The sequence below is a fragment of the Populus nigra genome, chromosome 18, assembly GCF_951802175.1.
Source record: "Populus nigra chromosome 18, ddPopNigr1.1, whole genome shotgun sequence".
In the NCBI taxonomy this organism is placed as follows: domain Eukaryota; kingdom Viridiplantae; phylum Streptophyta; class Magnoliopsida; order Malpighiales; family Salicaceae; genus Populus; species Populus nigra.
This window is the reverse complement of record NC_084869.1, coordinates 1243701-1301448: the sequence shown is the minus strand read 5'-3', so window position 1 is coordinate 1301448 and position 57748 is coordinate 1243701. Positions and strand designations below refer to the sequence as shown.

Here is a 57748-nt window from a genome sequence, read left to right as displayed (position 1 = left end):
AACCCTTCAAATAACTTGTGATAGAAAATTCAATATCCCATCAAATAACTTGTTAATAGAAAATTCAATAATCTTCTGTTTGTTAACAAAAATAAAAATCAGAAGGAACCTACTTGCATTTCAGCTGTGATTTTTCTGAATCTGACAATTCAAAATTAAATTTTGCCTTGCATGCAGGGCAGTAGTAATCTGTGCCCCCCAGATCCTTCAACCAAGAAAAGATGGATCAGCAAAGTCAGAAACTTCCATCCATGCTCTCATTATGCAGGTAGAACATAAAGTAATGCAACATTGGCAAGTATGGACAAACCTTGAAACGATTGCTGGAAATCTTGTCACACTCTGCATGGACCCAAACTTTACAACCATCACAACGCACCTGATTCAGAGAGGAGAACCAGAAGACCAATTTGATAAGAAATAAACATTACAATTGAGCAGAAAAAATCACAACTCCAATATAAGTTGTAGGCTGCCTCACCCAGCTCCCACTATCTGAATGATTCCAAACCTTCTTGCATATACCACAAAAATGTTTTGATTTGGTTAGCTGCAATACCAATTATGTAGATGTGAAAAATACATATAACCATTACATAAATGACTTCGACTATGGAGACGACTTATTGCATAGAACACTGAGGACAAGACAGGTGGTACCAACCCTTGCACATGTTTTACATAAGAGCTGGCCTCCCGGGGTTGTGCCCTTTATTTTCTTTGCAGGTTTTAAAGGAAGGCTTGTGCCACAGCCTTCACAGGGGCGCGTGTCATTATTCTTCCAAATCATGTCCTGAATCAGAGAAAACAAATTTGACAAGATTCAAAGAATGAAAGGACAAATAAGCACTTCCTATTTCTTCTTTTGAAAACAATAGAAAACTTCATTTAAATAAGAGCGTGAAGAAAACTGAGACAAGCCAAAATTGGAATCTGGAAATTTAGTTCGGTGTTCCAGGTTCTTTCACAGGAAGAGAACTACAGTGAAAAGAAAAGTATTACCCATTACAATTGAGTAAGCTTCCCCACTCTACTCCCAATCAAAGAGTAGTACAGGACATAAACATTTGAGCACATTTAAGTTTTTTCTTCTCAAAAAATGGTAATCACAAATCTTTCCAAGAAAAATGGAGGGCAAGAAACAGTACTATTATACCACGTTAGGTATTTCTGTTCCTATGTGAAAAGGAGACAACAGAAACCAAGAATGTTTGAACTTTAGGGACAGTATTCCAAGTTTCCTGAACTTGTCGAACTGTTTTCATGTTTCTACAACTCTAAGAACTAATATGACGATTATAGCTTAGAAAGCCAAACAGCTCTGCTGCTGAAAGCTGGGAACTGGGGACCATTTCCAGATTCTAGATCAACACCCCCCCCCCCCCTCTAAAATCCTGCCAGATGTGATTAACACCAGAACATCATTCTGAGCAATCAAAAAAAGCGAGCCTACATTTACATGATAATACATCCAAATCCCAACACAAACCTACTATTGACAGCCAAATTATTAAGAGATTCAACCCCATAACCACATAATTCATAGATTTTCTCAGCCCACTAACTTGGTAAATCTCGAGGTATTGTAACAGTTGCCAAAAATCAAAATTCCATTTACACCTAGGAGTTTAAGACTTTAAAGCCTAAGCACGGTTCAAAGAAAAACAACTTAAGAACTACACCATGAAACTTGCCTGGTTTGGAGAATGAAAGTCCAGATCCTGGTTTGAGCCAGTAGCCTCCTGAAGCCACCTATAAACAGATTCATCAAAAATTGGATTCCCAGCTGCTGTGTTTATATCCTGCATCAACTTCTCAGTGAACCCCTGTTCGGCAAGAAATGCCTCCTCAACTGCCATCTGGAAATCACCAGGCTTGCAGTCATCCAATTCAGACTGCTCCTGGAACCTATGCCAAGAAAAAAACTCACTCAAACAGAAATTTCAAATCTCAAGTTATCAACCTACACTACAACAAAAACAATGACAATTAACACACCTGTCAACAAAATCCAAAAATGGAAAGATCATCCCTCTTTGAACCCAAGCATAGTCCTGCTCATAATCATTCAACTTTACCATAATTAGCAATCACATCCAACCAAAAACTAACAACACAAAAGCACCATATATCCAAAGTAACCCCTCTTTACATAGCAAGTAATTCATAAATTTAAAATCCACACATACCCTCTGATCCCCATCATTCCCAGAGCAACCAAAAAACATCACACAGGCTGCATCGGCAATACAAGACCTCAAAACCAACTCGGGTGCTTGTGTCATTGGATCAATAACAATAGCGGGCCAAAATGGATATTTCATTCCCGACTTTGCCCACACTAAATCACCTGAATAAAAATCTTCCGGCCCAAACAATCCATCCTCTTTCCTCTCCCCACTACTCAAATCCAAAACCCCACCACACTCATTATCATCCACCACCACCACCAAATTCTCATGCACTGTAGTAAGCGTACTTCGCGAACAACTCGAATAATACTTCTTCGTATCAAAACCACCCTTAAACCTCACCTCCTCCTCCTCCTCCTCACACGTATCCACATACTTGCCACCACAATGCCTGCTTTGTTTCTTCACATTACTACCCATTCTACGCAATCCCAAACCCGTTCTCTCTTTCTCTTTAACCTTTCTACTACTCTTAAGCTGAACATCATAATCAACATCATCATCATCATCATCAACATAGTCATCGTCATCTTTATCATTATCATCAAAGCTATAATCACGAGAATTAGTCTTACTTTCTTTTCTCCAATTATCAATAACTGAATCATTAAACCTTGAAGGCAATACCTGAACTCTCCCTCTCGACGTCCGCACTAGCGGTGGCCGAGAAACCTCCACCGTCCGATTACCATTATCATTACCAATAGTATTATTACTGCTACCGCCATTACCATTAGCTGCTCTCCTCGTCAATGAATCTCGACCGTTGGATTCAGGCGGGGAGCAAGATACTTCCGTGCACAAAGAAGCAGCGAATCCCCTCGACGACTTCAAACTCACCGGAATCACACCAGCGGCGACCTCAGGGAGAAGATTGATAGGGTAATAACCACCGGTAACGCCACAATTGCTGTGATGGTTATTGCTCGTAAGCTTACGTTTCTTCCTCCGAGTTGAAGCCGAGTTGTCCTCCTCCTCGCAAGCTGCGTTGTCGCCGAGTCTGTTGCACCTTCTTAAACTCGGCATTTGAGATTTCAAGTTCCTCTTAATTATCATCTTCACTAAATCAAAATCAAAATCAAAATTGATTTCAATTTGACCGAAATTAAGCGCCAGAAACCCTAATTCTGAGGCTAGAATCAGGCAAAAAGGGATTGAAACGACGCCGCATGGATGCAAAACAAGTGCAAGAGCGGGTCAATTCTGTCAGAAAAAATAGAAGAAGATGAAGAACAGAGATCTGAAATCTCTAGAGAGAAGTTTCTCTCTTGGTTTGGTTGGGTTGCTGCAGTTTTCTCTCTCTTTCTCTCTCTAAGCGCTGCAGAGATATGAGTGTATTAGGAAAAGAAAAGGATGTTATATTAAAAAATAAATAATATGTATAATTAAAAAATAAATAATGCAAGGAGGGACGGAGGAAAAGCTGAGGGAAATCGGAGGAAAATTGGTTTATTTAGAGAGAGATAAAGGGTGCGGTGCGCTGGCTGGCTACTTATCGAGCTTAACTTGTGTGGGTGTGGATGGGCTGTTGGGTGCGTGAGAGAGTATAATGGGGTTTACGTCGTGGTGGTGGTGGAGGGTGCAATGGGCTCACTCACGTGTTTTTTTTAAAAAAAATAAAAATCTGAGTAAAAAATTTATTCCATCTTCTTCAAATCCTCCTTCTCTATGGAATTGAGAAGAATGCTTTGTTGCTTAGCAATGGTGGTTGCTGTTGTGTGCTGGTAATGAGGGGAATATGATTTTTTATAACGTTGTAGATGTAGATAGTTCCAAGAATGTGGGAACTCAATTTGATAACATCTTGATTGAATTTAAGTACGAGGTTTGATTTATTGAGGAGATTTAAATAGTAAAGGAAATTCAACAAATTTTCCACTTTATTTGTGATGGGATTTTTTTGGGACAAAAGTTGGAATGGAGTAACTTTCGATAATGGAACGATTGGAGAGTTTCTGCAACTCAGGGAGGAAAGGTTTTGAGTGAAGATGGCAGCCTTGGGAATGTGTGGCACCGTTTTCGGTGTTGATGGGCAGAGGGAGGGGAGGAGGGGGTGGTGTTGGTGATGGTTTTCATGGTGGTTCTCTGGTACAATTGGCTCGTCGTGTGGACTGGACTCGCATGGGATTTGAATTTTATTGCTAGGTGTTGTAACAATGGCATGGCAAACATGAATTTTCCCACCATTTCTCGGAGGGTATTTTGGGTAGTCTGTTTGTCTATTAATGGGCTGCCTGGACATTTTAATTGCAAAAACACTGTTTATTAACTCAATTGTATTTTTAATTACTTCGTTGCTGCTTAAGCAATTTATGATTTTGATACAAAGTTCAGGCCATTTAGGGTTTCCGTGGTGAAGGTTAGGAAGTGTGCTAGGGCATAAAATTTATTACAAAGCTGTAACTCCATGTTCCTGGCCTTCTTGTTTCTGGGGCATCTTCATAGATGGGATCGATGATGGAAATGGGTCCCAAAGACAAGTTGGGAAAAATAAAATTTTGGCCTGCAAATTTGGGCAGGAAGATGGCAAATCAAGTACATACCTGCCCTGTGTGTCCTAGAAGAGGAAGAGCAGCCCAAAACGGAGCCTGCCTGGCCAGACCAGCAAGAACAAGAATTGGGTGCTAGCTAAAAGTGTTGTTAGAGTTGCTGATTTCTAGAAATGGGTTGACAGGGTTTTTGATTTTGTTCATGGGTTCTTTCAATATTAGCAGAAGGCATCACCCCCACCATGGAAATTAAATTAAAGAAATTTGCTTCCAATACCATTCTCTTAGGAGGGAGAGAGGATGTGTTGACCAAGTTAGGCTTCGCAAAAAGCTTTTGGTGAGTAGAAGTTGATTTTTGGAGAAGTATTGATCATGAAAAAAATTGTGTGGCAAGATTTGATGAATAGGAAATTTCTGAATTTTTGGGGTACGAGGATTAACAGATATTGATTAGCAGATATTCTGCTCTCTGCATCTGGGTTAGGAGGATTAAATTAACAATATATATATATATACACACACACTTTTTGTGTGTTTATCTATTTATTTATTTTTGTGGCCGTGATGCCACTTTTGCCTGGATTGGGCAGTAGGTAGATCAGAAGAGTGTTTTTGCCAGATGGGTTTGCAAGGATTTATGGTAATCTGTCGAAGAATATTGTGATTACAGAGATTCTGAAGATGGCAGCTATGGTACTGTTAGAGAAGTGGGGTTAATGACCAACAATGGGGGGAGGTGGCTTAGAGACAAAAGTGTCCTTTGCTTATCAGTCAAGTGCTTTTGTTGAGAGGTTGCTACTGCTACAACCACATGGTTCGGCACCTGAATGCAGTGGCTGCCCACGGCGGTTTATCAGCACTGTTGTCGGTGTGGTGGGGTAGGCTAACCGAAAAAAGAGCAGCCAAAATGAGAAGTTATCAACATCTTGATGGCTGGTACTGGTAGAGAGATTTTACCGCTTAACAAGTCAGTAACTTGATACCAACTTGCTGAATTCCTCGGCAAGATGGCAGTCCCTCCGGTGAACTTATAAGAGAGATGGTTCACATTGACCTGATTTCTTCGACAGAGTAGAGGCCTGAAAAGGAGATGGATTTTTCTACCTTTTTGTTATTTAAAATGAGAGGAAGAAAGGAAAGGGTGCTTCAAGAGTTGACGACGCATGTTGTGCTCAAGCATCCACGCAATAGTGGAGGCTCGGGGTGGCAGAGGAGAGCCCTGGCCACCCCTGCCACGATTTGACGTCGCATAATCCCTTCCCCTTCCACTTGCATTTCAATTCTTTATTGACATAACTATTTTACATATTCTACGGAAAACCAGACCAATATGTCAAAGAAATTGACGATTTGTGATGAGATTATGCCAAACATCATTTGAGAAAAAGATCATTTGTTCTATAGAAAATTTTTATGGATTTAATCATTTGAGAGAGAGAGATTCTGTAGATCTGTTTATTCAGTGGATTTATTTCATGGTCCGCATAGAAAATTTAATTATGTGAAAGCATAGCAAACACCATTTGAGTATAAAATGAGAAAAAGATTGTTTTGTTCTATAGAAAATCATGTGAAATGTTCACATCAGTGGAAGCTTGTAAGTTCGTCATAACCACATAAACCTCTCAATGATGTGATGAACATGCCTGAATTTTGACCAATCTAGTTTACAGAGTAGAAGGATTCAACGAATTAGGACAGAGTCAAATCAAATGAGATACCAAGATGTGTTGAAATTAGGAAGAAAAACAAAATTCTAAGTGGGTACAGACTAATTAATTAACTGCAAAATCAGACTCTTCAAGCTAATTGTGATAGCTTAATGAGTTCAACATTTGTACGTTGCTGCAGTCATGTCCCTGTGCATGCATCTAGACCATGATGGATTACACTTGCTTAATGAGTTCAACGTGATTAAATGTTTTTGGTGTTCATAACCATAGTTGTAAGATTCAGGACCTCATTCAAAAAAGACCGGGTTGCTAAATTAAAATGAATTTATTATTTTTTTTTAAAACAATATTGTTTTTATTTGTTTTTTCCTAAAAAATATTGGTTTTAACAAGGTTCAACGAGTTAACTAAATTAAAAATCAACTCACCGAATTACTTGGATATAACCCAAGTTTTAATTTAAAAAGGTTTTGATATTAACCAAATTGAATCAAGTTTCAAATCATGGGTTTATTATGTCAACTTCTTAAGTTATTTTGAGTTTAATACTAATGTATATGATTGACTTTATTATATATTTTTGTTTAAAATTATCATCAAGGGCAATTTAGAGCCTATTTAAAGTGTAGTTATAGTTAATTTTTAAAGTGTTTTTTATTTATAAATATATTAAAATAATATATTTAAAAAAATTATTTTTAATATCAACTCATTAAAATGATTTAAAAACTTAAAAAAATATTAAATTAAAATAAAAAAAATTAAATTTTTTTAAAAATATTTTTAAAACGCAAAACAAACACATTCTTACCATAAAATCTAATCTTTGTTTCAACTAACACGCACATAATGCCTTGTCAATACTGCATTCTATTGCAAGCACCATGCCTTCACACTAATTTTGAAACTTGTTCCGAAAAGTTCCTACAATAGGTTTGGCGGGAAGCTAAAAAAGGCTGTTCTGACAGCCTGAAAGGAAAAATCCTAGTCGAATTAGCTGCATCAACTACTGCCACAATTTCAGACTTAGGCAGTATTTCTAACGTGTTATCAGTGTAGAACTCCAAGGATGCCATTATGCTAAAGGACTGAAAAGGAGAGCTGTACCTCACGGCAGCCTCACAAAGAGCTGAGCATGAGTAGCTGCTAACCTGAACATGAGAATAGGCATCCCGCAAGCATGCAACAAAGAGCATAATCAAGCTTCCTGCTTTACCACAAATGCAAACTCATTGAGTCGAATGGTTAATAGACAATCATCGTTTTAGCTAGCAGGGTCCTGTATGGATCCTCAGAAGTTTTCGGTTTCCTTCCCAACCTTTAGCTAGGGGATAAGGTGAATAAGACATGGAATAGATTCATCGCACACAAAATAATGAAATAGAACATTTCCATTCCGATATCATGTAGTAATAATGATCAGAATAGTTTGTACGCCATAACAATTGTTGTGGAAACACCAATAGAATTATAGAGGGGTTACAATATTGCCATTTCAAAAGATATATGAACAAATACAACTTTTTCTAGATTCCTCTTCTTATTTAACACAAGCCTATGTACAACTTTACTCGGCCATTTTGTTCTACTGCAGAGGTTATTACAGCAAATAAGATATCAGCTATGTTGCAGGAGTTGGGGGTCTAGTTTATTTTAACAATAGTCGCTAGTTTTCTGCCAAATCTATTTGCCAGGCTTATGCTATTACTCATTTCTGCCATTACTGCATAGCTACTTTTCTTTTTTCCTTTTCCTGAATTAATTGATAGTTATTGCCTCTTGGAAACATCCCATTCTTCAGTCTTCGCAAACCTTCCTCGAATCCTTGGCTGACTGTCTGCAAGAGCCTTCCTGCAAGCATACTGAAACAGACATGATGTGAGTTGAATCCAGCATGTGAAAAAATGGTAGAAAATAAGGAATTGATACATCTCACCAAGTAAATGATCCGAGATATAAAAGTGTTGTTGCTTATTTGATGCTTTTTATTAGCAGACCCATTTGATTTTAAAACAGAAGCAACAATAAAACTGGAATTTCAGGGGCTGATGCTTTTGTTAGAAATTTATTCAAGTCGGATAGTAAATATACAACAAACCAACAATAATATTTAATTATTTACCTTAATTTTCCTGCCGAAGTTCCTCTTCGTCTTCTTATTCCTGTACCTTGAAAGCTTTTCCTGGCGGTCCTCAGCAGAGTAGTTGTTGATAATCAATGGTCGGTCAAGAGGAGAACAGATGAGGGTCGTGTTACCATTACCAAGAGTCTGTCATAAAAACTCAGTATCAATGACTCAGCCCCATCCTGTGGAAATGGCCAGAAGCATCTAAACAATTCTCAGTCCGTAGACTTCATTACAGGGCATATTCATGCTTGGTGCTTGGATTGCACAGAAAGGTTCCACTAGAATCTGATGGAATTATGCGAGAGAAATGATAAAGGAAATAGAATTAAACTGAAAATAAAAGCAACAGATTCGGTTTTCAAGTAGTGGATATAATCGTTCTCATCAACATTCCATTTTAAGTGAGAAGAAAATTAATTGGATTCTTGATAAAGGATGAAAGTGTCCATGATCAGTTCAACTGCAAGTGCTAAGGGGCAGCTACATTATGGAACACTACTAATACGAGCCACACAAAGAAAAGCAGTTAGTTCCATCCTGGATGAAACAGAAGCCCTTTCCTATAGTGCTTCAAGTGATTCATGGCGGTGAATTGACTCACAAAAATATGACAGGCAATACCACATGCACAGAGATATTGATTCTGTCAGGCAAAGGCAAAGGTCTATGCCCTTTGCCACATCTAAGAAGGATCTAAGAAAAACGGAATAGTTGAAATGTGCTAGAAAGGCATATAATCAAATACACAGAGAAGTATAGTAAAAAAAATTTGATCTAACCTTTATGTCTCCTTCGCTGAATGCTCTCCGCATCCCATAAGCATTTTCAAAATCAATTCCAGGAAAATCCAGAAAACTTGGCTTCACTGCAGCACCATGGACCCACTCAATTGAACTCAAACATCCCGAGCTGACACTTTTTGATAGTGCAGCATCAGGAGGTAATTTATTTTCTTTAATGGGGTTTTCATCATCAGTCCTGACAACAGGAAGTTTGATATCCAGAAGCTCTGCAAGTGATTGTGTATCCATTGCTTCTTTTTCCAGGAGGTCCTTCTTGCATTCATAGAAAACCTCATTCAGAAGCTGCTCATTTTGAATTGATTCAATATCTGTCACCTTTAGTCCTTGTGAAGTAATGACTTCTTCCCCACAGGAGATCATTGAAATGGCTGACGCCATGGGATCAATGCCCACAAGTGGCTCTTCAATGATTGGTTTGGGAGCTTTGAACAGATCCCCTTCGCCTCCCAGATCATATTCTGATATAGTGGTCTGAAGTAGGTTGCTCTATGTTAGACAAAATAGTCACCAACAAACAAGATGACATAAGAAAATTAGGTATGAAATAAATAGTGATCTAAACACCTCACCAATTATTTTATCCTTAGTCTTAAGGGATTCTTAAATAGGTTGGAAATGAAGTCTTGTTATTTGTTATAACTCAATCCAGTAAAAGTGCTGGTTTGTGAACACATGTATACAGCAGTAAATAAACATGCACAAGTACATGGATGTAGGATGTGTAAATATACATTTTTTAGGAAAATCTACAGATTTTAAAAGCATGCTGAAGTGATAAATCACTATATTAATCCCCAAAACCCATCTAATGATAAACAATTTAAAGTGTTTTTCTTTGTTACTTTGTAGTTAGTATCTTTGAGTGCTTAGTTTTTCTGCCTTCGTATCAGGACTTTCCTGTTTCAGTTGCTTTTAGTTTAAATGGATGTTTCATTAATCGAAGAAGAAACCATCTAATCATGGCCTTTCAGTAGAGTTGAATGTGTTAAGTTTCGCGAATGAACCATTCAATGTGTCAAGATCCAACGAATCCAATAATTAGGGTTCTAGAATTCCTCCAAAGAAAGGGCAGGAGAAGAGACCTCACTGTAGCCTGTTAAGACCGAATTTTCAAGACAGATGAAGTGATTTCTTTATGAGAAGAACACTTCACATCTCAACTCAAGAAAAGATTCTTTAAATGGCTAAGCACCTATGACTCAAAAGATCACTAGTTTATTTGCATAAATACCAAACATTTTTAGCAAAAGCAAAGATCTAATGAAACTCTTTCAAGGTTAATTTTCTTTTCACCTCCTTTATACGAGTTTAGCTTCAACATCCAAGAGAAAGAGAAAGACAGCCAAAAAACCAATAAAATAGAGGTGGAGAATACTCTCTTTTCAACTTTCCCAACTTTTCTTTTCTTCTCTATGCCAAAAAAATAAAACAAGACCTTTTTCCTTCTTTTATCTCTCTTAGTTAGTGGGTTAAAAGGCCAAAAAAAATCCCACTATTGGTTCACCATCACACAATTGGAGTCAGAAAATAGAAGAAATCTTAAAGAACACGGAATTTGAAAGTGTGAAATCATTTTCCTTTTGTAGTCTTTCTTTTGCTATATGTTCTAGATCCAACAAGTAAAGAAAACACTTGCTGTTTCCATTTTAGCCCTATGTGGTTGCTTACCAAATGTTGAGAACAAAAACTGAAGACATTGATATTTGTGTAAATAAGCACAAACCCACAAGCATAAAAAAAAAATCAGTCTTTTCCTCCATTTTCTCAGCAACTAAACGGAGTAAAAAACACAAGCATCAAGAAGACAAGTTTCACTGCAAAAATCAAGTCCTCAAGATCAAAACTTCGAACTTTCCATATGAAATTTAAGAAAGAAACAAGAAAAATATGAACTTTGAATTGGATTTCCAAAGTAAAAGACCGATATTTCTTGTTGTTATACCCCCATTTTCTCAGAAACCAAACAGAGCAAGTTTGAGTACAAAGCAAAGAGCGAATCGAAGTACACAAAAACTAGAGCTCCAGACTTTAAAATAGCCAAAACCCAGTTCAGAACCGATCAAATGAATGCAGATCACTCAGATAAACAAAGTAAAAAGGAGCTTAAACACAAAGTGAAAGAGGCATATAAATACAAGCAAAAACAGAGAAAACAGAGAGAAAACAAATTACCATTGGAACATTGGTCTTTTGATACTTGCAATACTCTTCAAGTTGTTGAATATCTTGAAAGAAATTCTGCATATAGGGAAACAATAGTCCACTCTCTTCATACATTTTTGTCAAAAATTGCAATCACTCTGTTTTTTCCAAATCTTGAAACAGAGCAGGAGAGGAAAATCACCTCTTCCAAAACAGAGTAACCCAGAACCGAACACAACACTGACTAGCTAGCTTAGTGCCAGTACTTAAAAGCAAAGGAGCCAAAATGCAACATGGAGAGAAAGAGAAAGGTCCGGTTTTGGCCTTTGATTTAAGGCTTAAGAAGGAAAGGGAATTTATATAAAATAATAATCATAGGGATGGGATAATTAATAATTAATTTTTTAAAATAAAAAATAAAAATAGATGATGTAATATATTAGGTATACTAAGTGTTTGGTACTGTATTGTATAATATTTTTTTAAAATTTATTTTACTTAAAAAATAATTAAAATAATTTTTTTATAATTTTTAATATCAACATATTAAAATTATTAAAAAACACTAAAACTTGTTAATTTAATATCTTTTTAAAATAAATATATTTTAAAATTACACTCAATAAAGACAAGGTATAAAAGGACAGGATGCTCCTTACACTGTGTCATGTTACTATCATGTAATTTGTTTTTTTTTTTTATCAATATTATTTTTTGCATCCGAAGTATAGCATTGGGATTAGATTTTACCTTTAAAGGACTCTAAGAATGTATTTTTATATTGATTAAATATATTTTTAAAAAAATAATTGTTACATATTAATATAAAAAAATTAATTAAAAAAAACTAACACCTTAATAAATAATATCAAAGTAATATTAAAAAGAACTCTGAAGGATATAATTCAACTGATCAGACTCTAAGTTTATTATCTAGAGGTTACCAGTTCCAGTTTCACAAGTTTCAAGGCCATTAAAGATCTGTATAGTCGTTAACTTCAAGAGTTGTGGAATTAATCGAGATACATGTAAATCAATTTATATATACACATTAATATATATATATATATATATATTAAAAAGTATGGGTAGATGTCAATTCATGATTAATATTTCACTAAATACTAGCAACTAATATCAAAATTCAGACTATGTAAACAGTAATTATAAACTTTATGATAGTATCTTGGGGAAAATAAAATATCTTCAGTGTATATATATATGAAATTAAATTTTTAATATATTTTCTTGTAAAGTGGGACTGTAGGAGTATAGTATTTTTGTATTATTATAATGCAAATTGAACAAGTGAATGCATTCCTTGCCAAATTGAATGTACCAAGCCAAAATCTGTGTCTTTGTGGGCTAGACAGTGCTCATCACTCATCATCACTCTATCAGGTTGTCAGAGATAGGTCCACGCGCTTTCTCAGGCACGTTCACACCTACTTTATTTTTTCTTTTTTTCTTTTTTATTGATATTAATACTTGCTTAAACAAAGTGATAAAGTGTAAAATTCTCATGGATCTTAGGATTATAATTTATAAGTGAATGATTCCCATGCTATTTTCAGATTCCAAGGTTTAGAGAGGAAAATCTCTCATTAAATAAATTTAGTTTATCATGAGAAATTATATATATATATATATATAGAAAAGACTTTATAATGTTGATGTGAGACTCGAATATATTTTTCTTGTTAAAAAAATCATAATGGTGACTTTTTAATTGACTTAATGCAAAAAAATTCCTCAACTTTTGAGCTGAGTATGAACCTGATTTAAATGAGTGGTAAATGATGATAATTTGGAGTGTGACTTTCTGACAAAATCTTCAACTCGATTTATCTACTGACTTGACCTGTCCTCTTTATAAAATCGTGTGCTTTCTGATTTCTTTAAAAAAATTAGCACGGTTTAAAAAGATTAGTAAAATAATACTGTTTTTTTTTTAATAGCTCAGTGTTTAGAAACACAAAATAATGTTCTTTAAAAATTTAAATTTTTTTATATTTTTAAATCATTTTAATATACAGATATTAAAAATAATTTTTAAAAATAAAAATAAATATTATTTTGATATATTTCTAAATAAAAAACACTTTAAACCGCAATAAAAACATATAATATTAATCTTTTTGTAATATTATGTCCTTTCTAATTTAAAAAAAATTATCACGGTTTAGAAGGATTTGTAAAATAATACCTTTTTATTTTTTTGAAATAGCTTACTTTAATGCTGTGATTGGAAAATACAATATTTTAAGTAATAATAAATGGAAAAAACAGTATTTTAAAGAAATTATTAAATGAGCTAGCATAAATTATAATAAGAAAAGATAGGAGAGGAAAAATAAAATATCAAAGACACATCAAAGCTATAATCATAACATCACTAGTATTATTAGAAAAATCTCATTAAAACAAATACAATGACATGAATAAAGATTATCAGCGGTCATTGGATTGGGTCACATTTTCTTCCTAAAAACATGCGAGCCGTCTATTATGTATGACTCATTTTAGTTACTATTGATGATCTTTTTTTATGTCATTGGTTTCATCTCATCAATATTTTCTCAATAGTATCGATGGTTTCTTGATCATAGGTTCAATGTGTCTATGATGTATCTCTTTTTTTTTCTTTTCTCTCTCATTTTTTCTTATTACAATTACTTACTTATCTTTAGACGAAGAGTGTTGTTATTTTCTATCATTTTTTATGATATCAATAGTATTGTGATCAAAGCATCAATGTGACTCTATTGTCTTTTTTTTTCTCTCATCTCTTCTCATTGTAATTCATGCTGGTCTATTTAACAATTTCTTTGAAGTACTTTTTTATGTTGTTTTTTAATCGCGATAAGTATCCAACAGTATTATTTCATTAAATTTTTTTTAAAATTGTGTTGTTTTGCAAGTTTTTTTTCTTTCCAATGGTGTTTAATAACATAAAATACATATATTTTCTTCTTTCAAAGAAAAAAATCAAATTCATTATTAATATATTTGGGATATGACTCATTTTCTGTACATGGAGCAATAATCAAGAAATAATACAGTAGTTTTTGAATTTTGTAAACTTAATTATCAAATTTATTATAAATGGAAATGATTGGTTTTAGAGTGGGAAAAAAAGCTCCGGGGTTAAGGGTTTTCTTTAAGTTCAAGAGAGTGGGTGTACAAGGAGTTATAATTTTCTTTCATAATAATCGAATTTATGAAGTGGGCGAAATTTTTCTGAATCACAATAAATCTTGTATGTCCATTTTTTTGAGATTTAATTGTGATTTGTTTTTTAATTCCAATAATATTCAAGACATTTTTTTTCATCAACAACTTTATCATATTAAAATTAAGTTCCTTCCAAATCCAGTATTAGATAGTTTAATGTGTGTTTTTTACCGTGATAACTTTTATATTTGTGGTTTAAAATTTTTTATAAATTATAATTTTTTTATAACTAAAGTTTTATAAAGAGAGTTTTCAGTAGAATTTATACAAAATTATAACATAAGTTAACTAAGAAAATATTTTTAAAACTATAGCTTAGGCATCCACAAATGACTATTTTCATGTCAATATTTTTACTAGTGGTGAGTAAAAAAACCGAAAAACCAGGAAAAAAATAATTGAAAAAACAGATAAAATTGATTAAAATTTTGAAAAAACCGGCCGGTTCGGTTTTATAAGCCTAAAACCAAACCAAACCGAACCCAAATAAAAAAAAACCGAGCCAAACTAGAAAAAAATCAAGCCAAATCGGTTTGAACCAGTTTTGTCCTAAAAAACCGAACCGAAACCAGTCAGTTTGAACTAGTTTTAGTTTTTTTTAAAAAATATTTTTGATTTAGTTACTTTTTTTTATTAAAACCGAACCGAACCGAAAATAATCACCCCTAATTTTCACCAATAATTTCCCTTTTTTCTTTCACAAAATGAAAGGCATCTATTTCCTTGTATTGGCTTTCCAGTCTTCAATTATAGCATGAACCTCGTAAATCTAGAAACATATGGCAAGATTCGCTTACACTAACCCATGGGATTTCACCTTATGGGATCGTGCAAGTCGGCCATGGCCCCCTCCCTAAAGAAGAAAGTGAAGCAAAAAAGGTAAACTGAAGATCATCCCACTACAAACTAGGGCTTGCTAGTTGTGGTTAAAATTCTTGTGGATTGAAAAAGTTGAATTTTATTCTTTTCATTTTTAGCTTGGAGTAATGGAGGTAGGTACTTGATTTCAAACTTGTATAATTTGCAATGAGAAAATATATTTTATTAAACTAAACACTTAGCGTATACAAATTGGAATATGTTACCAATCTCTAACTAATTCTTAATTTTTCAATAATTAATCTTAATTGGAATACACCTTGACTTCAATAATACAAGCAAACCAAACAGCCCTTTCAATGTTATAAAAAGACCAATGTGACAACAAATAGGATATCAATGATTTCATTGCCTCACTTATTTAATACGTATTGGCTCACTCATTTAATTAACAATGCAGAACCAAAAGAAAAAAAAGAGCATATGTGCATAAATAAAAACAAAAAGATATGCGGGCTGAAGCAATTGTTACAATCCACAGTTACATGAGTCTGGATGAACAGTAATATCGCAACATGATTTAGTTTCTTTGTTAATATACAAGATTTTTTATTGAGTTATTGGTTGAAATACTTTTTTTATTATCTTAAATTTAATCTTTAAAGAAGTGTTTGGTTATTGTCTTAAGATAAAAATAGTGAGATAAATAAAACATGTTTCCATATAATTTCTATTTTGAAAAAAATAAAAATTTACTTTAAAATTATTTAATTTATATTTTTTCTCTTTAATGCTTCACCTAACATGTTTTTATCATTTATATATCTTTAGTCTTGAAATACAAACAAATTCTATTTTTTCATAATGAAGTGATCCGCCTGGGCTATCTATAATTTAATACAAAAATTCATTTAATCCTGATATATAAAGATTAGTTGAAGAACTAGACTTAAGTCTACGCTACATCGTGGGTCTATATTTATTTTCTTTGTAAAAAATTGATATTTAATGTGTCACAAGTGCATTTCAAAGTAATAAAAAAAATCAATGACTCGGGTTATATCCCTGACCGTATCTAATAAGTCAATTTTATTTTAATTAGACTATAAAAAGTAGGCAATAATAGTAAATGGAATTTGAAAAAATATGATCATAATAACTTGAAAAAAAATCTTTGAAAGTATGAAATTGCTTTAAAAATAGATGTATAAAAAGGCTCGAGTTAATCTAAGGTAGCATAATAAATTTATAACTTGGTAATAAAAGGCGAGTTAACTCGGATTAATGTGCAAAACTCATGGCCTATATTATAAGATCAAGATAACCAGATAGAAAAGAAATTGAAAAAAACCACAAAGCCAATTTAAAAAAAAAATAATATAAAAAATGATATCGACCCGCGTTAACTTTTCAAACTCATTATCCATGTTATTAGATTAGAAGCATCATATATAAAAAAAACCATAGAGTCTAATCCTCAACAAATCAAATACTAAAGAGTAAAATTAAAAAAAAATCAATTATATAAAAAGATAAAAAAAACAACAATTAATATGAGGATTATGGTGAAAAAAAGAACAGGTTGTCGACGCTAAACCATTGGTTCGTTTAGGACATGCATCGTCTAGGAATGGAAGGGTCACTGAAAGGTTTCAAACGCTTCCTCATAAGCCACCATTTAGTCATCAAGAGATGCAACACACGTTGCTTGAATTTGCGCCCACCTTTCACGCGCTTACACTTGCAAGTCTACATTTATTTTTAATATTTAATAAATATGAAAGTACAAATTTACCCATAATCCTATCTATCAATTAAAATAAAAATAAGGTAAAAATAAAAAAAAACATCCCTGTAAGGTTTCTTGAACTTCAAAGGCATTCTAGCAACTTCACTGTGCATTTAAAAGTGAAAAGAAAAAAATTGCTTCTAAATGACAACATATATTTTTTTAAACCAAGAGTATTTTTACACCTTTATTACTAAACAATAATAAGAAAAACTTAATTACCCTCATCAGTCAAGCCAAAGTTTTACATCACGAGAGGCAAAATAATAATTTTACCCCAACTCACAGTGAACATTATGAGTGTAGAGTTATAGCGTAGATTATTTTTGCATTTTTATTACTCAAAAATAATAATAAAAACTTAATTACCCTTATCAGTCAAGCTAGATTTTTATGTCACGAGAGGCAAAATAGTAATTTTGCTTCAACTCACGGTGAACATTATGAGTGTAGAGTTATAGTAATTTGCACTATAAATATTCCCTTTTCCTTTTAGTTTATTTTGATACTTAAATGAATGCTAGATACTCAAAATTTATAAAAATATTAAAGGTAAATTTAAAGTGAAAATCACTTTCTAAACTTTTTTGTGTTTGTTTGCCATTAGAAAAGTTGATCAACAGAAAACACTTTCCAAGCTAAGAAAAATTTAGCTTGGTTTCCAGAAAAGTGTTTTCCTGGAAACTTTGGGCGGAAAACACTTTCTGAAAGTTGTGAAGAATTTAGAAATGTCATATTATTTGCTGATTATATCAAATTTGGTCCTTAAACTTTTGATTTCTATATATATTTTGTTTTGAATATTTATTTTTCAATTTCATCTCTTAAAATTTAATTTTTATATTAACTTTGGTCCTCATTTTTATAATTTTTATTTGCTTTTCCCTTATCATTTTTTTATTGAAATTTTTTATCTACCAAATTTGGTCCTCATTCTTTTTATTGTTACTTATTTTATTTGAAATAATTTATGAAATGTTAATTATTATTATTTTAATTTCTTCATCTTTTATTTTTTTATTTTTTAGATTTGATTTATATTATTTTGATTATTATTTATTTTATTTGAGATAATTTATGAATTTTTTTCAATTTCATTCTCATTCAACTTTTTAATTTGTAAGATTTGTTCCTCATTATTTTAATAAATTTAAGAAAATAAAACATTAATAAGTTATTTTCCAGCTTATTTTGCATGACATAACTAAATACTAGAAATTATTTTCTAACTTATTTTTCATTATACTATTAAATATCAAAAAATATTTCACTTTTCAGCAAATAAGTAGTGCCTTGAATGATTGCTAGATATTCAAATTTTAAATGGGTAGAAAAAAAAATCTTCAGTGGCAGGAAGGTTCAAGGTTTGAAGAAAAAAGTGCGTTTACCAATAAAATTGCATTTTTCACCATAATCCACGTATTAATTTCAACTAAGCATGATAAAGGCCCCTTCATGTGGTAATGCCTCATGCTCCACTTGGATAATAATAAATAATTATCTCTAGAATAATTATGCTACGTACTCATAATTATTCATAATTAAATGGTGGAATATAATAGCAAAAAAACAAATTAAGATAATTAATACGAGAAACCCAGATAGCGCACTCAATTTCAACAGCCAAAATATTTCTGCGCCTGACAAGTTAATACAGTCACAATCAAGTTACATGTAAAAACTATATTATTATTTGGAGAGTGTTATATTATATAGTTGTAGAATAATCATTGCATAGAAAAAGGGCAAGTAGAAGACATATATAATGTCCATATGATCGTACTGTGTACATCACTGCAGCTGAAGGAAAAGGACGTCCCATCGACTTTTCTGGGCTCAAATTAATTATGGAGAGTGGAATCATACTAGCAACGTTATGATAACTCAGAGTCTTTCTCCTTTCCGTACCTCCTTCCTGCCAGATCGACGTCTCAAATCCACCGTCGTAAAATTTGACCTTGTGAGAGCTTGGGTAAAGGATTGGGTAAAGGGTATATGTTTGTTTCATATTGTTATAGATGTGATAGTTTAAAATATTTTTTATTTTAAAAATATTTAAATATTATTTATATTATCAATACATTAAAATAATCTAAAAATATAAAAAAAATTTATTTAAAACAAAAAAATAAATTTTTTTTAAAAACACGGTTTATATTATATTTCAAAACACACTCCTAAATAACTAATTTATTGTGTCAATGTACATTTTATTGGGTTAATATTTTTGTTAAAACAAGTTTTTCTTTATTATTGATTGGGCTAATCTAAATCAAGTTTGATTAAATTATTAAAAATTTAGTCAAAAAATTAAATTTTATCATGTTAATATTTAATTGATCAACTAAGAACTTTATCTTGATTAGTCAACTTATAGCACGAGTTGACTTCAACAGCAATGATTAAAAAACAATTAATTCCATGAGTTTAGCAATAATTTTCCTTTTCTTAAATAATTGATAAATGGTTAATTTGTTATATCATGAAGTTTCATCCCCTTTTTTTCTATTTATTTTTTGAGTTCTAGATATTTCATGTCAACCTGATGGTTTAGGTCAACTTTAATTCCATGATTTTATATAATTTGTCATCCCACGGAGTTTCATCTTCTTTATATATATATATATATATATATATATATATATATATATATATATATATTTCAGGAGCTTCATCCTTTTTTTTTTTTGTGGTTATGTATCTCTGTATCATTTTCCATTTCTTTAGTTAAACAATGACTTCCGACTGGGACTTTTTGGTTCCTAGCATGGTGACTCCAAGAAATAGTTTATGTGGTGAGATTTTTTTATATACTATTGTTTTCATCTATGTACTTGCAGTATATGATAGAAAATAAAAATAAAAATAAAAATAAATAGGTCCCCACCTTCCCAGCCAGTTATATAAGATTTCTTTTTTCTAAAATGAATATATTTTTTTTATCTGTAAAAGAACAAAAATGGAAATGGGAAATAAAATAATAATAGCTGTAAAAGAAAGAGGAGATAGATTCTGCATTCCAATTTGATCAAATTATTCAAATTCTCTCTCAATGTGGTGGTGAGGCCTATTCCTCCTCACTGCAATTTGATTTTATTTATTATTATTTTTTTAATAGTCAACCTAACTTTTGTCGTTTTCTAAAATACTTAAAGCATAAAGTAAAGAATAAGTGTTGCCGAAGCAATGACCTGGAAACCTGGAAGCATGGATGTTATATCATAGAAAACACCAAATGCTGTGTGTTTTTATTCTGCGTTCCCTCTCTGATATTTTATTATGGATTTGTTGTTTAAATATTTTGATTTTTTTTAATTTTTATTTTGCGTGATTGCATTACTTTTTTTTAGCCAAATTAAAGAGTAATAGAATGAAACTTGTTTACTAAAGATGTAATTAAAAGATGGAGGATTAAAGTGGAAAAGACTCTACAATTAGATGATGGTTTCAAAGTTCTTATAAAAATTCACTTTAGTCCTCATACTTCACATATTATACTGATTTAGTCCCACAATGTTTTTTCAATTCAACTTTAGTATACAAATTTATTTTTATTATTTTTTAATTCCTGATTCAAGAGATGAGAAAAAGAGATCGTAGGATTCTAACAGTAGAGAAAAAAATATTATTTATAACAATTTTAGCCATCAAAACAATCAATTTTTATGTCAAATGATTCTATTTTATTAGAGGAGTTTAACTTATGTGTTTTTTTTGTACTTTGAAAATGTCTAGAAAACAAATTTTAGCTCAGAAATATTTTTCATTTTGGATTGTGAGATGGTTTTTAGGTTTTTTAGGCATTAATTGATTTATCAAGGTGCATGATATGTTTTTCTAGGTGTTTCGGGTTAAAAATGAGTTGAAAAATAAGTTTTGGGTAAAAAAAGTTATGTTCTGATTTTCTGACTATCATAATAGCTAGAATCTTGGCAAAGTCAAGTAAGACGTAAATTAACATTTCTTTTAAAGAAAAACGATGACATGTTTTCCATTCTAATTATATTTTTTAAAAAATCGAGCTCCATGTAGGCCCTCTTATATGTGCTAGAAGCTGCCCTAACTTTTTTAATACTGGCTTTTAAAAAAACTATCATGTTTTTTTTTTATATGTGTTTTATTTCTAAATAATTTTTCAATTAATATCACTTCTCTTCCATTTTTATTTTTTTATATGTTTAGTTATTATTAATAATTTTTTTTTTGTTGATACAAAATATTCTTGATTTATTTAATTAGAAACATGTATAAACTTTTCAATGTGTACTTGATATTTTTTATATAAGAAAATATGTTGAAAAAACATATATAATTATTTATTTATTAAAAATACATTCAAATTACAGCGGAGCACCAATGAAATACAGTCCAAAATGAGTTCTAGCTGTTCCATCATGCATGTGATCCAAGCATGCAAGCCAAACTTAGCACGGAGTGAATTGATCAAGGGTAAAGCCATTTTTATGATTCTCAATTTCATCTCAAAGTAATTCATTTTAGCAATTGCATCCCCAACAAAGTAGTTATTTCTCACTTGGATCATTTCATCTAAAAGAACACAAAATATTAAAAAAAAAAAACACAGTTTTATTGCATGAAAGTGAAACAACCCGATATATTCGTTGTTTAAGGTGTGTTTTTGGACACTTGTTTAAAGGTAATTTAAAGTTCTCAAATCCCAATCAATCAATCTCTCTCTCAGACACCATTTGTCTGCAAGGTGTACCGCGTGGCGCACGCACACGCCCTCCCTCCCTCTTGTGGCCGTAATGTTTTTCCCTTACAATATAAAATAAATAGTTTTTAATGGATTAAGAAAAAGATATCATGTAAATTCACTCTAAAACCACTATATATATAAACAGATTTATTTTTATGTTTAAGTGTTCATTTCTCTTATCAAATATATTTTTATTTTTTATATATGTGTTTTTTCTATCATGAGACACTAATCAAACATAATCTTAAGATACTTGTTAAATATTATTTAATATTTACAACCCGTCTCATTTTCCTATTTTGCAGGATAATTTATTGTAGATTTTTAAAAATTAACATATAAATTAACATTTAATTAATATCATTGTTTTTTTTGTTTTTTAATCCCATCCAAATAAATGGAGTCTAATAAATGAACATATATAATGTTTAAAGAGTGTCCTAAAATTGTTTTAGCCATTTTAATTTTTAATGATATAAAAAAGGAAGAAGAAGTAGAAGTACTAGACAATTAACATACACAAAATCCATGACAATTTATTTAACATTTCTTTTCTAAAACTTAAGAAAGATGATCAAACAAGATAATAAAAAATATGAAAGTATATCAATCCATTATTTGCAATACAATTATTAACTATAAACTAGGAGGGAGTTTTACCCTACCCCTCCTCACAAATCAATATTCATTTAAATATTATTTTGTTTTTTTTTAATTTCATAATTTAATATGATATAGTTTTATTGAGTTATCATACTCTCATAACATAGATCGTAGTTTTGACGGGTTAACTAGGCTGATTCAATTTTTTTTTTTATTATTTAATCCTTTAATATTTGGTTAACCCAATTGTCTTTTTTTCTTCTTTGATTTTTTTTTAACTTTATCATTTAATATTAGACTTGTTTTTTATTGAGTTAATGCTCTTATAACACGGATTACAAGTTTGATATGTTATCCTGGTTCACTCAATTTATTTTTCTCAATTAACTTTTTTTCCTTTCAATTTCATCATTTAATATGGGGTTGATTCAAAATTAAACTTCAGATTTTTTTTCTTTACCTTTTCTATTATGTTATTTTAGCCTCATGATCCGAGAATAATGCTTAATGAGTTAACTCAAGTTGACTTGAGTCGTTTTTCTTTGTCTTTTTTTAATTGAATGTTTTTTGTAATTTTATTATTTAGCACTAGATCGGTTGAGAATTGAGTTTTGTAATCTATTTTGATTTGTTTTCTATCTTGATCTCATGCTTAAAATCACAAGTTTTGACATTTTAACCCTAGTTAAATTAAATTATTTTTTAAAAAAGTTATTTTGGTCTCATGAAATGGATCATGGATCCTTTAACATTGGATTTTTTTTATTAAATTGTTCTCTTTTTATGATCTAGATCACGAGTTTGACGGGTTAATAATATGGCGTATTTGCATTTAGAGATTAATAAATGCATGGATGGCTAGTGTTGAATATAGTTATAGATGTTGCAATTGTGTAGAAATGATTCCTCTTAAAAATTACACACTAAAGAATATTTTCTAGTGGCAAATTAACTTTAACAATTACCTATTGCTTGGAATATCCTATCAATTAGCATCCTTAATTAGATTTAACAATTCAACAAGTTTCCTTGCGTATAGCAATTCATCGAACTTTGGCCTGCTTTATGAGAGGCCAATGTGAAAGCAAGATTCTAAATAGCAACACCCATTTTGAGACTTCTTTCTCACAATCGTAGTTCTGTAATTCATGATTGAGGTCAAATTGCTTTCCTTCCAATGTAGAAGAAAACAACGTGGGAGGAATATGGACTATGGAGTGGGCTGTAAAGGAGAAAAGATGCAAGAGAATTTCAACCCATAATGCCTTAAAAAGGGAGAGTGATGAAGTGTATGTACTCTCACTTTCTTGATCAATGAGTTGTAAGGAATGCACACTTCCTGATTGGTTAAAAAAAAATTAAAAGTACATCTCAAAAAAAAAAAAAAACCTTGAATTCCCATATCAGGAAAAGAAAATTTGCGCAAAAGTATAGGACCTCTCAAGAAACACGTTTAAATTAGGTACACTTAGCTAGCTTCATGCTTGATGTCTTTGTCATGGAATTCTAGTTTGCTCCTATCGTGCAAAAACATGTGGTGAATCCATTTTCCAACACTTGGCAGCCGTCGTTAGCTATGGTGGATTTTGTTGGCAAATAATAAAGTTTTTTTTTATTTAAAATCATGTAGAATTTAAATGAGAAAATGGGAGTTTCTCATCAAGAATTTAATTTATTGTTGAGAAATCCGAGGCTATATAAGAAAATATTCACGGGCTAAGAATATATTTGTGCTAATTTGATGATTAAAAGTGGATCAAGAGAGTCATCAAAGTGGCAATGACTGTTTTATGGTAAGATGGTATGGAATTATGCAATATGAGACGATTGATTCCAAGAGAATTGACACAAGGCAGGCAGACTTGGTGATTTGAAATTAAAATTAGTCTTCAATTTTCGCTTGACTTGAGATGGGTCGAATTACATTTTCTTTATGATAAAGCTCCAAAATTAACGTTAATGGAGGAAGGTGAGATGAATGTAGTCCATTTCTTGCAAGCTTTGCATCGATTGAACTTTATTAAGCCCCCATTATCTTTTTCTCTATGAGCAAGAGCACTTGCCGTCCCACTTTCGACTCTGCCTAATAATACAAAATAATTATTGCTAATTAGCTATAGAGCCACAATCTAATATCTAGTTTTTTTGAAGTTCTAGCCAGAGAAATATTGGATACAAGTTTTTCTGGTAATAAAATGAGTCTCCATTGCAGTTTATTTGCAAATCTCGTCGTTGGAGATCGAGAAAAATATGTTTTTGTCGCTCAAAATTAGAAAATCTAATAACAAATCAAATAAAAAGTAATTATTTCAATAATAAGAAAATATTTTATACAATCACAGGAGGCATAAGTGAAAAGGATGGGCTTTCAAGAAAAACAGCTGGAGTGGATTGTCTCATAGTGCTTTTGTCTTTCTAGACGACGAAGTAGCCATGGAAAATGCTTTGGTATAATATGGGGATGATGCCTGTCGCCTTCCCTCTATATGGCCCAAATTAGAAGGCATTTTTTGGATTCTCTCGTGTAATCATGAACTGATGTGTGTGAGAAGAAGTTCATTTCAAGTGCAGCTGGTTTCTAACCAGTTGATGTTGACAAAAGATTGAATTGTCCAGCAATATAAAATACAAGTCTTTTCTTTTAAAATCATATATTTTTTTAAAATTTTATGTTTTTAGGTTGTTTTAATGTGCTAATGTTAAAAATAAATTAAAAAAACAAAAAAAATATTTCAATATATTTTTAAATAAAAAATCACTTAAAAAACAATAATTATCATAATACTAAACAAGCTCTAAATTTAAGTTTCTGGATTTTTAATTTGGCATATTTCACAGACATTTGATGTAGAAATTAGAATAGAGTATATAGAGAACTCAAGTTTGATTTCTGTTTTGAAAATCCTTGCGTAGTCCAAATGAGTTTTTTCTTCCTCCTCTGTGATATCATGGTGTCATCTTCCATATCAATATAGAATAAATTCTTTTTTTTTTATATGTTTGTATTTGTATTTTTTTTTAAATCACTGAAAAAAAATTAAATTGATATATATTTTTTATGTAATTTTTAATAATTTTGATGTATAGATATTAAAAAAAATAATTTTAATTTATTTTCAAGTGAAAAATATTTATACAAAATCACCCTACAATGTATTATTAATTAAACACATGCTTAGGCAATGTTAAAATGAAATCTCTTATATGATTATATCGGCCAAATATATTTAAAAATAATTGAGCAAATTAAAATCTCCTAAATTATAAAAACTAGCTCTGAGTTAACAGTAAAAAATAAACATTGTTTCCAATTATATTTTTTAAAATTAAAAAACAAGAAGAAGAAGAAGAAACGAGCACAGGGAAAGTATTTGCAACTTTGGCATGGAATGTTTACTTTGCACAACAGCATGTTTGATGTAAAAGAAAATAAAAGAATTGAATTTGATGGTTGGTTTTCATATGCAAATCATAATCAAGATTCCCGATTGTGCATATGATGATTTGAAGAATGATGCACTAAATTTTGCTGGTTCTCACAGTTGCAGGTATCTTTTCAAACATTTCATATTTTGTTTTTCGTGGTGTTTGACATTGCAATCTAATTAAATTTTTTAAATTTTTTAAATTTATTTAGCTTTAATTTTTATATTTTTGAATTGTTTTGATATGTAGATATCAATAATAATTTATTTTTTTAAGAAAAATACTTTCAAGCAAAAAATATATTTTAAAAAGTAATTTTAACCATACTTTTAAATAGGCTTTCAAAACACTGAGGTAACGTTTGGATACTATTTTGGGATAAAAAAAATAAAGACAATAAAGATAAAAATATGTTTAGTTGAATAGACAGAAATATAAAAATAAATATATTTTTGAAATGATTTTGAAATGAATTTTTGTACTTTCAAAATAAGAGACATAGAGGAGATATGTTTTCAAATACAATATTTATTATTTCTTCCTCTTAAAATATCTTTGTAAAAAACTCGCAATTCCAAAATTGTTCAACTAAGATATATAAAAATAAAAATAATTATTATTATAATTTTAAATTTCAACCCGAAGATCGATATGAGGCAAAACTCGGGTCATTGGTTGAGGTTAGGGTCACAGGTCGGGTTGACATGAGTCAACGTAAGAATAAAAATAGTTATTATTATAGTTTTAAAACCCAAATTGAGAGTCGACCCGGGACAAGACCCTAGTCACGTGTCAGGAGAGTTAACCCGAGTTAACATAAAATAAAAGTTATTATTATCATAGTTTTAAAACTTTATTCGGGGGTTAATTTGTGGCAATGCTTGAGTCACAAATCAGGAGGGTCAATTTAAGTTGACACAGGTCAATATAAATGTAAAAATAATAATTATTATAGTTTTAAAATTCGATTTAGGAGTTGACCCAAGGTAAGGTTCATGTCACGAGCCGGGAAGGTCAGCATAACTGATAAAAAAACAATAATTAAAATAATCACAAAACCTAGTTTTGACCAAGTTTTTTGTTTGAAAAAAGTCAACGGGTTTTTGACCTGTGTTTAATCATGGATTGACCTGGATTTTTTACTTGGTTAGGTAAAGTCAATCCTTCCTCTATTTTTTTTTAAACTCGGACCAATCTAGGCCCTGGGTCAATCGATCAAAGATTTTTATAATATTATTAATTTCAACACTCAATATAAACTAAAATAAAAAAATAATATCTAATTATTTTTTAAAAATATATAAACTTGACAACAATACATATTTAGGATAAAATAAACTTTTTCATATTTTATTCTGTTTTGTACACCATAACCAAATAAAATACATAAATAGTAATTTTATTTTGTATATTATCACAAAACATAATTTTATCTTCGTTTTTTTATCTTATTTTTTTATTTTTATTTTTATTATCTCAATCTTCTCTATTCCAGAATAGTAATTAAACTCTACATACATAATAGTTACCGCAATGAAAAAGGAGTTCCAATCAAAACCGAACCCACCACAGCATATATTGGCATTTAAAGAAGACGATCGATCATATATAAAGAGAATATATTTCAATCTATTCAACTCCTGTCCACATTAGCTCTCCATCTTCAACTCCTGAAATTTTCAGAAAATTGCTGATGATAGTTTTCATGTCCAAGGAAATGTGGGGGTGACTTAGTGGAGCAACAAAGTTATACGATTTGACCCACCATGTATGAATAGAACATTTTTGTTTTTGTTTTTTTTATGATTTTGATATATTTTGTTTGTTTCCTATTTTATCAACACAGATATTGATACATTTTTTTGTCCTTTTACACCCAAAGTTCAAAAAAAAAAAAAAACAACTTGCAAAATACACAAACAATAAGGCTAATTGTATCCATTTTAATTGAAACCTTTAATTTAATTTAATTATTTTGTATTTCAATTATTAAAGCTGTAGAGTGTTTTAATTGGTATGTGTGTGTGTGTATATTCTGTCTATTTTTCTTGCAAATAAGCATGAGATATACATGATTTTTTATATAAAATATGAAAGAACATTAAAATTAATTCAAAATTTATTGAAAGAATCAAATCTCCATTAATACTATAGTAAAAATACAATTTTAAATTATATGATTATAATCATCTGGTGTTTATAAAACTGTTGAGTTAATTTTTGGTTAATATTTTTATCTATAAAAATCTTCTTAAATAAAATGGGTCTATCAAATATGCCAAACTCAAAATATTTAGACTTGATAATGAACTAAGTCTAAGATAACACGTGTATAACGAACATGCCATACTTAAAGTATTTGAACTTGACAGTTATCCAAGTTCAAAAAAACATGGATTTAACGAACATGCTAGACTCAAAGTATTTGGTCTTGACAATGAGCCAAGTCCAAGGTAGAGCAAGTCTGACAAACATGTCACACCCAAAGAACTTGAACTGGTAATCAACCAAATCCGAGGAAACGTGGGTCTAACAAACATATTAGGCCTAAAGAACTTGGACATTACCATGTTCTAAGGTTATATGTCTAACCTTAGATAATCTTTTACAATATAAGTATTAAAAACATAATAAACTGTCATGCCTCTCCATCTAGAATAATAATTCATTAAGATAATAATTTTTTTATATTTATAGATGTATATAAGGTCTTTTAAGGAACTTACCATACTTACTATATCATTAATGATATATAAGAGATATTTACCTTTCATTAATATCGATGAAAGTAAAAGACTTTCCAATCATTCTCTTATCTAAAAACAACAAGGTTTAACGGGTATAAATACCCCTTGAACCATTCAGATAAAGAGTTCATAACTTTTTATATTTTAAGATAAATATACATAGATTTTAGAGTATTAACCAACTTAAAACTCAAGAACAAACATCTTTGTTCCTTAAATTTAAAGTTTTTTTAAAATAATTTATTGTCTTAAATCATTTGATAACTTTCTCATAAATATATTGATTTTATCATTGGAGTATCTTTAAATCTCCTTGATTATAACTGTTTTTACATGTATTCAAGCTTCTAATATAAGCTTAGAGTTTTTTAGATTAAAAAGAAGAAACTCGAGCACTTTAATATATTAGTTTACCACTATTTCAAACATTAAATAACCTTTTAGTTACATATATTAGATTTTAGGATATCATAAAAAAGAATCTTATACCTAAAGAAGAGGTCGTACGATTTAGTCCCACAACAAATGAGTAAATTATAAGTTAGGTTGTTTTTTTATAAATTTAAAATTTAGTCCTTCTAGTTTTGAGAATCATATATTAATCCCTTAACTAGAGTTGAATTTTAATTATATTTAAAAGTCCAAATTATCCTTTTCAAATGCATATTTTGTTTGTTTATGGTAGATGAGATTGAGAATTTTGACTAGAAATGAAGGATATTTTAGAGAAAAAAATAATTAAATTGTTGCTAAAAACTAATAGAGAAACTAAATTATAAACAAATATGAAAATACAAGAATTTAATTTGTGATTTTTTAAACTAAAAAGATTAATAAAATTATTTTGCTAAGAATGAGAATTAAATAATAACCATAACAAACACATCCTCGAGTTGAATCAAATCAACTGTTATTTGATTGCACAAACCCTAATAATAGGTTAGGTGGTAAAAAAAAATTGTTCATTCTCTCACTTTCTTCTGCAATAACATGTACTTTTGACTTTGAATTCATAATTTAAATTTAGATAAATTATTCTTCTGTAATAATATATACTCTAGATTATTAAATAAAATATCTTGTTTTGATCAATATACAAATGATGTGAACTACATTGAGTGAATGTTTGTTTTTGTATCATAACTTGTTTTTTAAAGTATTTTTTTAAATAAAAAACTATTAAATTTATGTATTTTTAAATGTTTTTTAAAAGGTTTCTATATGTTAATGTCACAAATAAAAATAAGTTGAAAAAATATTATCATAATGTATTTTGAATTGAAAAATATTTTAAAAAAATAATTTACACTACAATACCAAATACACATTCAATATTAGGAAAACTTTGTAAAAATAATGGTAAGAAGATTTCAAATTCAGATCAACACCTACAGTAGTAACAAATATCAATGTTAGTAAAGAATCTGAGCAATTATCTTATTTAATTGAAATCATAGTCTTTTATTGTTTTTTTAGGATTTCTTAAGTTCTATATTTAAACTAGAGTTATGAATTACAAAAATCTAAAATACGTGGGGGAAAGCATTGTATATACACCTTGATTTATCGTGGATTATCATATTGAATTGATAATTTTTTCGCTAAGTTTTTTATTTATGATTTTTTTTTCAACTTAATCTTGTAATTTTAATTGATTGAGATTCTTAATTGAACCTATATCCATAGTTTTATGGGTCGCGAATGAGAAAAGTAACATAGCTAGGTTTAATTTTGTTGCAACTAATTTTTTTTTATTTATTTTTTAATATTTGATTGGTTAAGAAATAGACGTCATATATTGTTTTTCATTTTTGATGTATAATAAAAAAACAAATACAGAAAAGAAAAAAAAAACATGTTTACTTAAAAAGACAAACAAAGATATAAATTAAATATATTTCAAAATAATTTTATAATTTTTAAAATAAAAAAAAACATGTCTCAATTAATTGCGTCATTTATGTTTCCATGACAATAATGAAAAGCTGCCTTGTAATCATGCTCAAGGTGTGTCCCTCCTTTTCTATTTCATGTGCCAATAAGTTAAATTCTAGGTTTTGGAAGCTTTTATGTGGACAAAGACATGTTCAACACTTGTTCAGTCTATTTGAGATCCACTTGGACTTTAAGAAAGGTGGAATTCATTCAAGGGGGCAAGTGGCTTGCCATTTCATATCGGAATTGTCTTCAATAATTGCTGCGTTGCGAACTTGGACATGCTTTCTCTAAATTATTTGAACACTACATGACAGGTGTATCCAATTGCTGTGTATTTATAAAAATATTTTAAGTTTTAGTTTTAGTTTGTAAATATTACAATAATAAATATGTTTATGAATATTAGAGAATAATATAAATCATGAACTTGAAACTTGCACAGACTCATATTATCTTGTGCTTAATTTTTATCAAATAAATGAGAGAATAGTGAGATTCGAACTCGTGACTGCTTGGTCATCAAGGCTCTGATACCTTGTCAAAAAACCATCTCAACCTAATAGCTTAAGTTGTTAGGTGAGGTCCCATGATATAATTTATATTATTATCTAACAGTGAAAAATATGTTTTTTTATTGAATGTATAATTAATTTATTTATATATCTTTTTTTACTTATAAAAAACCTATTTTAACTCTATTTTGATGATAAATAATTTTTTTTTCCTATTGATATTATCTTAGATTTTAAAAAAATAATAGTCTCTAAGCATGAGATAACACTCTCATCCTTAAAAATGATGAAAGAAACTATATACAAACACTCGGGCATTGTTTAGGATTGTAATTTAGGTATTTTTAAAATGTCTTAGAATAAAAAAAATATAAAAATAGTATATTTTAGATATTCATTTTTATAATTTTAATATCAAGATGAATAAAAAACAATTAAAATAAATCAATCTATTTTTTATTTCCTAACGAAAAGCATCTCCAGCCGCAGTATCTATGGCATGCTCAGTGCTAGAGGATGCGTCTCGACATCTTGTCGTCTGTGCTGGATCATGCGTGAGACAAGACAATGTAAAATTTATATAAAGGAGAATCAAAGCCATTTCTCGTCTGAAATGACAACAAGTGTCCTTTTGTTGCCACTTTTAAAATTTTATACTTTATCATAAGTTCATTGTCCCCCAATTTTGCTCTGCATACTTAAATAAATAAATAGCCTTTTAGAGTTCATGCAAATTGAATGGTGTAAATGCGGTTAAAAGATTAAAAAAAAAATTAAGAAAAATTATAAATTATATTTCTTTTAAATTTAAAAGTTTTAAAAAATTAATAAAATATATAAAATTATGACATGCGTTGATTAATTAAATATTTTTAAATTTGTAATTGAAATAAAACACAAACTGCATCATAAAAATAAATATAGTTTTAACTATAGTTTTGTTAATTAAATTAAAAGTATATTCATTATGTCATTGTTTTTTTGATATATATACGTATGTATGTTTTCTTTTTTTGGGTTAGAACAGAAGGATGAAGCAGACTAATTTGATCTTGTTGATGGATATAGATTTGTATTCCATGTATAAAAAAATATTATAATATCACAAAAGGAATCACGACTTTGTTATAGACATGTAATTATATATATATATATATATATATATATATATTTATATATATATATATATATATATATATCCAATTACAATAAATCTCCTTAATTTTGTGGCATTTCTTGACAATTAAACAAATGCATCCAAGAAAATATTTTGAGTTCTATATATGTGTATATTCTACGTACAAGATGAGGAAATCCTTGAAAAATAGGTTTTTTTTTATGAAAAAAAATTCAAATTCCCATTTGAATCTTATTAATCCAAGGAAAACATTGCAAGTAATATTAAGCTTATCAAGGAAATAGCAGATTTATGCCAAAAACCAAGCAAAGGTGAGAATCCTGGTTTCTCGGGTAAATTGATAATTTTATATCAAAATATCATATCATGTTAGATTCAAGATCTAAATTGATGGGAGTTTCATAAAAAAATAAATAAAAGAGTTAACCATGTTAAAAACTAATTTATTTAAAAAAATTAAAATAATTTTTTTTAATTTTTTTTTTAAAATTAAGTTAACTCAAATCATCATCCTCGTACCTTGATTTGAATCTTATGTTAGGTAAAGTTTAATCAAAATGATTAACACAAAATATATATATATCAACTTGAAGTGCATTCCATTAGTCAAGTGGCTGATTCACAATCATGAATTATTATATATAATGGAGCAAAATTATTGCAAAACATTTGTTTTTTTATACTTCACAACTATCAACAGACATTGAGAACCACAAATAATTGCTGGTTCGACAATGATGTTTCATGGAGGAAATTATAAGAAAGATTGATTTGAAATCATAGTAAAAGATGGATAGGTATATTTTGTTTGAGGTAAGTAAATTAAATTCACGCGTTTAAACTTATATATTGTCAAAACATGCTACAAAAACCATCCCTGCAGTCTTCTTCTGCAAAATCTGGGAAACATGGCTAAGCATGATCCATCAATCCCATAAAAGTATATGCAGCAGCAGCTTTCAAGCTACAAAATCAAGACGACGATCCCCTCATTCGTATGCTTAGATCAGTTTCAAAGCATGATTACACGTCTAAAATGGATGTAGGTTTCCTTATCAGACAATAAAAACTTGGACAGAGATGGATCGCAGATGAACACTGCATGTTGCGCAAAACTCCACGAATCTCTCTCAGGCCTTTGTGAAAGTGCAGGTTCTGGAATGAGTAAGGCCTTCGGCAGCAAGGACCTACCCCAGGATAGGACAACATGGATGGAACATCATCAGACTCCACTGCCTTTTTATGGAAAGGGGCATGTTGAGAGGGACATGGCTGGCTTTATACAATCACGTGTCGTCCTGCTGTTGCCTTATGAACAGTCTTGAAATTGAAGTGTTTGCTTTGTTTCACTTCCAAATTTGTCGTTTCATTCCTTATTATTACACTGGTGGGCTTCCCACCATGGAGACACCACCCCACTTCCTCCACCGCGAGCCCTTGATTGTCTTGTCAACAGTTCAAGAACAATTTCTCAATGACATCACCTTCGACATCAACTGTCCTCTTGCTCCAGTACAGCATATTTATAAAAACCTATTTCGGCAGCTGTCCGGCTCAAAATTCGAGTTATAGATTAGACAAGATAGGTATCTAGCACTTTGTTGCGGCCGGGACAAATTCTCTATAATGTAAAAAAATTAATATCTAAATGTTGTTAATATATTTAAAAAAAAATAAAAAAAATGGACTCGATATCATAAAAAAAAGATTGAAAAAAATTACTAATTTTCAATTCTTTTAAATCAAAATATGTAAGGATTAAATCTATGAAAAATTAAGTTAACAAAAAAAAAAAAAAACAACAAATTCAAGGTCGTCAAAACCTAAGAGCAGGGTTATGCGAACAGAATAATCCTATAAAAAACAAAATAGTGAGTTGATCCATGACTTGGGTGACCTAAGGCTTAGGGTGGGCCGGGTTTTAAAAGAAATTTGAGAAGAATTGACCCGATGTGAAACGATTAAAAACACAGGTTGACTCGTGATCTTGTCAATCCGTAGAAAATCTAGTCAAAATCGGGTAAAAAATGTTGTTGACTATTTTCTTTTATATTTTTTTCTTTCATGTTTTTATTTTTTTATAAAATAAAAAAATTATTTGACTTGAGTGAATTCGGGTCACCTCAACTGACACGTGATCATGTATTTGCCCCGGATCAACTTCCAGTTGACTCTTGGAAAATGAGAGGACAATCTAAAATTTTAAATTAAATGGAAAAATTAAAAAGAAAAATGAAATTAATATAATAATCCAAAATAAAAATAAAGACAATGATGATCAAATTATGGCTTCAAGGATGATATTGAAAACAAATTAAAATTTGATTAAAGGATTAATAATCAAAATTTGAAATTGAAACATTGAGGGCCCCTAACCTTAAATATCATTAAACTTTGAATTGAATGATAAAATTGAAAAAAAAAATCAAATTAACAAAAGAATTCAAAACAAAAAATAAAAATCAAGAGAATAAGAATCAAATTTAAAAAAAAATAAAAAACTAAGATTATGGATCCAATGATGAAAATGAAATGAAAATGAAAACAAGTTAAAATGTGATAAAATGGCTAAAAATCAAAATTTGAAATCAAGATATTGAGGGCCTAACATTAACTATCATAAAACTTTGTATTGAAGGGTAAAATTAAAAAGAAAAATTAAATTCACAAAAGAATCCAAATCAAAAATAAAAATAAAGAGAATGAGAACCAAACTTGAAGAAATTAAAAATCAAGGTTATGAATCCAAGGATGAAATTAAAAACAAAATTAAATTTGATAAAATAACAAATAATCAAGCTTAGAAATCAAAATATTGTTGGCCAAATATGAAATGCCATAAAATAAAAGGATGAAGTTGATTTTTTTCATAGTCAGCACAAAATTCAATGGGGAGGAGAGAGAGAAGAGAGAAGAAAAGAAAGAGGTTGTCGATGACAAACCGTCATTCAAAACACCACACACGCCGCTCCATATAGAAGAGGGTGTCGTGGAGCTTTAAACGCTGCAACGGAAGCTAGTGTTATTCCATTGAACGACTCACACATCGCTTCAAACTTGTTTTTTTAATAATTTTTAAAAATAGTAAAAGAATGAATCGCCTCTAGCCAAACCTAACAATGACAAAAAAACCTGTATTAAATGACAACACCCTAAAACCCAAAGCTTAGGAAATTTGATATCAAGGGTAATTTAGTCATTTTATTTTTTAGAAAAATGTAAAAAACCAAAAATACCATTTAAAGTAATTAAATGAAAATACTTTTTAAGAGTAGTTTAGTATTTTTATTGTACAATAAGAATATGAGATGACTATAATGACCTTTATGAATTTGACGATGACATTTGAACCATGGTGAAAAGACCGAACTACCCTACTAGCAAATCATGTTGTTTTGTAAGGAGGGGGTAAAATAGTAAATTTATTGTACAAGGCACAGTAAATTATGAGTGCATGCACAGTGAAAATCTGATATTTTTTAGCTTTATATATAATGGATCCAATTTAAAATAGTATTGTTTTAAAATCTTTTATTTTAAAAATTAAAACAAATTATCAAAAGGTGTTTTCTTATTTCTTTTAGAAAAATAGACTAAGTCTATCATGTCTCAATTCAACTAATCATTAGATTGGCTGCCAGATTAAACTGAGTTTAATAAGAATGTAATATACTCAAATACTTGATTCAAATTCAAGTTCTGCCAGGGCACACTAGGATTTAGGTTGTTGAAACAAGCAGAAATTTATTTTTTGGTAAAACGAAAGCCAGAAAACTAGAGCACAGAATAAATACCTGCAAACTCGAATGCCACCTGATCTTTCAATAATCATAAAGTTGTTCATCACATGTATACCAGTCATGGAGTAATTCATCAAGCAGGAGCTAAACAATTCAGCTAGTCAAGTCACTTAATGTTGTTTTGAGCAATTTGGAATTGAATCTTACTCACTTGGAAAACAGAGCAATCTTATAACTTTGAGGTCCATTGAGTTGTTTGACTGGATGGCATCACAGAAAAGCAGAGAAAAGGAGATTTGGAGAACAAAGAGGAGAAGGCGAGACAGAGTAGCATATAAAAAGAAATGAATATCTTCAGCCTCGCACACATGCATATCCACTTTCTTCCTCTATGTGAAAAAAGCTGTATCTCATTCTATAATTATAATAGCTATGACTTTTTAAAGTATTTTTTATTTGAAAAAAATATCAAAATAGTATATATTTTTATTTTTTGAAATTCATTTTCGAACAATGCTGTGCTTCCACTGTATAAATTGCGTTTCACATGAAGAACTCAAAACGTAATGCTTTTTTATATGCACCGCATAACTAAACTAAACGAACTCTTAAAACCTTGAAAGGGTTGATCGTATTCTCATTTCAGATTCATTCTTGTATGTGTGTGTGTGTGTATTGTTGCTAGGGCACAACGACCCCAGTCCATTGCAGCTACAACACTCACTGAAGGAAGGGATCACGAGATACAGAGCAAGACTCTAAAGTCCAAATTCCAAACCTGTCATACAAGAAAGACGAGGAAGAGTGCCCCGTTAATCAATGATCGTGCAGAGGCACTTCTCTACCGCGCGCACATGGAGGGGGACATTTTTCCACTTAAGTTGCTCACGCTGAGAATTTACACAAATAAAGTAAAAACAGAAGGAAGCTTCGTGGAAGAAAAAAGGGGCATGAAAAAGGTGAATTTTACTATATCCAGCTCTGAAAAGCTTGCCAGTCAGATTTTTTAAGCCTCGACAAAAAAACACTTACGAACTTGCTATGAAGATGTATCGATCAGCCATTTCAAGCCCACCAAAAGAGAACCTTTAAAGTTAAAGTTATTAACATGGTTCAACCATTCAAGCCCACCAAGAAGAAATACACTAGATCAAAGTAGACACCTGGCCCAATTTCAAAACAGCAGACACAAAAACTCCCATTTTATGCTATCTTCGCCTTTGAGAAATCCATCTCCGGATGCTGCAACGAATCAAAATCAAATGACAGGTTAGCCAATGAAGTGATGCAAGAGGTCAAGTGAAAACTAGGGGTGCAATGAGGGGCAGTTCAAGAGAGTTGTGGTTTCACCTCAGCCATGAACTTCTTCAGAATCTCCTGTTTCTGCATCTCATCACTGGTTGGAAGGCCCATCTTCTTCTGTCTCTGATCAAACTACACAGAAGAAAGAGGAAATTGAAACATCAGAAATCACAAAAACTAATAACGTCAAATTTTCACAACTACCAACCAAGAGGATGGACAAACACAACCCATGTCAATTAAGCAACTATAACAACCTAAACTACGTTAATCAAGATGGAAGAACTAAGGACCAAAGCACCATCAAGAATGGAAGAGGCACAGAAATTTACCATCATCTTTTCAACAGTTTGCCGCGTTTCAGCATCCAGATCAGATAGCTTGCTGTTTTCAGGTTCAACTTTCTGAGTATCAATTTCTGGATCTCCTTTCACCAAAGATTTCCACCAATCCATTTGGTCATGCTTTGTCAAAAGGATTGAGATGGTATTCTGGTCCTCTGGCGACAGTAAATGGTATATATGATGAGTTACTCACATTTATCTGACGTTTCTTGATGGGGTAACAAAATTGAAAACAATGCATCAAAAGAAAAATGTATCTGACGTTTCTTGATGGGGTAACAAAATTGAAAACAATGCATCAAAAGAAAAATGCTCAATTCTTTATACTTTAGTTTTTGCAAAGAATTTTCAAATATTGTCTTTAGCCATGAAGATTATTCCATTAGTAAATTCAGTAACTGGTGTAGTTAGCATACCTATGCTCCAGTAACAATCATCAACCTTGACAGGCTTATAAGGCTCTCCCTGCAAGTATTTGAATACAGAGTGTTATGACAGAAAACTACCTGACAAACCGAAGATAGTTCACCAGGGGACAATTCATAAAAGAACAGACACGTGAGCATGCAAACTTACCTCAATTATTGGGGGCAGACCCTTGAGTCCAACTTTTAGATGGTTTTTCTTTATGTCACATACAACAAATCTTGATTTAGTTCCAGAAGGGACTGGAACTTGTATATTAACCTCTTGCAAGGTCTGTGTCCAGGAATATTTCTCCAGATCAAGACCATTTCCCTTATTTGGAACTGCCCATTATAAACAAGAAGCAGCAAGAAAGAAGTAAGTAAAGAAAGCAATGGACACCTTTCCTTCAAACTTCATAGATATCAATACTAAAAATGTCCAACACACTCATCTGCATTTAGCATGGAAGTCCTGGATATTTGAAGCAATTCACTTATATGGTTCATCAGCCAATTGGGTGCATATGCTCGTTTAAGCATGTAATTGAAAAATGCAAATCTATACAGAACTACAAACTCAAAGCTAGAGCCTACCTACCCACCACGCATGGACTTGCATGAAGTCTTAGATAAAACATACATCTGGATTGCAAGGAAAAAGGTTGCAGTTAAGTTAATTTATGAACAAACTCCTATTACAATATCTATGCACCATTTTCATCAACTACAACACCTTCCTTGTAAACGGACACTTCCATCATCCCATGTAGTTCTCATCACAAAAAATTTAAAACTTTATTCAAGATTTAACAAATTTCAAAAACCAAATGTCAAACTTTAACCCCCTTCCATGTTCAGCAAAATATCATTTAATTACAAACAAAAAAAATCACAATTGAAATTAGTAACGAACAATTAAGCAATTTCACAACCATCACCGCCAAGCAAATTCACAAAGAACAGAACTGAACAATCGACTACTTTAAAGAAGTTGAATTACAATACTTATCCAAAACAAATGGTTCAAAACCCTATTCTTTTCTCCCTTCAATTCAATCATTGGCTTCCTATCCAAACATAGGAAAATACCAAAACTCACTACATTCACAACAGGAACAACCCTTCTCCTTCAAAATCTTAAACCCCATTAGAAAAATACCAAAAAGCTCAGACTTTACCCTCCCAACAATTCCAAATCTCCTACATTTCAATCTTTTACTACTTCAAAGAAAACAATACATAAAAAAAATTACAAACTTTAACAGATAAACCAATAAAAAAAACCAAAACAAAAACAAGAAACGCAAAATTAAACAAAACCCATTTTTAATTTACCTCTCTTTGCACTCTGCTCTTTATTCTCTCCCTCCTCCACTTTCTCCTCATTTGCCTTCACCTCCTCCTTCTTCAACCTCTTGTTCTCCTCCTTCACCTTCGCTTCTTCCTCCGCCTTCTTCCTCTTCTTCTCCTCCACTGCCCTCTTCACCACAGCAAAGATCTCCTCCTCCGCCGTGTCCTTCTCAAGAAAATTACTCTCTTTCCCCAAGAAATCAAGAACCGTCTCCACAATCCTTATGGGGTTTTGTGGATTAAATGCTGCCGTAAACATCGGCGTCTTGGGAGAAGTACAGGATGACGAAGGTGATGATTTTTTGTCGTTTTGGTCTTCTTCGTAATCAGAAAGTATTGCCATTTTTGGGTTGTTTTTGCTCTCTTCAACTGAGTTGACTCGGTGAGTGTGAGTTGAGGAGTTCTCTCTCGTTCGAGGGTTTTTTTTAGAAGTGAAGATGGGAAAACCAGAAAGAGTGAGACAATGAGTTCCGTCGAGGGTTATAGAACCTTTTCTTATCAATATTATGTGCTAAGAATTCATTTTCATCCCTCCACTTTATATCTTTATTTAAAGTAAGTTAATTTAAAAAGTTCCAAGACTCAAATCTGGTTTGAATAGTGGATTATACTAGTCATGTTATTGTGGTAACCGGTAACGGTTATGATTTAAAATAATTTTTTTAAAAAATATATTAAAAAGATATTTTTTTATTTTTTAAAAATTATTTTTAAAATCAACACATCAAAACGATCTGAAAATATAAAAAAATATATTTTTTAATAAATTAATTTTTTGAATTTTAAGGGAACACAGTTTCAACAACGTTCTCAAACATGGTACTATTTTTTTAATTAACTTGTCAATATAAAATATTATTATTTTATTTAAAGAAAGTTAATATAATATTATTTAATTTTTTTCTTAGAAAATCTTATTAAAGTTTTAGTGAGATTGTGAATTAATACTTTGTGAAATTTATCAACCGGATTAATTTATAACCTAGTTTAAGACAATAATACTCAATCAAAACGAGTCTTGAGTAGGCAAGTGACGAGTTTAATAACATTTATTTAATTATTCTATTTAATTAAGATGAGGGTGAGAGTTTAGATGATAAAACAGAAAGAATCAATTAGTTCAATTTAAAACAGAGTATTTCATTTGATATAATTTCTTAAATAAAGGTTCTATGTGGAATATATTTATTTTTAGCATAGCTAAAACTTTATAATATCCTTCTCGGTAAGTTTCAATCACCTTACTTAATTACAAAATTACATGGATCATTTAAAATTTAAGAATTTAACAAAAGCTTCTTTTAATTTTTAAAAAATATTACAAAAACTCATTTTATATTCAAAATGTTTTTCATACTTTTTTTTTTATAATAATCTTTGCAGTAATGAGACTTTTAAAATGTTAAAATTCTTGGTAAAAGACTTTTAATACTAATTCTAAATAATCCTCTCGTTCAAAATTCCTTCTGCTTCCGGCAATCCTCACCGGCAGCAGCTCCCTTGCATTTTCTTCATCTTCTTTATTCTTCCTCTTCATTTTCCCTCTCATTTCCTCTTGTTTTTCTAGTTATTCTGTCTTACATCCGGATCTTCAAATTCATATCTTTATTTGATTTGTTGTTTTGAATAAAGGGAATCAGATTCTCGTAGATTTTATTTATTTATTATTATTATTATTATTTTAAAACTAGATTATCCAGGAGCCTTGATTCAAATTCATGCTAATGATATTTATCACGGTCCGAAGTTCTTAATTTATCATATTGTGATTTGCTTCCGAGAGTGTTTTTTATTGTGACCAGACTGTACTTTTAAAAGAAAATTTTTGTTAATTTTTTTTTATAATTTTAGATTTTTTTATGTTGATATTAAAAATAAATTTTAAAAAATAAAAATATTATTTTAATATGTTTTTAAATAAAAATTATTTTAAAAATCATTATCATAATTACAAATATTATCTTAAACATGCACGGTGATAGATGTGAGTATATATGACTCACACTAATATGAGTAGAATAATATAAGTGGGGTTGCAAATGAATTGACCTGAGATATTTTCAAAACTTAGAATTTATTTAGTATTATAGTTATTTATACAAGTTGAAAAAAAAAAAAGACTGGACGGATCTGATTGGACAGATGTTGGGTTTGGCCCAAACCAACAAATGCTCTATTGGATAATTGGTGGGCCTAGCCCAACTGGAACAGAGCAACTGGACAACGTGTTGGGCCCCAACCCAAACAGTTGTCTAATCGGCAGCTGCACGACTTGTTGGGTCACATGGCTCAATCAGGCAAAAGACTTTTATTTTTTTTTGTGTTTTAAATTAATTTTTTAAATATTTTTAGATTGTTTTAATATATTAATATTAAAAAATAAAAAATATATATACACACATGCTAAAAGCTTCTCGAAAAATCATTTTCTTGTGCTTTTTTCACCAAATTAGGTGTTGATAGGTCTTCATCTACGTAAAGAACTTGTTTTGCAGGAGAACGAGTAACGACCTAAGCTCACTAATATAAGCCAGTCAAGTAGCTATGAAAAACCCAAGTCCGTTTAAAGTTTTCACGAATTCGTCGCCTTTCAGATTTTCACAAGCTTACACGTAAGTTTATCTGTAAGCTTAACGAGTTCAGCTAAACTTAGGCGCAATCTCATGTCATCTATATAGCGAGTCTTGACACAAACTCATTATACCTTGACGAACAAGCTCTAACCACTCTTAGCAAATCGAGTTTCAAATGACTTCTATAAGACCTGACTCATTCAAGACTTCTTCTCCAGCCTTGTTTTCTAAGCTTTAGACGAAGAGTGGACGTCCCTTTTAAGAACAAAAGAGCTCGATCGTTGATGCGATGTTGTCAGGGCCAACGATTCCATGAACTTCTAACATTTAATTGCTCGTTAAGCTTAATTATATATATTGCTGCACAGGCATGGGAGCTTGTTCATTCCAAGATTGTTTCATGTATCTTCTTCTTTTGTAAGAGTTGCAAATTTGGGCTATCCGACATGGAAAAAAAAACTGTAATTTGATGCTTTCGAACTTAAATTGATAACATGGAGCTTTTCTTTCTTTCTCCTGATAAATTATTTCACTAGGAAGCATCAAGTTCTCTTTCCACAACACTATCTTTAATGATCTCAAGAGACTTCTCTAGATCATCACAAAGTTTATGAGGATCAGGGATTACATCTGGATCAACTGCCAGGACAATCGTCATTTTCTTGCAATAGCTCTGGAAATGGATCGTCAATGCCTGCCCAGTGAGTTCATTATGAAGTTAATAATAATAATAAAACTATCCTTGTATTGGAGTTACTAGTGTAATTTGGAGCTACTTACATGAGGACTTCCATAAACACTTGGAGCAATGTAAGCCACTGGGTGTCCATAAAAGCTAATTTCTTCTAATGGACCAACCACATTTGAAAACGCCAGTGTAGTGTTGGAAATAACTCTTCGGGCTATAGCAGCAGATGCCTGTGGACATATGTCCATAAATAAATAAAAATTGAAACATAAAAACTAGTTAATTCCTGCTAAAAAAGAATAATATATATCTATTTACCTTGGCTCCGAATAGCTTGATCACTAAAATGGCAATGTGAAATGAGAATGTAGCTTCTAGTGATAGCTTCTTTCGATCAATCATGGCTTTGGCCCTGCGAAGGTGTTCTAATGGGTCATCCTGTAGACCAACGGTGAAAGGGAGGATGATGTATCCGATCCGATTACCCCATCCCCATTTGGGGTTATTGGAGTCGTTAGCCATCAAATCAGCCAAAGTCTGCTTATGAGAAAAATAAGATAATTAAAACGAAAAAACAAAAGGGTTTTAGATTCTTGAACGTGGATCAAGCAAACCAAATACAAATTTGAATCATAGTTATTCAATTCGGTTTGATTTAGTGGATTGATTCGGCGAAATCTATCAAAATTCTGAGTCAATACAAAGAATTTCTAGATATATTACGAGTATTTAAGAGTAAATTATGTTGCATTTGGGTGCTGAAAAACTATGTTACCATTCAGCTGTGACAAAGTATGGGTGCTTTGTCGATGTTTTCTCTTGTAGTCTTAGAAGCATAGAAAATACACCTCCATTGTCTCTTATTTAAACAGAGTTGTTGGCAGGGAGTGAAAAGAGTTGATGCACTAACCTGGATTCCTGGAGTTGGTCTTACATTAACTAGGACAGATGCTCTAAGACGTATGCTCTTTGGGATATTATTTTTCTTCCCATTTTCTCCATCTTCAATCTCACTCTGATCACCTGTTAATTTAACGTCCACTTTTCAAGATGTTTACCGTTTGTTTTTGCATCTGAAACTCAAAAATACTAGAGAACAGACCACTGCAGAACCTGTCACAACATTAAACTACTCTATCTACGAACATTTACCCTTCTAACATGATAGGACAAGGTTGCAGACCGGCTAATTCCTTGAAAAAAATGAGAATGAAACACTCACCATATTTTCGATTGAGGTATCGTGAAAGACCAGCCTGTGTTACTCCCATTATAGCATCATTGATGGTCTACTAAAATCCAAGAACAGAAGGAAAATTAACGTAGTTTTGGCTATAAATTTTAGGCCAATAAGATGTTGGAAAAAGGGGGGGAAAAAAAACTGCCTACCATGTTCATTGCATTCTTCACAAGCTTGATGTCATCCAAGCTAACTGTCCGATGTACAAACCTCTTGGGCTTTAGCTCAACCCCGGATGCACCTTTAAGAGGAGTCTTCGTGTCTTCCAAAAATAACATTGTTGCCACAAACAAAACCGAATCAACCAAAGTGTTCCAAATCATTCTCAACACGGTCCACATGGAAAAAAACAACCCCCAAAATCCCCCTGAAAAATGAGATCCGGCCCGTTGTTGCGCCGGAATACTAGGCAACGCATCCGGGTCGGAAGTTTTTCGGGTGCAAGCTAGAAGAAGAGAGATTAGTGATGCACCATCACCAAGGGAATGGTGGATCCTGAAAACTGCAATAGCTTCAGCATCCAATGTTTTGACATTGAGGATATGCATTTCCCATAATGGTTTTGAGAGGTCCAGAGGAATGGTGCTAAGGTTCGAGATATAGTCTTCAACAAATTGGTCAGGTGAGTCCATATTTGGATCCAGATTTGGCACGGTAACATGATTTTCTACATTCACTTTAGTACTTTCCCATTTCGATTTCGAGCCACACTTGTTATCATCAATCACCTTTAGTTTCACATTGAAAGAAGAAGAAATATCAACACAGAGATCAATATTTGAACAGAGTAGCACAAATAGTCAACGTTAACTTCGCTGAAAATATCTGAAAGATGAGGAGACGTTATGTCATGGAAAAAAAATTTAGCTGGAAAGGAACTAGGAGGGCAATTTGTCGTAGTAATTCTTGACCAGAAGACATTTGAATCTAGTGCAGTTAAACCATCAATTCTACTCTCATCAACTTTTTTTTGGCGTGAGCATGGATGATCTATCTATGATATCCCATATACTATGTTGATGGGCTATAAAAAAAATTGAATACGCTATGGGAAATATGACTTTCTTGCAATTCTTTGAATTTTTCTCCTAGTCAGTTGACAATTTCGTAAGTATATGGATTGCGAATTAGCCACCAGCGAACGAGTCATAACGGCGGGTCAAATTATTTGAAATGAAGAATTTGCATCCCAAAAGGAAAAAAAGGGCAGAAACACAGATAAATTTCAAATCCATGTTGCAGATGAATCAAGCAAACACAGGAAACAACAACTTTAAGAATAGAACAAGAATAACCAAGAAGAAGATCAAACCACAGAAAAGACTGCAAGGAGCACATGAAACGACGTGGTATATAAATCTTACTAGCTTTTTGGAGAAACGAGGATGCTTCATCAAAGTCTGCTTCAACCCCATCATGATAACACCAGGATTGATACTAGTCTTGCATCCAATAGCTGTGAGAATAGTACAGTTGAACTGCGGTGCATGAAACAAACGAGCTGCTGGACTAAGTGGTTCTTGGGAGCTGGTTGATTCCTTGGAATCTGCCATCTCCTTTTCTTCATTGGTTTCCCATTTCTTTGTAGCTGTCTCTGTTTTAACAGGCTCAAGAACAGGGGAGACTAGAGTTTCTTGGTACGAGGCTTTTCTAGATGACTGCATAGCCCTAAACCTTGTTCAAAGGAGAGATGGAATTTTGGTGATGACCGGTTTTCAGGCCTTGTTTTTCTGGCTCAATGCTTAATTTGACCTTGAAGTTTTACTTCCTTATATACAAATATTTGAAACAAGTTGGAGAATGTCCCATTTCTCCAAAAGTAAAAGGGAATTAATATATTTAATACAGAAGAAGCAAGGCCTTGATGTGCAGTATTTTAACATCTTACAGATGTGCTGTGTGCTCTGGTTGACCAAAATTTCCAGTTTAACCATGTGAATTGTGACAATTTTTGAAAAAAAAATAAATTTTGTTTGATTCCCAAGTCACTCCTCACTACCTCTCAGTATTTTATTGCCAGTCCAACTGATTATTTTAATGTTATTTGATTCTATATATTAACAATTAACAAAAAAAAAAAAAACAACTACTCAAGCTTCTTAAAATTACTGTGCTTACGGAGACAATTCACTGTACATTATAATATTAAATTGTCTTTGATTTTTTTTTTTTGCTTTTGTATGTATCTCAGAAATGTATTTCTCTCATTAGTTATGTATTTTAATGAGTTTTTAGCTATGAGATGACATCTCACAATTAAGTTAAATCATTAAACAAAAAAAATTAAGAGCTCATGTTTTTAATGTGGAGTGTGATTGACTCACACGATATTTCTTTTCGAGTTCTTATCTTTCTTCTCATGAAAATTGCTCTTTCTTTTCTTTATGTATGTGTTTCTCTTAGTAGTTGTGTATTTTGTTAGGTCTTTGGATATAAAATAATAACCTACATTAAAATTTAATTATTAAAAAAAAATTTAAGAACTCACGTTTTTAATATGAAGTGTGATTGACTCACATTCTTATCTTTCTTTTCATGAAAATTACTCTATCTTCTTTTCATGTACGTGTTTCTCTCAATAGTTATATATTTTATTATTTTTTTGGATATAAAATGACAACCTACAATTAAATTAAATCATTAAAAAAAACTAAGAGACCATGTTTTTAATGTGAAGTGTGATTGAGTCGGACAATATTTCTCTTCGATTTCTTATCTTTTTTTTTTCATGAAAATTGCTCTACATAGGTGGCTTTTTTTTCTACCACTTCTCATTCTTTTTTTTCTACTTTCTTACAATTAACATCATATCTTTCAATTCACCGACCTCTTTTTGAGAACACAGCTGATAGAAGTGAGACGATGAGCACAAAACAGATAAAAGATAGGAAAGGAGAAGATGAACTTGTAGAGAGAGGGGGCTATTGGTGGTGTTTAGTTCTCCCCCTTCATTTTCTTGATTTATTTTGCAGGTTTTTCTACAGCATATTCAAGTATGCATGTTGGAAAGCTATTGACACAGTCTGCGAAATTTAGGATAAAATCACTGGAAAGTAAATTTGGGCAAGGCTCTTTAGATCTTACATGGAGTTATGGAAAAAAGCTTTGATTATTTGTCCTTTTCATCTATTTTTAAAGAATTCACCATAACATTATTCAATAAAAAGAATTAGCTAATTCTATTTCTTAAAGAATGTAAATAAAATAAAATAAAATAAAATAAAAACTCAGCCCTAGAACGTGATTTAAGAAAACGAGGAGCATAAAAATACGCCTCCTAGTTAGCTTCAAAATGCAACATTACAAATTATATTTATATTTACATCGATGTGATCATCATTTTCATCGTCCAAAACATGATAAAGAAATCTTAAATCCTAGAGATTGTATGCATGCATTACCAATACATTTACTATCTGTATAAGTATTGATATTGTCTTGACAGATGGCCGTACGGGGGTGTAGCTCATATGGTAGAGCGCTCGCTTCGCATGCGAGAGGCACGGGGTTCGATTCCCCGCACCTCCAAGTTTTTTATTTTTTGAACTTTATGACCCAGACGGTTTTGCCCTTTAATTTTTATTTTGAACTACTTTGTTTGAAAGGCAAGTCCAAATTTCCTAGCATAAAGCTTGATTTAGTGCGCTACAATTTAATGTCTTTCATGCATTTTTATTTTTTAAAAATTTAGTTTTAGTATTTTTTATTTTTTTTAATATGTTGATATCAAAAATAAAATTTTTAAAAATAATAAAAAAATATTTTAATATTTTTTTGAGTGAAAAATAATTATTACTATATTTCTAAATACCTTTTTAATTAGCAATGTTTTACACTTTATAACATTCAATAATAAAAAAACATAATAATAATAAAATAAAATCTAGTTGATTCAATTATGTTTTTTAGTTGTTTAATTGACTCAACTAAATTTGATTTGTAGTAATCAAATCAATATTAAAAAACAAATTGATCTCATAATTTGTGAATTCATCTAATAATTCAAAATATTTTTTAGATAAATTCTAGAATCAAGTTAATAACTATGGTTAATCTATCCATATTTGATCTAATATTATTTTTTTACCGTCCTGTAAATTAATTAATATATTCTTTAATAATATAAAAATTTATATTTTAAATCAGAAATAATCACAAGATTTACAAGTTATCTAGTAGAGTATTGATAAGATAGAATTGATTCACAATAAATTCATTATATAGTAGTTGAATTTATAAAAACTGTAAAAAAGAAAAGAAAATGATAACGCTCATTTTATCTTAATCTAATGATATTATTGATTTAAGATAAAATTTATCCCATCCAACTCAATCACTCTATATATCATTTATTATCATCATAAAAATCCCAAAATTTTTTTATAAACATTTAATTCTTTCTTTTTCTTCAACTTGAAAAACAATAAATATAATTTTTTATTTAATATCAAATGTAATGAATGCTTAATTTTAATAAGAGTCCTTTGAACTCTCGTCATCATCACTCAAGAAAACATGACTAATTAAATGAAAATAAATAATCTTTTCAAATTCCATAAAAAAAAATAAAAAAAGGGTTTATTCCTATTAATCATTTGTGGAAAAAAAAAAAACACAAAATGTCTCTCTATTTCCTCCAATTTCCAAACCCTAATAAAAACCTATTCGTATATAAATATATATAAAATACTCAATTTACTCACCACCATTAGGTCTCCCTCCTCCCATGAGAAGCAAGCGAAGATTAAGAGAATTAATGGCTAACAAAGGCACTTTGCCTCAAGAAACCCTCACTGACATCCTCTCAAGACTTCCCATCAAATCTTTAACCCGTTTCCAATCCGTTTCTAAACCCTTCTCTGCTTTGATCAATTCCCCTGCTTTCATTTCCGCCCATCTTCGCCGTTCTTCTCGCCATTCCTCGTTTTTCTTCCGCCATTTCAATAACCCATCTGGGTCTAACTTTTCTTTTTTCTTAAACAATAACCAAATCAGTGATGTTGAAGTTCCTTTGTTGGGTTGTTTGATTAGGTTCCCAAAAATTGTTGGTTCCTGCAATGGTCTGGTCTGTCTTGACATCTCATCTTGTTATGCGAGGGGGTTTGTTTTGTGGAATATTGCTAGGAAGCAGTATTCTTGTCTCCCTAGTCCAAGAATCAGTGATTCTCGTAGACCCTTTTGGATGGTTTCAACTGGGTTTGGATTTGATCGCAAAAAGAATGATTACAAAGTTGTAAGAATAGTGAGTTTCGGCTGCGAAAAGGATGAATCGCCTGTTGTGATGGCTGAGGTTTTCTCATGGAGGACTTTTTGTTGGAGAGTGATTGAAGCGAGTATTGGGGCCTGTGCGATACATGAAGGACAGAATGGTGTGGTTGTCAATGGAGGGTTGCATTGGTTAGGTAATAGTGCTGGAAAATCAGGTATTCAGAAGTTTATTGTGTCATTTGATTTGGATACTGAAGAGTTTAGAAAGATCCCAATACCAGACTTTCCGGCCGGAATTTGTGTTAAAATTATGGGGTTTAAAGGGTCACTTGCACTGGCATTTTATCCTGCAAAGGAAGTGGATGTCCATTCTAGACATGGAAGACCTGGTGTGGCTGATTGGATTGAGTTTTGTGTATGGGATGAATGTGATGGTGCTGATGGAAAGTGTTGGACTAAATTGAATTCTATCCAATTAACTACTGTTGGACACCCTGTCGGTGTTGCAAATGAGACAGGATTGATAATTAAGAAGTTGATGGAGGGGCAGGGTGCTCAATTCATTTTGTTTGATCCTAGTAATCAATATTACAGAGGGATGCATATTTGTGACGCTAGCTACTCCTGTGATGTTCATAGTTATGTGGAAAGTTTTGTTCCAGTGAGTGGAGGAGGGCAAGATCAGGTTATAGAAGAGGAGCCTGGTGAGGGATAATTGGAGTCTGTTTTTTTCCTCCACGCTAGTTGCTGGCTCTTGCTCTCTCTTAGGGTTATATATATATATATATTTGGGGAGGATTATGTTATCTGCTACTATCTAGTGATCTTGTAGGATCATAGCTTAGTTCTTTTTGTGTTTTTTAGGGACTAGTGTTTTAATTTTGACTTGCTTACAGTGTTAGCTGAGAAAGAGACCATCATGAGCTATGGGTCTGCCCTTTCGCTCGTTTTGGTTGCTCGACGCATATATATAATACGTATTGTTTGTTTTTATATTTGGCCATTGTTTTGTCCTGTTTGCTCCCGTAGTGTTGTGATATTGCATTGCTGAACTGCGAGTCTTGTTTGAAATTGAACCACAAGCGGAGTAACAGGAACCTTCCAACTTGTACCACCAAGAAACTTGCATTGCCATTTCTTTTGTTTGCTCTGTGTGTTCTAAATTGGTATCTACTGAAAGACTCCACATCCCCACCATTCCTGTCATCATGGCCTTGTGCCACAACTCTGGGTCTAAAGACAAGACGGTATTGCATCAAACCCAACTTGGTCCATTCTGCTGTGTTGGGTTATTTCTGGACTAAAGTTCAGTTCCGTGACCCTCGGAACCAATCTCCTTGATGCTCTGGCTTACCCAGTTGATATAAATGTTTGGATTGAATAAACACAAGCAATTTTAAAAGGTTTGATGTATATGTTTGGATTGAACCAATGCAAGCAATTATACAAGGTTTCTAGCCATGTGAAACGAAATCAAAAGGTTACATCAATTAATATGATAGAAGAGATGTGCACTGCTCACCTGAGCTCATATTCGTTGAATTAACCTTCCACCGTGGTCATGAACTTTGCATGGAAGCAAACAGACCCTTGACGACCATGACATCTGTTATTGTGTTTGGGAGAAGGCAAATGACAAGGGGAGAAACGCAAACTGCCAGCAGAATTCAAGAGACACAACTTCTTCCGAAGTCCAGATAATACTAAAAGATTTCTTACTTAAATTACTGCATTTATTGCAAGTTACTTGTTAACATATGATCTCATTGAATACCCGCTTTCATAGCCAACCATCTTCAAGATTCAATCAACAATCCTTTGCTCTTCGTCTATTCTGGCTGGGGTTCAGGCTTTACCGCATCAACCCTTCACAACTTTAAACAGCTCTTCTCGATAATATATCCTTACCCTTTACCGCATTACAGAATTTTTTGCTGCTTGTCATAGCTTAGTCTGTGGTAAAGTAGCAAGTTTAGACAATAAAGTTTTTAGTGGTTGTGGCGAAGATCGTTTTTGGCTATATCATTTACAATTTCTCGGGTATTTCCTACCTCCTCCGGAAGGTCACTTGGTATATGGAGCAATAGTGAAGTTATACTTCAAGAAGCTAATGTTTATGATGAGCTGTTCTTGTATGATTTGAATCAGTTAAGGGTTAGAAGTCTTCAACTCCAGCGAGAATTCTCTCTCTGTCAGGCCCTTGTTTATACAGAGCGCTTTGTTTCTGTCTAGCGAGAGAGCCAGAGGGGCAGTGCTGTCAGGATGTAGACGCATTAATTGAGATGTTAGTCCCCATCGCCATCATGTTACTTGGTTCTGATTTTTTCACCAGCATTTTAATTGTTCTTCATTCAACTTGGAGGCAATGATTATCAGAGAGCAGTATATTTGTTTTAACGAATCCTCTTCTTGCTGCTTTGCTCTGCCATCACTTTCAGGTATGGTGCCTTGTTCTTTTACTGGCTGCTGCTTTGTGTGTGTTCCTTCCCCGCTTAAATGTTTTTTGAGATTTACAAGTATCTTGTTCGTTTAATCTATGCCCTTAGCTATCATGGAGCAATCATTAAATGGTGCTGCCTTTTCACTATGCTCTAGCTAGTGATTGCATCTTGGAGATTTGAAGTCAGCCTGTGGGATTTTGGTTATCTTTATGGATGAGGTAGGCAGGGCGTTCCTAGTGATATTTCTCTTTGAGTCTAATCATATCGGAGTTGCAGCGAGAGGAAAGCTATAGTGTATGACAAGCTATGATTCGTTCAGCATATGCATAATGAAGTGTTTTTTTTTAACGAATCCTCTTCTGGTCCATGGAAGGAGCTTCTCTTTGTATGGAAAAAGAAATACTTCATGAGGGTTTTGTTCCCTATAGAACATTGAATTATGTAGAGAGCTTGGTTTCTGTCTTCGCATGGAGATGAAGTCTTCTTCTTCATGGTTAGTCCCAAACCCAAACACTTGTTCATGTTCTTAACTCCATAGGAGCGACTGACGAATGCTGTTACAGCGAAAGGAGTGTTATATTGGACGACAAGATATGGAACCGTGCTTTCTCTCAGCATCCATGAGGAGGAATTTCAATGGATGCCATTCCTTTCTGAATTCGAATTTCAATGGATACCTCTACACTTGGGTGCGGTGCAGAATGGTCGTGGTGAGGACTGCTTTTGGTCTAAAGTCCCTGTCTTCAATCCCACAGTGAGATCCAGAACTACACTTGATACATGGAGAGGTGATGAAGTTAAATAATATTTTATAGTTTTTATCTATTTATTTTTTAATTATAAAATGTATTTCCAAATTAACTTGGACGTCTATTAATCTTAAATACTCTTAAGTTCAACTGTATTTCAGTGCCTATTTTATAATAATTCCTCTATTACTAGAACTTTCTGCTTTATTAGTTTTGTTCTGCTAATAACTTTTATGTTGCTGTTTCTTTTCTTATCTTCAGATAAATTACATTTGATATTAAGATATAGATATAAAGTATTGCTGCGGTGATAATTTTGAAATCCAGTCAGTCCGGCAGGTTATTCTGGAATTTAGCTGATCTCGGGTTGGAACCGAACGGGGTTGATAAAAAAATAAAAAAAGTCATGATTCGGTTAATTTGATAAAATCTGGTAAAAAATCCGGTTGCAACCAGTTGACTTTTGTTTTTTTACTAAAATAACATCATTTTGATTTTTTTTAAAATAGAGATTGACCCGGCTGACCCGGTCAAAACCCGGAACCCGGGCCTTGGACCGGGCCGGGTTTAAAAACTATGGTTGCGGTAGTAATTGTTTTTTAAAATATTTTTTTTGAAATGCATCAAAATAATATATATTTTTTATTTTTTAAAATTTATTTTTAAATTTTTTTAATAATAATAATAATTTACAAAAATAGAAAAAATAAACAACAAGATTATAATTTCAAGTTTCAAGGTCTTTCCATTTCCATTTTCTATTTTCTATTTTCTTAGTTATTTCTATGAATCCTCAATCTATACTCAGTTTGTGTCACTGCCGTAACAATGTCATCTTTCCCCGTCCTCCGTCGGTCATGCTTTGCTGCCGAAAGAAATCATCAATGAAAAACAGTGATGGCAGCAGGGCGGACTGTAGAGACTACATCAAATTTTGTCAGGATATGCAGTCCCTTCCGAGCTTACAAGATGATAAATTAAACGAAGGCTCCACATCAACTTTCTCAGTACAGTAAAATTCGTGTTCACACCAGCAAGTTCAATAATTTTTTACTGGTTATCTGATCTGCTGTTTAGATAAAACAAAATTTTGAAAATAATTGATGTTCAGCTATGCAATCACGTTTTTTAAATTTTAAAAATTAATATTAAACACGTGTTAATCTATTAAACTTGTGATTCAAATTATTTAAATAACTACACAAACTTATCAATAATTAAGTCCATTATATAAATCTTGTATTCAGTCCATTACATAACTTAATCTATTATAAATATTAAGTTGTGATTGTTTGGTCATCAAAGTTATAATATCAAATCAAATAATTATTTTATTCCAATAACTTAATCTAATTCAGTAAGAATTTAAAATATAATTTTATATTATTTTCTAATACTAAATATATTTGTTGTGGCCTAAACATTCACACAACCATATGCAAAAGCAATCTCAAGCTTTCACAAAACTGAATTACACACACACACATGTCATTAGCTGACCTCAAAATTAAGGAGAAATTAAACTTACAATCCCTGTTAGTTTTTATCATACAATTTTGCTCTTGGATTTGAAGTATTATTTTTCAATTGATCCTTAATTTCTGATATCTTAAGAGTACACTTACATTTATTCTTTTTATTCCAAAATAGTCCTCAATACCATGAACACCACAGCAGCAGCAGCAGTAGCAGCAGCATCAGCATCAATGACAGATCAAGTAAATTTAATGGACTTATTGGAATGTTTGCTCGAATCCTAATTCCTTGAAATTTTGATGAACACTGTTTTCTAACACTTTTCAACTGAAAAGTGAAGGTCTCTCTGGGCAAAAGGTGCCAATGGTATCGAAGGCTTTAAAGTATGTGCAGAACATGTATCAATCCTTGTTTAAAAAGGGGAAGCAAGGCTAAGCACTGATGACAAGGATTGCCCCTTAATATCCATCTTTCTTTTTCAATTTGAAATAAAGTTGCTCTTGCCAGCTCACAACATTGATTAAATTAAGATTTTGATAATGACACTCTTCATTTTACACCATAGTTGTTAATCCTAACCTAATGGCTACTTAGCGCAAAGTCTAGATTACTGATTGCACGAGTTAATCCTGGTTTATTTAAGTTATTTTTTTTTTAAAAAAAAACCAACAAGTCTAGATATAATTATAAATTAACATGTTAAATTGATCATATTAAATCAGGTTAACTTCAAGTTGGGTTGTTTTTAGATTCAGTAGGGTCAGGAAGTAGGTTATTCGGTTTACCAACCATGTCGAGCCAAATTTAATAATAATATTTTTCATGATTTTTTTTTTAAAAAAAATCAGTTGTTCTAGATATCTAATGTTTTCAATAATGTAACATTATCGAGTTATATTTATTGAGTCTGAGCTGTTGAATTGAAATGAAAGCTTAGACATTAGCTGAAATGACTATTTATTAAAAATAAATGTTCACTAACTGGTATAAATTAATTTCCAGCTATTTTTTTTAATTTAGTGATTTGGATTTAACGAATATAATATTTATCTACGTTAAGAAAAATATTATTTTACTCTGCAGTAAAAATGCCATTTATCATTAAAAAAATGAAATATTTTGCTTGATGTATACTTGTTTTTTTTGCTCAATTTTTTTTTATAGAGATATTTAATTTCTCTCTGGCCCAGATCTAGCATGCCATACGGCTCTTATGGTCCAGGGCCTTACAGATTACAGCAAAATTGAGAGTGAATTTCATTAAAGAATATTGTTTACTTTCACCTTCTCCTTAACGCTTAACCCTGGAGTGTATATATATTTTTTTTAGGATGATGTTTTTTTAAAATATTTTTTATTTAAAAATATATTAAAATATTTTTTTATGAGTTTTTATTTTTATTTTTAATATCATCACATTAAAAATATTAAAAATATATATTAATTTGATCTTCCAAACAGTAAAAATTGCTAGGTCCATATCCCATCTATCTTACAATAGACTTATGAAGTCCAAGTCCTTTAAGATGCCACCTAATAAAAAATGACCACAAACAGCTAACATTGTTGACCCTCCTCGCGTCCTTGTGCCTAACCTCTACCACCGTCTTATTATCCAGTTTTTACGTGTGTTTGAGAGAGTATAGTTGAATTGTATTTTTTTTTAAAATTAAAAATTTTTTTTTAATTAATTTTTTAATATTTTTGGTGTACTGATATTAAAAATAAATTTTAAAAAGAAAAAATATATTATTCTAATTTATTTTTGAGTAAAATACATTTTAAAAAATGGCTTCTTTCAAACTGCTAAATAGCCGTAAATATTTGTGTAATTTGCATAATTGCATCATTGACATTTACTGTATATACTTGTTCGAATCATGAAGCAGCCAAAGAAAGCTCACGGACATGTCAAATAACCAGTTAAATAAAAATAATTATAATATTAGATTCTATAATTATATTAGGTTGAAATTTGATGAGAAGGTTTTACAGGTCCTGTTTCCTTCGAGGTTAATCAACTGAGGTAGAAAGACTACTCAAGATGCGTGTTCTGAATTATTTTTTATTGTTATTTTCAGATTTTATTTGTTTTTCCTATTTAGTTTCCTGTTTTCTTTCCTTTTTATACAGGCTACGTAGGTTTTTGCTACTATATATATAAACAATTAATATTCTATTTCTCAAGTTAGCTTAATAAATTATTAATTTTTTTCAAAATATCAAGTTTTTCTCTACATTTTAGAGATATAACCTCGGACCTTGAGAAACCTTATTTTTATCATATCAATCATGTAATTCTTCAATCATATATTCTATTTATGTTTCTCTTGGCACCCTTTCCCCCCCTTCTTTTAGTACATAAATAAGTTATATCTTGGCAATTTCCCCTTTTCATTTCATGGACGACTGCCACCCCCAGCCCAAATGACTCAAGATCATGAGCTGCCCTGCTATGAAGACAAAGGGGACAAAGGCACAGATCATTTCATCTGCTTTCATAAATAATTTTGTGGTTCGGAGACTTTCTCAAGGGAAGAATAGACACTAATTAGTACAAGTTCAACTATAACTAGTAGCTATTAGCTATCATGATTTGTTTTTTTAATCATAATAAAACAATTGATACAATTAAACCACGTTTTTCTTGGCCTTTCTAGGTCTGAAAAAGAAAAATCTACAGAGATTAATTAATCTCTGAGTCAGAGAAGATGGTATAACCAATAATTCTCACACAAAAATCTTGTCTGTTAAACCAACAAAGTAAGATGTGAATTCTCAACACCCTCCTCTCTCGATCCCTGGCTGATTTAACCTGTTTCTTAATTACAGGCTCTATACGAGTGCTGTGCTCCTTAATTTCCAAGAGAAACAGTGCCTGCCATAATTATCTTCAATGGATAACACACAGTATTCACACAGTACTGAATTACGTGACAGCCTAACCAACTCTCACGGGACCCCCTCGCTGCCTCTCTTTCTGTGAACTTTTCATGCTTGAAGATGTAAATGATCATGTACTAGAAGCGTTAGCTTGTCTACAGTCGGAAAGGTAGGGCTGTAGGGGAATCAAATAGAGCTCGGGTTGCTTGTTGTTTATGAGTAACGGGGTCCATATTATATGGATGCACGAACTACCACACAAGCTCATGATAATGACTCGTATCTCTTTGTTTTTTCCCTTATTTTTCCTTCCTTTCCATGTAACCAGGGATCCACCTTCGTATACGATGAGCCTTAACCATTGGTAAGCTCAACATCTTGAGTGGTAGATTTATGTATGGTGATCAAATTTAATTTATTTTTATGGATCAATTCTTAAAAGATAGTGTGGAAATTGAATATGGTGTCGGCAAGTTCCATCAATTTGAAAACTTAAAGACATTTATTTGTCCTAGCAATGTCAATTTTTCTAGTAGCAATCAGTGTCTTGTTTAAGGCTTTAATGAGAAAAATGGCCACTGCAAATTGAAATGACTGGTTATTAATTGAAATAGTTGGATTAATGGTATGGTTTGGAGTGTGATAAAATTAAATTATGTTTTAAAGTTTTTTTTTATTTGAAAATATTTTAAAAAATATTTTTATTTTTTATATCAGCATATTAAAATAAAAAATTAATTTTTTAAAAATAAAATTTTAAATAAACAGCATTTTCATACCAATGCATAGAACAGTGATGATGATGCACTGATATATATATATATATATATATATATATATATATATATATATATATATATATATATATATATATATATATATATGCTTGTGGACCCAAAAGATCAAGGTCAAATGACACACTTAATCTTGGGACTTGGAAAAATTGCATTAAAAAAATTGCCATCACAATTGGGCTCTAGCCATCTATATATAG

The 57748-nt window shown here is 31.4% G+C and overlaps 5 protein-coding genes and 1 non-coding gene across 10 annotated transcripts in view; 2 read left to right on the top strand and 4 right to left on the bottom strand.

Moving 5' to 3' along the window:
* LOC133678720 (histone-lysine N-methyltransferase ATX5-like) overlaps positions 1–3878 on the bottom strand; it is a 9662-nt gene extending 5784 nt beyond the window's left edge. Inside the window, exons 1-7 of the mRNA XM_062101184.1 lie at positions 2190–3878; positions 1999–2054; positions 1695–1908; positions 665–793; positions 482–550; positions 311–379; positions 114–205 (exon numbers count right to left, since the gene is read on the bottom strand). Coding sequence (XP_061957168.1) covers positions 114–205; positions 311–379; positions 482–550; positions 665–793; positions 1695–1908; positions 1999–2054; positions 2190–3248 — 1688 coding nt within the window. The 5' untranslated portion in view covers positions 3249–3878. The remainder of the gene's footprint in view (positions 1–113; positions 206–310; positions 380–481; positions 551–664; positions 794–1694; positions 1909–1998; positions 2055–2189) is intronic.
* A 3849-nt stretch (positions 3879–7727) lies between these two features.
* Positions 7728–11764, bottom strand: LOC133678732 (uncharacterized). 5 transcript variants are annotated; one of them, XM_062101211.1, is made up of 5 exons: positions 11630–11759; positions 11458–11523; positions 9262–9771; positions 8477–8623; positions 7728–8216 (listed from the first exon to the last, which is right to left on the bottom strand). In XM_062101211.1, exons 2-5 carry the CDS (start codon positions 11458–11460, stop codon positions 8124–8126), a joined length of 753 nt encoding a protein of 250 aa, XP_061957195.1. In that variant the 5' UTR covers positions 11461–11523; positions 11630–11759; the 3' UTR covers positions 7728–8123. The 5 variants fall into 5 exon arrangements, 4 of the variants coding, with proteins under 4 accessions (XP_061957195.1, XP_061957197.1, XP_061957193.1 ...); XM_062101213.1 differs by having other exon boundaries at positions 9262–9756; XR_009836028.1 differs by having other exon boundaries at positions 8477–8661; positions 11458–11759.
* A 25280-nt stretch (positions 11765–37044) lies between these two features.
* Positions 37045–39998, bottom strand: LOC133677993 (protein BOBBER 1-like). Its single transcript, XM_062100138.1, has 6 exons — positions 39482–39998; positions 38316–38488; positions 38156–38204; positions 37728–37894; positions 37444–37527; positions 37045–37335 (listed from the first exon to the last, which is right to left on the bottom strand). The coding sequence occupies exons 1-6, from the start codon at positions 39837–39839 to the stop codon at positions 37297–37299; spliced, it is 870 nt and encodes a 289-aa protein (XP_061956122.1). The 5' UTR covers positions 39840–39998; the 3' UTR covers positions 37045–37296.
* Positions 39999–42555: 2557 nt separating this feature from the next.
* Positions 42556–45756, bottom strand: LOC133678486 (wax ester synthase/diacylglycerol acyltransferase 11-like). Its single transcript, XM_062100790.1, has 7 exons — positions 45362–45756; positions 44147–44725; positions 43980–44046; positions 43668–43780; positions 43076–43294; positions 42850–42987; positions 42556–42763 (listed from the first exon to the last, which is right to left on the bottom strand). The coding sequence occupies exons 1-7, from the start codon at positions 45659–45661 to the stop codon at positions 42602–42604; spliced, it is 1578 nt and encodes a 525-aa protein (XP_061956774.1). The 5' UTR covers positions 45662–45756; the 3' UTR covers positions 42556–42601.
* Positions 45757–47452: 1696 nt separating this feature from the next.
* TRNAA-CGC (transfer RNA alanine (anticodon CGC)) lies at positions 47453–47525 on the top strand. Its single transcript has one exon. It is a non-coding gene; the product is annotated as a tRNA-Ala (tRNA).
* A 1152-nt stretch (positions 47526–48677) lies between these two features.
* LOC133678125 (F-box/kelch-repeat protein At3g23880-like) lies at positions 48678–50198 on the top strand. The gene has a single exon (XM_062100331.1). The coding sequence runs from the start codon at positions 48724–48726 to the stop codon at positions 49918–49920; it is 1197 nt and encodes a 398-aa protein (XP_061956315.1). The 5' UTR covers positions 48678–48723; the 3' UTR covers positions 49921–50198.
* The last annotated feature ends 7550 nt before the right edge of the window (positions 50199–57748 follow it).

Excerpts from the sequence above, each read along its gene's own strand:
- LOC133678732 (XM_062101209.1), bottom strand. The coding sequence starts at position 11,562 with ATGTATGAAGAGAGTGGACTATTGTTTCCCTATATGCAGAATTTCTTT. Across the intron at positions 9,772-11,457 it reads AAAAGACCAATGTTCCAATG|AGCAACCTACTTCAGACCAC; the intron begins GTAATTTGTTTT and ends TGTCTAACATAG. Across the intron at positions 8,217-8,476 it reads ACTTCGGCAGGAAAATTAAG|TATGCTTGCAGGAAGGCTCT; the intron begins GTAAATAATTAA and ends TGTCTGTTTCAG.
- LOC133677993 (XM_062100138.1), bottom strand. The coding sequence starts at position 39,839 with ATGGCAATACTTTCTGATTACGAAGAAGACCAAAACGACAAAAAATCA. Across the intron at positions 38,205-38,315 it reads GTCTGCCCCCAATAATTGAG|GGAGAGCCTTATAAGCCTGT; the intron begins GTAAGTTTGCAT and ends AAATACTTGCAG. Across the intron at positions 37,895-38,155 it reads TGATTGTTACTGGAGCATAG|AGGACCAGAATACCATCTCA; the intron begins GTATGCTAACTA and ends TACTGTCGCCAG.
- LOC133678486 (XM_062100790.1), bottom strand. The coding sequence starts at position 45,661 with ATGCAGTCATCTAGAAAAGCCTCGTACCAAGAAACTCTAGTCTCCCCT. Across the intron at positions 44,726-45,361 it reads CTCGTTTCTCCAAAAAGCTA|GTGATTGATGATAACAAGTG; the intron begins GTAAGATTTATA and ends GTGAAACTAAAG. Across the intron at positions 43,781-43,979 it reads ATACCTCAATCGAAAATATG|GTGATCAGAGTGAGATTGAA; the intron begins GTGAGTGTTTCA and ends TTAAATTAACAG.
- LOC133678125 (XM_062100331.1), top strand. The coding sequence starts at position 48,724 with ATGAGAAGCAAGCGAAGATTAAGAGAATTAATGGCTAACAAAGGCACT.